Raw genomic sequence first — 69192 nt, 5'->3', positions numbered from 1 at the left:
CCATGTGGACTGTGCCTGATGATTGCATTGTAAATTCATAATTTGCATACCTTTTCATTAAAATAATAAAAGTTTGGTATTCATGTAATTGCCACACAGTAATATGGGACGATATTTTAACTGAGATTTTGATAGCTTGAAAATATGAAAATCTAAATGCTGTAAATGAAAAAGAAACACAGATTGATTTAGTTAAAGTTTTTCTGTTATGCTTTTGGTATGTTTTGTCTGTTACTGAGCTGAAGAAAATGTTTAACTGCTAAGCGTGGAGGCTAAAGAGCTCTTTTTTGGTTAGAGGTGAAGTCAGGTTTCCTTCAGTACTTCAGGAGAATGGCTGACAGATTTCCATGCAAAGAATTATGAATTGATTTGCATGAATTTGAACGATAAATTTGAACATGCAAAAACATCTAGATGACAAATGGTTATTTAAAGTAACCAGAAAGCTCAAGTCTCTTCTATCCATTGAGACTCATTATCAGTACGGAAATCTGTGTTATTTTCAGAAATAGATGTCTGGGTGGTTAGATAATCAGAGCATTGAACAGTGATACTTCCTTACAAAATATTGGCCTATAACTTTCAAATATTTAAGCATCAGAGAACAAAGCTGTCATAAAACACGTCTAATGTCATCTTTACACAGAGCATCCGGATGGCTCTTCTCAATTAAAAGCACATGTTGTTTCATGACTTGAGCTTTTTCTCCTTCCTCATTTAGAAACTTAGTGCAAGGCCTGAGTTTCACCTTTTACATCTGTAAGGAGTGAAGAATATTTTATATTGACTGTATTGTTTTTTCTTGTTGGTACTGATCTATTAGTAACAGATCTTAGCTTTGCAATATAACCTCATTTGTAATATAGCCTAATTTTTAAGTCTGCAACCTCAAAATAGTGGATTTTCATTAGTCTAAGGGAGAAAATTAGTAATGAATAATTGGAAGCATATGTCTGTCTGTCCTGTCTGTAACTCTTTCTTTCATGGAGGTTTTTGTCAGATAACAGGGAGAAAGGAAATGAGGTTGTGCTACTTAGCATTATTGGGGTAATAATAAACTGGTGCTATTGGGTGATATTCTCTTTTTATGGAGTCAGACCCCTAAGGAAATTCAGGCTTGATCATTACCTTGGTTGTATAATTCTTCTTCAGTGCTTTCTGTTATATTGTAAGTCAGGATTGTTTAAGCGTTAATTAAATGTTTGTCCTCCTATACGTACAGAGATTTCAGGCATGTTGTACTTTTGTTAAATCCGCTTTTTAGTGCAGAGAAGAGGAAATTGTACAGCTTTTTGCAAACCACTGTAATATTTGGATACTTGGCTTGAAATAGAGAAAATCTGGTGTGCTATTGTCTTTATCAACTGCTAGGTAAGTGACCTTTTATGCCTTAAAATGATAGTTTTGCATAACTTCTTAAATGGAGCTTACTGAGGATAGCCTTGTGAAATAACATACAGTCATATTCAGAGCTTTCTTTTTACCTTGAAAAATGCTTTTTAAAAGCTTGGATTTAAAGCTATGTGATTCTGAGAGAAAGGGACACTTTGCGAATTACAAATTTTTGGAAAAGTTTCATGGGTTGTTGTGAATGAGAGAATAATGCAACTTTTTGTTGCTACTCTTATTTTAATGGTTCATGCTTGGGATAACTTTTCTAGAAAAACTGATTGTATCTCCACTTTCATGCAGCCTACTGTAACGAGTTTCATTGATATATTTGCATGGCTTATGACTGTTATGAGACACTGCTCCAAGATACTTTTGAATGCTTTTTGTGAGTATGTGCGCCTTACATTAAAAATTGCTAAACAGGTATATTTTCTTTTCTTTATTAGTACCTCTACCAAAAGACTTGAATTCTTTCATGATTCTGATCAGTCATTCGTGAAGAGCTTTTTTTATAGTATGAAACAATTATATAGGTCTGTCAGAGCATAATCAACCTGTATGTTGGTTTTGTTTAACTTGCTGATTGCATCATCCTATTTCTCAATTCTTTCTACTGTTTTCGCTCTTTTTGAACTAGCAGCCTGTTATAATCATCGTTCTTCTTCAGAGAATTTCCATTTTTTTCATCCTTAAAGTGTATACACAAGATTTTGTTTTATGATACTTGACACTTAACATGGAAACAGACAGTTTGAATATATCGGTCAAATATTTTTCATATGATATTGAGTTCATTAAAATCTAACTCACTTGTAGACTTTGCATAGATATGCACTGTCACAGTGCTGAAGAAAGGAATTTAGATTGTAGTTAAGATTGTAAGGAGAAATTCAGCATCATGTGTTCATTGACAGAAATCATGCTGCAGGATACCATTTCTTCAGCAGTCATTGAAGTTTACATTTCCATTTTTAGTTTGTTCTGTAAAACTTTATATGGAAGTAACAGCTCACATGATACTTTGAGAACATTCATTTACATCTGCATTAAAAAAAGAACACCCAAAAAAAGCCAGCAAAAAAGCCCCCAAACCCTATTGTGTAGCAATATTGCTAGCATTCTTTAAAGAGTCATTCTTAATTAATCATAGTAAAACATCATATCCCCCACCCCACCCCGGTATTTTGCAGGTATCTCTGAAAGCACTGCTTTTATTAGGAGTATATACTCGTTGATAATTCTCTTTTGCTTAAATGAATAGCACCAGCAAATCATTTCAAGACACTGTATAATGCTACTGAATAAGATTTATAAACATGTTCTCTTTCAGCCACCTTCCTCCTTTAAAAAATCTATTACTCTTTCAATTTTATGTAGAATGAAGGGCTCACCCTTGTCTTTAACATAACACATAAAATAAGCTTTTACTGCCTCCTTTTCTGTGCTGGTTAGTTTTAGAAAACTTTTTACCACTCCGTAATACATATGTCAAGAGAAAATATTAATATGAACCTATCAACATCTGTTGAAACAATTTTAGTATATGTGGAAAAGGAAATTAATCAGAGGAACAAACGCTCTTGAAAGGAAGGAAATTTTGTTTAAGGGTTCTGGGGCAGCTTTAATTCAGTTCCATTGTTCCACAGCAGTGTAGGACATGCAGTCCTATTTTTGATGTTTATCATCAATTGCTGCATGGAAGACTTGGACTTGCTGAACTCTTAACTTGGCAGGTAAACGAAGAGGAAACTCTGAGATACATTGGGGGAAAAATGCAATATTAACCTTAAAAATACTGTTGCTTATATATTCTGTTACTGATTATGTAAGCTGATTATGAAAACTCATTTCAGCAAATGTGTGCAACTAATATCAACGTAGATTATTACCGAAAGAAAACTGACAATATAACTTATATTACGTGATTAATTTTTCATTTTTCATTATTGGGCTTATTTCTTACTTATATATTAATTGGCAGTATTTGTTTTTCCTTGCTTTTTTTATGCTTTTCACTTCAAGTCCACAGTAATATGGATACTATTTGCAGGCCTCCCTACCCCCTTACATTCTTGTTTCAATAATGGGGGGAAAAATCTAATTAGACTTCATAATTCTCAGTTTGGTCACTGAAAATAGATTTTTTTTTTTTTTTTTTTCCTCTTCTAAAGTGGAACATAAGAAACAAGTGACTGCAGGCCAGTTCTTATACTGGATATGCAGCTTTTTCCCACAGCCCATCATCCAGATACCTCCAGTCCTTTTGTTCCTCTCCCTGCACACCCCGCTGCCAGTCTTCATCTGCCAGTAGATAAATGGGGTCAGTGACTGCAAAGGGTCATCTTGAGAGATGGAAGTGTCCAGGAGGGAGCTGGCAGACAGATGCATAGAAGTGACTTGAATAGTGTGAAAAAAGTTGGTGCAGGGATGAATGAGGTGTCTTGCTGTATGTGGTAGGAGACAGGCTCCCTGAGAGAGTAATAAAAGAAGCAGTTTATCTTACAGCCTGATCCTCCAGATTCTTGTTGGCTGCAGACCTAGGAGAGAAAACTTGAGAGTAAACCTTCCTCTTGTGTCGCACCGCTGCGTAATCCCTAGGATTGTTCAGCAGTGATTTTTTATTTTTGAAAATATCACAGATTAAAAGTTCTGTTTTCTAAGTCATAAAAAGTATTTTCATGCTCCGAAGCAAGACGTAAGACTTGTTCCACCAATATGGATTTGGTTGTTTTTCTTTCCTCTGAGAGCTCATTTCTGTCATTTGTTACATGAGAAGATTGCTAACATCTAAAAGATAAAAAATAACAGTCCTGGAAGAAATCACTAATCATAGAGTAATTTAGGTTGGAAGGCACCTTGAGAGATCGTTCAGTCCAATCTTTTGCTTAAAGCAGTGCTAATGTCAAACATGGATTGGGTTGCTGATGGCCTTATCCAATCTAGTTTTGGAAATCTCCCAATGACAGAGGTTATATGTTTTCCCTGGGCAACACGTTCCAGTGCTTATCTGCTCTCAGCAAGAAGAATTTGTGTCCAACTCAAATTTCCCTCATTAGATCATGGGACGATTGCTACTTGTCCCGGCAGTGTGCAGACTGCTAGCATGTTTCTCCCTGGTTGTCTCTGTTTCACACTGAAAAGTCCTATTTCTACTTACCTATTCCTGGAAGAGAAGCCATGTTGTACCTTTTGATCATCTTTCACTCCTCTCTGAAGATGTTTTTCAGTCCTACTGTATTTTTATTAGTGTAAATGTGTAGTCCATCCTTGATCTAACATAATGCTATAGACCAGTCTGTCCCTAAAGAAACTTTGGGGTTTTGTTCTTTTTAAGTAGTAGTTGCACTCTTGTTTTAGTCTCCTTGGTTAATGTTTCAGATCCTGTGTAAGGATTTAAAAACTCTGTATAAATGTGATGTTCTTATTGGACTGAATTCACAAGCTGTTGTAAATAAGTTTAAGCTTTTACTCTATCACAGTAGTGAATTTCATGAATTATCTATTTAAAGGGTTTTTTCCTTTGTTTTTAGCTATTTTCTCTTGATTTGTGTGTGCTTACTGTCAGTTTTCACTAGCAGTTACCTGTTGGAGGATTTAACTTAAGGCTTAAGTCATAATTTTGTGTATGTACCACTGGCATAGGCTGCAGAAAGTATCGTTTCCCATGGATGTCTTTTTATACCTTTAAATACTTCCAATCTCAGTCCTTCCATTAAAAGGCTAGTTGCTATGCAAATCAGTATCTACAGAAAAATAAAGCTGACGGTTTATAAATTCATATAACATCTTTCACAGTGCAGCAGTCCTGATTACCTCCTATAGCGGGTGCATATTCTGTCTGGTTTTGAAAATTTTCTGTTTGAAAATGCATTCAGTTAATTATTCACAAATCAACATTTTAAATGTTATTTTCTGTATATATTGCTGTGCAATTGAAGTTAATATGAGACACTGCTAATGCTGTTTTAGCACAGCCACCAAATTATGCAGAGACTATTTTAAAGGATTAATTACCCGCATGACATGAGACTGCACATTCCCCAGCTAATAAGCGCCATAAAAACCAGATATCTTGATATTGCTACTAGTTCTTATGACTTGAAATTCAGTGCTGAAAGATGATGTAAGAGAGAAAATTTTCTGATTCTGGTATTTCTATTTCTCCCATCTGATGTACTTTAGTGAAGTGCAAAGGGACAGAAGTATTATTTAGGGGCTGGAAGAATCATGTAAAAAAACCCAAGTCTAGCTCGTCTTCCTGCCACTTCGTGCCTAAGTTTTAGGGAACTACTTATTGATTCCCTTCTACCAAGCTTCTGCTTTATCTTTTATTCTGGTATCTTCATTTGAAATCATGCATCCTCATCCCATCATTTTATTATATATTTTTAGTCCTTGTATAGAACATGGAAACATTTGTTTTAATATTTTGCATTTAGTTCCCTTTTGAGTTGGAAGCATCCTGAGGTGACTTTGCTGTTTATGGTTTGAGAGTCGCCAGTCTGTTTTACCCTGTGCTTTAGGGTATGCAGTTACGGCTTCAGCCCTACAGGGTCTGTCATCCCAAACCATCTGCTGTTTGAGACCTATTGGTTTTTCCACAGTCTTTAGCTTTCAGATTTTCCTGGTGCCACTTTAATTCTTAATGCCAGCAGATTGTTTTGTTTTTCATTCAGATGGAGCTCATCCCTTTTATATAGTTTCATCTTTTCCTCAGTTAATGAATCCGAACACCCAGTCCCGTTACTATTTTGGCAGATGCACACCGAGCCTTTGCTTTGCTTGCTCTGTTAATTGCTACGCATGTTAGAGAACATTTGAAAGAATACATTCATATTGCATACATACAGTATGTGCCGAGAGGACAGCTAGTCATGGGTCGTAGAAAAAACTAGAAAATACACATTATTTCACTGGTTCTCTACCTGTGCCTCATTAAAGGCATGAGTGGTTGCCTTTGCCTCTGAGATCAGCTAATCTACTTGGCTTCTCTTTTTGCTGTTGGTCTCTGGATTTAAGGATGGAGGCTCTAATGGTCTGTTTTTTTATTTACAGCTGAGCTGCTACATCAGTGTTTTTTCCTTTACTTTGATGGCTCACTTTCTTTATATAAACTAAGTGGCTTTTACACTGCTGATAATTTATATATGGATTGTGCCTCCATCTCCATTTAAATTCTTAACCTGCTTGGGTTTGTCATCTCGTTTGGCTGCTTAGCACTTTAATTTCCATTTAGGGTCAGGGTTTCGGTTTTGATTGTTTCCTTTACATGAAGGTTGAATTCCTAAGCTGCATACTGTCCTGTAACTTCAGTATATAGAGCCAGGAGCTACAAATATAGCCCCTTCATCCCTGGCTTTGTAATATTACCTTTGGAACTAGCTATTTTATTTTATCTTATTTTATTTTAAAATCTAAGTTAAAAATCAAGGGATTCAGATATTAGACTAATTTATAAGGCAATTTATAAAAATTAACTAGGTTCTATCAGCTTATTTTTGTCTCTTCAACCAATCACTACCTGAGTTTGTAAGCCTAGTTAGACTTTAGGTCTGAACGAACTCTGTAAGCTTTTTCTGAAGTTATGCCCCAAAGGCCTGTTTTTTTAATAAATATTTTCAAGTTCTATTTATACTATCAAATTGCAAAATAGACTAAAAGTATCTCAAGCCTCAGAATACGTAGGCACACTTATTTCTGTTGCAGTCAAATTCTCTTTTACCTTTTAATTTCCCACAACATTTCAATTTTGTAGACGGTATACAGGAAAAAGTTGGGCATTCACTAAGGTATGTTATTTGTAGTTACTCCCTGGAGAGTTTTTCTAACATAGTTCTTATGTTCTTCTTTGGTTTCTCATGTCCTGAAATGTGTGTTACCTTTTATGACTTTTTCATATGTCACAATTTTAACTTCAAGGTTTCCCAATGATCTACTAACCCATTTGGTTACCATTAGCCCTGTTCCTCCTCTGTATCTCAGAATTGGCTTTCTCTTTTTTGCTTATTGTTCAAAACTTCTTATTATTATTCTTCCTCTTTTTTGCTTATTCCTCAAAATTGCATTTGAACCAAATCACAGATAAATGTTTTATCTATTTTTAGAGGGATTCCTCTTTCTAATGGTGTTTCTCTGCACCGTGGGGTTTTTTTTTTCTGATTTTTTGAGACATAATTCTTTAAAGAGCTGCCCTGGTGATTCCAAAATTTGTGCTATAATAGTTTGGTTTTCTTCCTTCTGCTTTCTGTTATATGTGCAAGCACAAAAACACCACAGCAAAATTTTAGAAATCATTGGATCTTTCTGGTGGGTTTTTTTGGTGGGGTTTTTTTTTTGGCTGGTTGGTTGGTTTAGTTTGCTTTTCACAAATTAGATGGGTCTTAAGCCTGAGATTTTGGAACAATATTTTCTATGAAGACTGTTAGAAGTCAGTACTTACCTGTGGCCTTCCTGTGTATTAAACGTATAAAAATACCTTCTCTGAAACTTTTCATGTTGGGCTGAAGAACCAAAAATTTGTCAAGCAAAACTACCTCTGATCTTTATTGTGTAATATTTTTTGTTATGACAATAAACTATTATACTGTAGTTTGGAAATACAATTATGTTTTAAAATAATGGTATGGAGAAACATATGATCATGAAGGTCTTCCTGAACAGAGATATGAGAAGTGTCTTAATTTCAGAAAAGCCTTGGTGGTGTTTTTGCTTTTTGCTTGTCTGCTATTACTTATGAAAATTTCTGTATGTGTAAATATGCCGTCAATTTTTTCATTTGAAAAATACTTATTTTGGTACTGCAGTAAATGCACAAAACATGTTTTCATATCTTTTACTAACATTATTTTAATACACAGAAATAGAAAATTTTATTTTAGAATGTTTTTCTTCCCTTTCCTCTCTGTGTATCAGCCAATTTACAAGATGTTATTTTTGTGATACTTCTGAAACTGCTCCAAATTGATATTTCTGTTTTGAATTGAGAAGGGGAAGGGTTTTTTTATGTAGTGACTATAATGAAATCTGTGTGCAACATATCTGACTATTTCTTTTAGAGATTGTAAACAAATACCTAAAGAAAATATTTTAAAAACATAAATAAGTAACATAACGGTCTCTTCTATGTGTGGATGTACTCCAAAGAACGCATTCAGTTTTATTTCTTTGTCTATTTGGTTTTTTTTGTTAGGCCCGGCGCAAAGAGGTTTTTATCCAGGAGCGATATGGAAGATTTAATCTGAGTGACCCATTTCTGGCTCTTCAGAGGGACTTTGAGGCAGGTGCTGGTGATAAAGAAAAGAAGCCGATATGCATGAACCCTCTCTCCATTTTAGAAGCTGTTATGGCTCACTGCAGGAAAATGCAAGAAAGAATGTCAGCTCAGTTGGCTGCTGCTGAAAACAGACAAAAGAAGGTATCCTGCTACCAACTTTTTTCCCTTTTCCCTCTCTTGATTTGTTCTTTCATGCCACTTTTTTAATTTGCATCTTTGTCTAACATGATCATCATTACGAGTGTTAAAATGTTATCACATATATAGAAAGGGTGCTGATTTTCTGGTGATATTTTGTGCGCACACCTCATTTGTTCCGTGAATTTAGCTCTACTTATGGAATAAATTAAATATAACTGGTACAAGTCGATGCAGTGTATAAGTGGATAGCTCAGCATGAGCTGAGAAAACATCATCACAATATATTTTTAAACCAACACCATTGAAGCCTAGAGGAGCTACTGTTATTTTTGTTCTAACCTACATAGCATAAAATAAATAACTTATTTGCATTTTATATTAGGTGGCTCTGTTTCATAAATCAATAAAAATAAATTATAACTCTAAAAAGTACTTTTTTGCATATTTAGAACATTTGCTGTAAAGAGAAAATTATTTTGGAACAAGTATGTTGCAAAAAAATCTCATATTGAAGATAAAAAAATGTCATTTTGAAAGTGAATGGTTGGTTGGTTGCACATATTTTCACTAATATGTAAAAATGCATATGTTGGGGAGGGGTTTCTGAGAGGAAGGAGGGGAACAGTAATATAATAGACTAATCTAGACCAGGTATTTTTGAATAGTTAGAAAAGAAATGCTTGCTACCCATCCTCACTTGGTATTAGATGGATAGAATGTCTTCAGCAGCTGTGAAATAGCTTTTTGGTGACAGTTTTATATTGATGTTTAAAAAAAAAAAACACTAGACAATACTAAGACAATTGACATAAATTTGATTTTAGTAGTAATTGCTCTTTGGGAAATAATATGCACACAAAAGTACTGGAAGCCTGCTGGAAATACATGCCTGTATTAAATCAGCAAATGCATGTAAGATGGGCTTACATACTGAGAATATGTCTCAAAGGCAGCATATTGATACGTAAATTCCATTTTTGTCCTTTTTGTGGCCCAGATTTATTACCAAAGTCTATATCTATAAGTCTGCACATACAGGAAAGGATGCTCTTGTCTTTTGTTTCCTAGAAGAATACATGAGGTTTTTTTCCTTAAGTCTTAATTTTAAGTAGTTCGATCTTAATTTATTTTGCAGTTTGATTCTTACCTTGAGAAGTACTTAAACCTCTGTTACACTCAATTCTGAAGTCTGTAACTTACAAGCTAAACTTTAAAGTACTACACTTGAAAAAACGTGTTGCTTTGAAAGTGTGTCATTATGATTCTAATGTTTTTACTCCTGGTGACAAATAGGAAATTTAAATAACACAGGATTTGAAAACAAACTGCATGGTGTTGAGCAGCTGTGTGCATGGTTCTCTACATCTTCCTCTTTTCAAGCCAATTAATAGCCAATTAATAGCCAATGCTATTTGGACAGAGCACCCTCTTAAACTTCTTGGGTTTGTGGCAACAGATGACATATCTCTCAACCATCTCCATTCATTCACAAACCATTCATTCAGTGTTTTACCTTCCCTTAGTTCCACATTTTCTTCCCTCTGAGGAAGAGTAATGAATATATTTTGGGGGATTTCTAGAAATGTTTAACAAAGTCGGGTTACCCAATGTAAGAAAAAAAAAAGTTAAGCCTAGACAAATGTGACCTAAGTACAGAGCCAGTGGCACATCCTTCCTCCAAGAGTGTTCCTCCTTCTCTAAATGTGTGATGCCTCTATCTTCGTGTTTGGAATTGCCTCACTGTCTCACTCTTATACTAAGTAATGAAGTCTGTGTACAGCTGTGTTTATTTTCTCTGAATATTACTGGACTTTAAACAGGCTCAGACTGAACTTTTATTCCTGGGGACTTATTATCTGTGAATATAGTGAACTTAAAAGTATTTTTTGAGTAAATTTTTTATTCGTTCATAAAAAGCAAGTCATAACAATATGCCAGAATGTAGAAAAATGAAAGATGTGCACAAATGACTCAGTCATAGGCTTGCCATGTACCAAACACTTATTCCCAAGATGTCATCCGCTTTGTGTTAAGTCTCCATCCTCTTCCATCTCTTTTCCTGGAGCTACTATCATAATTAATTTTGAGGTTTCCTGGGAACTCAAAATCAGATAATCAAAATGACAGTTCTTGATTTGTCAAGTGTTTGCAGAGAAGTTACTATTGGGATGCATGCTCAAAGAAAGACAGACACGTTGCTTGGAAGAGGCCCATTGATGTGATTTAGTCTAACCTTGTGCTTAAAGCAGATTATCACCAGCAGTACATCTGGTCATCTGTGAACTTGTCTAGCTGAGTCCTGAAAACCCCCAGGAATGGCAATACTGCAGCCTTTCTGCACTACTATCCTTGTGAAGAACTTTTTTCCAAGACTGAGCCTCTTAAACGGCAATTTTTCACGTTAACCTGTTGTTAACACCTGCCACTACCAAGAAGAATTTGACTTTGTCATCATTGTAAGGGCCCTTCAAAAGGAGCGGTACGTTGCTATTAGATCATCCCTCAGTCTTTTTTTTCACTAGACTAAGCAAGCCAAGCTCCCTCGACCTTTTCTCACAAGACATGCACTCTGTGTCTCACCTTTGAAGGGCCTTTGCTGGTTAGTTCTTGGTGGGACACTATCATTTTTCTCAGTATCCGTTTTTACCCCTTTTCAAATCCTTCTTGGACACATTTCCAGATGTTTACAGTACTGATATGATTTAGTGCATGCATATAGTACACTTTGCAAAACATCAGGTCATAGTTAGTTCATAAACTCATAAATAATTACAGCTAGTTCCAAAGCTATCATCTAAAGGAAAAAATGCAGTGTAAATATTCAGAGGTTTTTCCTATTCAAGATCACGCAGCCAAAACAAGGGCGGTGGGGGAGAGATAGACGTAGGAGACAACATAAAATGAGAAACTAATGCTGTTCTTGTCAATTTGAAATCAAATAGAGGACTTATATATATATAAGGGATTCTTTATTTATATGCAATGCTTACAAATAAGATACTATAATAGTATAGTAAGCTGGTTTCATCCCAGTTATGTTATATGTTAAAATATGCTTGTAATTATTTGAAAGTAATACAATTTCACAACAGTTAATTTATAGAACCAGTCCCTTGTTTGAAAGCAAAAGGGAGGAATAATAAAGTATAGAAAATCTTGATAAAAACATTTTCACTATAATCTTATTGCATTTCCAAGCTTTAAAAATTGTATACATTTCTCATGATTTTTGTATCTCTTTTAACAAAAAAGAAACTGTTGGATGCTCCACTGTTACTGTTGGATGCTCCACTTGCTTTGAAATGCTTGTGAAACATCCAAATGCTGTTGGATGCTTTGAAAAAAACAATGAAATGCTTGAGAAAAAATAATTATTTTTCTGCATGTGAAGAACTGTGAATGGGACCATTCCTAAATACGGTGTCATCATAATAGCATGTTAATTTAATTTGCAGCTGTACTGTCGTTAACATAACTGAAGAGGTGTTGTTGCTGATACTGTTTGTTTAGCAATGACTGATAATGCCATACCTTATTTTTTATATATTTAACAATGTTTTTAAGAAAGGGTGGACTTGGTTTTGTGAAATGCATTGTACGGAGTGTATTGGTTAACCTGGGATGAAGCTCTAAAACCCCAGTGGAGCCCCTCTGCTGCTAAACAGGTTTTGAGGTATTCAAAGCCAAGATGACATTTATAATGTAGGTATAATTTCCCATAGTGATTTCTTCCTCTTAGTTCACTGTTTCTTATGATAATGGTAAGATTTCAGGAAGAAATTTTACTATTACTGTAAGATACATCACATCAATACTGCCATGACCTTTTTATGCTTTTTCCCATTCTTCTGAAGAAAACAGAAGAGAAATTTAGAGTCGGGTAACGTTAGAAATGTTGGGAGACTGAGACACACGTTCACTTATAAGTGTAAATTCATGCAGGATTTATTGTTTGTTCTCTCTATGTCATTTCACTTCCCTTCCTTTTTAAGTGTTTTTCTGTGTTTGAATTCAACTTACCACGTGGGAAAAAATTATCATGGGGACAATGAGCTATAGCAGGTGGGACTTATTTCTATTACAACTACAGACTCTCTCCCTCTTGTACTCATCTCTTGATGGCATGAGTTTCAGCTCTACTCTATGGTGTAACTGGAGAGTAACAAACCTGTTATTTAAAAATGGTATTTATATTAGCTTTTGTTTAAATGCAGTTTAGTTAAAAATGAATTGTAGACACATCTATAGTGATGTGGGAAAATGCTTCCAGGACTAAGAAATTTCATCTCCTATTGGAGAGGACAGGGAATAGTGTCCTGTAGCAACAGGCTTCTGAAAAGCTATTATATTGTAATGCCTGGGGTTTTTTTTGCCTGTGTGTCTGTTTGTTTGTTTTCATCTAGCAACCAAGACAATATTTTAAGCATTGACTGAGAAAGGAGATGTTCCATAGCTATCACCAATCCCATAGGCCATCTTGTTTCCCACATTACAGTTTACAGTAAATATATTCACGACACTGTATTGTCTTAAACTCTGAAATTAGTATCATTTTACCATGACACTATAATCTGAATCTATAATCTATGATTCTTCCTTCATCTACTGAAGGGAAACATTTATTCCAAGTAAGATCTTAAAAGTACTGCTATTTGCCACAGCTTTTTTTAGATTTTTTTTTTAAGCATTTTGAAATGTTCTCTTATTGTAGAAGCATGAAACGGTTTCCTGCTACAGTTCATGTTTGTGAGCACTTGATTTTTTTTTTCATAGATATCTGAAAGTATTTTTCCAGAAAAAATGCCCACTTAGAAAATGCACTTTAGTGGTACAGCTCTGAATCATTATTTCTGTATTGATCTGTACGTAAATATGAAGCAGAACTGACAAAGCTAAACCAATAAAAACAGTACAGGAGAAGGAAGCAGTTTCTTGGGGTTTTGCTTATTTGTTTTTTTATCAGTCATTCAGATAAGCCATATAGGAAGCTGCTGCATCAGTATGTGAAGGGAGGAGCAGGAAGAAAGAAATCAGTTTTTCTTTTGTTGTTGTTTGACTTGTGTAAAAGTTTGCTTGGGAAAATATGAAGCAATTTGGGTTGCATTATTACTAGTAGGTATTTTATAAAATGGTGCATTAACATGTTTTTCCAGTGCTTTTCCAGAACAGCATCTTTGAGTAAAAGCATAATCAGCAGGCAAGATGAATTAGAGGTGATGACTATATGCATGAGGGGAAAAATTATTCTTATCCATTATCTGCATGTAGTAGGTAGTTTTTTGATTCTAGCTTATAACATATTTTATACATCACTGATGTCAGTGACACCTTCCGCTATTAGTAAGTACAGGAAGATGTTTCTGCCTGTGCCAAAATGGTCTCAGAAATGAATGTCTTATTTATAAATGTTAAAACAAGATGTAAGACACCTATTATGAGCATGATGGACTGTGTATTTCAACCCTAATCTCCTTCAGTCTGAGGAAGACCTAAAACCTAAAGCTTTCATTTCTGGGCTCAAAGTTTTTTTTCAAAGCTCATCTCTTGCTTGTGTCTGGTTCTTTTACCGAGAAGAGGACTTTCTGTGATATCTTATGTCTGATTTCTGGAGAACAGGTAGCTCCTCACTCAGAAATCACAAGCATTTAATCACTTTGGGGAGTCTCTTTGTTGTCAACGGAGGAAAGTAGATGGGCTTGCTTAGTTTCTGAATTGCTCTTCGGAGATGCCTGTCTCTTTCGTTTGCTTGTATAAGATTATAGGCACTAGATGTTAGATATCACAAATCACTTTCCTGGGTCAGACAGGTTCATTTTAGGCATACTCTCAAAGGTTAAAATAGCAATGTCAGGTTAATACTAGGTTATGTTGAAAGTCTCCATCTTGTTAATAAGAATTTTTCTCTGTGCTTTCTTACAGTTGGAAATGGAAAAATCTCAGTTACAGAACCTTGAGCTGGAGCACAAAAAGCTATCCGCTCGTCTTGAAGAAGAACGTGGGAAGAATAAGCATGTAGTATTGATGCTAGTGGAAGAGTGTAAGCAGTTGTCTGGCCGAATTGTAGAGGAAGCCCAGAAACTGGAAGAAGTGATGTCAAAATTTGAAGAGGAAAAGAAAAAGGCTACTGAATTGGAGGAGTCTCTTGCAGCTGAGAAACAAAGGAGTACACAAATGGAAGCTCAAATGGAAAAGCAGCTGTCTGAGTTTGACACAGAGAGAGAGCAGTTGCGTGCCAAACTTCATAGAGAGGAAGCGCACACCAGTGACCTCAGAGAAGAGAGAGATAAAATGATCAAAATGATTGAGCAATTGAAAAAGGAGAATGAAAGTAAAGCCAATCTTTCTCTTAAAAATAAAGACAAAAATAAAGATAGGAATCTTGTTTCTGTTTCTGTTGAAACAGAAGAGCCAAGTTCAAGAACTGTTGCCTGCCAAACAGATACTGTAGTGATGGATAGTAGCACAGAAAATGTTAAGAAGTTGCCTTTGACTGTATCTGTAAAGCCTTCTACAGCGAACCCACTAGTGTCTGGCAATACAAAAATGAATGTGTGCACCAATGCAGCATTTGGGAAGCCTGTCATTGACAGGCAATCTTCATCTAGTGAACTTGTCCCTCCCGCAACTCCTGTTCTTACACAGAATCAAAACAGAATTGAGGAAAACGGACCAAGTACAGGCTCATCACCTGATTTACCAAGTAGCACTTCCCCTTTTTCAAATAGTACTTCCCTTTGCACCCCTGCAGCACCGACTGCTGCAGCTCAGAATTCCTCACTCACTTCGTCTATGCACAGTTTGCATTCACCATCTGCCAACACTACTGGGCATCCAGGCCTAAATCCACGAATCCAAGCAGCTAGATTTAGATTTCAAGCGAATGCAAACGATCAAGACCAAAACGGAAACACAACCCAAAGCCCTCCCTCAAGGGACGTATCCCCTACTAGTCGTGACAACCTAGTTGCCAAACAGGTAGCTCGGAATACCGTTACCCAAGTCCTTTCGAGATTTACAAGCCCTCAGAGCAGCGCTCCATCGCGGCCGGGGACGTCACATTCAATGGAAGTTGGCACTTACCCCCCAGTCGGTAGAATGAGTTTAAAGACTCCCAGTGTATCAAGAATTGACAGAGGAAATCCTCCACCTATTCCTCCTAAAAAACCAGGGCTTTCGCAAACTCCTTCTCCACCACACCCACAGCTTAAAGTTTTAATGGATAGTAGTCGATCCCCAAATACAAGTGCAAAAACTGACAGCAAAACCGTGACCTCACCTCTTTCAAGTTCACCACAAGGAATCAGGGTAATAAATGAGGAAATTATTTCTAAGTCCTCACCTCAGCTGCCACCAAAACCTGCTATAGATTTATCTGTGGCACCTGCAGGCTGTGCCATACCAGCCATAGCCTCATCTCAGGTGGGTGCCTGGCCTTCCCACTTCCCTGGACTGAACCAACCTGCATGTTCAGAAAATTCCTTTGTCATTCCCACCACCATTGCCTGTAGCTCCTCCATAAACCCTGTTAGTGCTTCATCCTGTAGACCATGTGATTCAGACAGCCTCCTGGTAACAGCATCAGGTAAAGGGATTGATATGCTACAAACTGTCTCTCTCTAAAATAATGTTTTGGTTTTCCTATACGTCTGCCATTTGCTTTATTTATCTTTTTATACCTCTCTCTTTTCAACTTTCTAAAAGCTGAAGTTTTCATTTATATTTTCTCCACATTCCAGGGGTATGGAAATTCTTTTGCTCATTTAGTAATGTTATAAATTAGTTTGCTTCCTTGAGGTCTCCATGTTGAAGGCTTTTTTTTGAAGGTAAAGAGGACTAATGTTTTAAGTAAATGGGCTGCAGATTATGATTTATTAAAGAAACTCCTTTTTTTTTATTTGTTTGGTTTTGGTTTGGGTTTTTTTGGGGGGTGGTGGTGGTGAATGCTATTATATTGGACTTCAAAATGCTTTCTCAGTCTGATATAATGTTTTGAAAATCACTTCTGCTGGTGATCTTCCATGGAATATGTATTTCAGTGCTTTGTGAATCTTTTAGAAAATAGGGCATAGCTGGAGCTACTGCATTCTCCTATGGCATTAGATGGTTGCACATTAAGGTATATAATTGCCTGGATAACAGTGCAGTTTCAAATATATCACTTCATACCTATAGAATATATTTCATTTTTATTTCCATTTTTCTATAGTTCTTCCGGTTTTAGTTGTAGGCTTTGTTAATACTTGTGTGTAGCATCTCACAGGTTTCCTTCAACAGATAGTAGCAAAGATTTGCTGTGGGAGAGTTAAAATCTAAATGTTATGCTGATAGCCTAAGTCTGGAGTCAGTGTGTGTATCTGCTATTCATTTTGCATTGTGGTGGGGACTTATTTGTGTGCCTAATGTGCTGCCAACTTCAGGGTATCATCTTCCTGATGGCAGTTAAATGAACAAAGTCGGCCCTGATCTACCTTTCAGTTAATTGTTGATCTCCTATAAATCTTTTTGTCAACATATTTCCCTGCTGGGATCAATAGCACTAGAATATTAGAAGCCCCTCTTTAGCCTGACTTGCACTGCAGTGAGGGAGATGGACACACAGTTATGGAACACTTTAGACCTTCATCAGCATTGAAGAATGTTTGAATGGTCTCAAACTTTCAACAGTTATTCTCAGTTCAGTTATGGTACTTCAGTCCCTCACAACTTTAGTCCCTGTATCATCATCTATAGGGTATAAAACCCCTGCAGCTGGTGTGCTTCCATCACACAACCAACCACTTTCTGTCGGTAGCTGCACCACTGTCTGCTAAGGCAGTTGAACTCACTCACCAGTCTTGGGGAACCTGTTCCAAAAGCAGCGTGTGGCGAACTTGTATCTGTATATATAGGAGATTCCAGGGTTCATATTATTAAGGAATTTTTATTCCCATTCTACTTCATTGAAGACTTTCTGCATGTTTCTGGAGTAACCTAGTCATGTTTTTAACATTTGGCTGTGGCATCATACTGTCAGAATCCTCTCTCCTTTCTGAACTGTGCCATAAAAATATGAGCTCAGAAATCTTATCTTCCATTTGTCTACTACTTCTCAGAGTTAACAACTGTGGGATTTGATGGCTGCCTCTTAGTTTGCTGTTTTTCATATGGGTGTCCTGAATTTTCATCTTAAATTCTTATTCCTAGCTGATTGCCATGTCAGATAGATCTTTAGTCTCCCAGTATTCCAGATATTCTTCAAACCTAATTTGCCTTCAGGTGCTATTAGGCTCCATAATGGAATTAAAATTTCATTTAAAAAAAAAAAAAAACAAACCCTAAGATTTTATTAACAGACAACAAATTATTGGCAAAATCAGCTTCAAAGTGAATAGGCAAGAGGCTATCTTCCACAAATCCTATCAGCATGAATTAGGCTGTATATTTCAGTTAGTCTTACATTACCTAGATGATGTTTGTTAATCATCTAAGACAGTTTTTGATTATTCTTAAAAAAAAAAAATCTTCTGTGTTAAAAATGAAATTACCCCTACTTGACTTCATAACTTCATGTATTGTTATTGCTTTAGTTTGTGCTTCGAAGTATAAACTTTTTTCGTAGGAGAACAATCAGCCTTTTAAATAGGACTCCTCCACCAAATAGTCAATTAGGGTCTCTTATGAAATTTGTGACAGTTCTCAGAGGCAATTCTCAAAGATAGGATTTTTGTCAAAAAACATTTTTTTTTTTTAATAGTGCTGGTTTGTGCTGGTTTATGTGTTCAGGTTGCCTTTCTTCATTTACACTCCATTCACTTGTTTTTGGAAGCGATGGAAACCTTTGTGTTCATTTAATCCCCTTATAATCCTTGCTCTGAACATTTGACGCTGTTAGTATTTTGTAAGTGGCACTGCTTTTTGTGAATGTTTGCAATTGCAAATGGGAAATGTAGCCCATAATTGGAGTTCTGCAAAGAAAGATTGCCTAAAGTCTGGTTAGTGGTCTGCTGTTATTTTATTTATACAGAGATGTTACTTTAATATCCCTCCTTTACTGACTACAAACAGGCTCAAAGAACTTTAATAACTTTATCTGAAATATTCAGGTAAATATTCAGGAACTCCTTTGTCTTTTACCCAAACTAATGCTTATATTTTAGTGCACTTGTTCTCCAATCCCATTTAATTTATGTTTTTTAAGGGAACTTAATCTGTTCTGGCCAAGTGTTCTGGCGAACTGCAGAACTAAAAAAACTTTGAGCAACAGATGTTATGCAAGTATGGAAAGACATTTCCTTCAAAATTTTATGCTGAGAAAATTTTAAAAAATGGATTTTATAAATATATATGGAAATTGACTTTGTCTTAGAAAAGAAAAGATAAACCAAAATTAATAACACTGTTTTCATTAAGATAATGTGGTCAGTAATGTCTGAATTCATGTCACTTATTCACTTTCTTTTTTCAGTTTCTTTTTTAAGTATGACTTTTCTTGAGGTGAACAACATCTCACAAACTACGAATACTACTGAAACCTCCTTCCCATATCTGCATTTTCATGCCTTCTAGGCACAGATTCAGTTAGTTTTATTAATGTTCTAGTTGATTTTAATTTGTTTTATGTACTTTTTTCAGAAAGTGTTTAGAATTTCAATTTTACTTTCAGTTAAAGCAGAGCATAGTGAAATCTTATTCATATTTTATTGTATAGTAAGTAGTGAGCTTCAATCAGAATTTGTTAATATTTTTAAACAACAGTGCAAAACAAATCTCACATATTAAAAAAGACATTGAAAGAATCCTCCATTTTTATATTTTTTTGTTTGTCAATAAATTTGTGTTTCTTTCTTCTTACCGTGGAGTCAGAAGAATTGATAATAGCCTAATCACTAAAGTATTCTATTTATTAATTTTAATACAGTTTCCTTGTTAGCTCACATTGCTTTAAGAACATATCAACAGCCTGATTTTCAGTAAGGGAGGGTCTTGGTTCTAGACAGAGCAACTGTTAAGAGCAAACTTAAAATCAGAGCACAGATTGTTTTAATTACACGTTCTGCAAAATTAATGTGACGATGATACCTTCTTTTAGAGACAGGGCACTGTTCTGCATGTTGCTCTTTTCATCCCTGGTAGGAAAAGACACCAGCTTTTGTCATTAATGTTGAACAGACTGCACATACAGAAATTACAATGAACATTTATGGCCTGATTCAAAATCTGCGACAGTGTTTTCATTAACTTAGCAGCCTTTGAACTGGTGCCAAAATGCTTCTGCTCTGTTTGGATTTCTACATTTCAATGGCTGTAAGATTTCAAAATGGAAACGAATGTAGGCAGTTGGATTTTCATACCCCTGGGATTTCTGCTTTCACTTTCTTCTTGGTTTTGCGCTTTTTAGGTCACTCTTCAATGAAGTATCGTTTTTATTTTGCTCATTTCTATAATGATTGATTTATTCTTTCTGTACAATTGGCTTCGAAGAGAAAAGTGGGGGGGTGAGGGACTGATCTGGGCTCTGAAATTAACCATCTCACATTCTGAAGCTGATGCCAGAAGCTGTTTTTGTCTATCCCTCTGCCCTTCATCACTGCATGCCCTACAAGCTTTCACAGATGCTTCACATTTCCTATCTTTTTGCATCTGTAATGGTGTACCTTATTTATTGGTATTTTCTAACATCGGTGTATTTTTTTGGATGAATTCAGCTTTATTACATTGCTTTACATTGATAATAGAAGCTAAAGTTATTTTTATGTTATTACCTGTTTTTTGTATCTTTTTCAGTAGAATGTTTTCATCTAATGATAACCTAGTATAATGAATTTCATCACTGAATTGCAACAACATATTTTTCATTTCAAGGAGTTGAAATGAAAGTTAAGATACCACATATGGCACAAAAAAAATATCCCTTTTATTTTGGCATTTCTGTTAATGATGCTTTAAAAAAAAAAACAAAACTTGCACTATTTTCAATAAGGAAGGGAACCCTGAAATACTGTTCATATTCAAAACTGCTTGGCAAAGTGAACTTCATGCTTAAAGCTTAGTGTCAGGCTCCCCAGATTCCCCCAAATAATTCCAATATAACTTGGACAAAGAATGTTAGCATCTTAAAGTGCCACCCAAACAATGTCCACTATCAGTTAACTACCATGGCAAGACAGTAAAAACTACACAAGTACTATTTTAAAAGCATTGATGTATATATCAACAGCTGCAGCACCGTTAGTTTCAAAGAATAACAAAAGGTTGGAAAAATAAAAGCACTTTTATAACGGAAAGGAAGAACAAAAGTTATTCTTCAGACCTTTGGGGATTTTGTAAGGGTTAACTGTTCTCAAATATTGGAAGTGGAAATAAGTATTTTTTACCACTTAAAGGATGCAGTTTACTTGGTATATTGCCTATTTTTTTTTACAAACTTCAGAAAGCCCTCAAAATACTCTGATTAAAAATATTGGAGAAACAAATATTAGTAAGAGTATTAATAGTCAGAAGGTAGCTTCAGAATTGAAGTTATACAAAGATGGATGGAATTTATAGTTTATTGTTGGTTTAAAGTTGGATTTATAAGGTAACTTCATAGCTGTAGTGATGACATCTTATAGTCAATATCAAATAAATAAGTTGAATAATAAGCTAACATTGTGAAAATACCGCAAATACATTTCCTTTACATATTAAACTAGTAAACTTAATTTGAAATGACAAATTTAGCTTACTTTAGAAATAAATATGAAAATATTCCAAGCATTTATTTTTTTGTTGTTTTGAACTGGGATCAAACTATGTGTTCTTTGTTGGGGCTGCTCAGATGATGGATTCTTGTGTAAGTCAGGACTTTAATTAAAACTTACCCCGATCTTGCAAGGTTCCCAAATCTATTGCTTCTATAGAATTCTATTGGGAACTTCCATATTTAATTTTGTTTTTCCAAAATGCGGAGCAGACCATCCCAGCACGGTAGAGCTACTGCCACATGCTTTTTCTAGTTCTAGGTGTTGGAGGTTGGATAGCACTTGGTCAGCTTGATGGAGCTGGAGGTAATGCCCTGCAGCTCCTTTTCAGTCTTGGCTGTTGCAGAACCACAGTAAAAGCTATGTAAACTTGCTTTGTATTGTCAGATTTCAGCCTCATATAATAGCTAGTGTGTGGCCACAGAACACAAAGTTATTTATTCAAGAGAGAAATATAATGTGGATTTTCTAAAGGTAGTAGATAAAATAAGAAAAAAAATCTTTCTCCTATTTTCTCTTGCAGTCCTTGATCAAGGAAGAATGCACAAAATTTTCTATGCCTTATGCAGCAAACTTCATATTCTTAACAAACTCCCTACTAAAGCTGATAAGTAATGAACAGAACATTTAACCAAGATAACTCCTAAGCTTTCAAAGCTTTGAATTGAATATTATTTTTTAACAGGGTGACTTGAAAGCTTTCACTCGTAAATTTTTTATATTCATTCACACTGGAGCATCTTATAATATACTGTTTAAGTTTTGCTGAGTAAAAGGAACATTACCTTAAGGTACAGTTCAATAATAAATATATTTATTTCTGTACTATTTGTGTAAATGATTTCTACATTTTTTTGCAAACTTATTGAAAGACGCTTAAAGTTATTAAGGGCTCTCTGTGTGATTTATCTGTATAACTGCAGGTGAGATACAAATACTAAAGTTTGCACTAAGACTGTGAAGGAGGATGAAATTTCATATGAAAATAAGTATTTTGTTTTGGAAACCTTTCTTTAGATACTTTAAAAAACCTTCCTGGCATATCGGCAATTAAATTAAAACTTGTATAAAACTTTTGGTAGTTTCTGAATTTTAATAGTATAAATTTTTTGAGACATCTAGCTGCTCCTACAGTTCATAACAAGTTTCACGTTAACTTTTGTAATGAAATTCTGTTCATTTGCATTAACAACTGTCACTCCTGTATGCAGTTTTTAATCTTCAGAATACCTTCTGATGTATAGACAAAGCATCATCACAAAACTTGTGCTAAACTAACGAATCCTGTCATTTTGAAGATCCTTTTTAATTTTTAAAAGAACACAGAAAATGCAGAGCTTTATTTATGTGTCTTCCATCTAATTTCTGTTGCTTTAACTCACAGGCTGGTCTTCCTCCCTAACCCCTTTGTTAACAAGTGGTGGTCCTGTCCCCCTGGGTGGCAGGCCCACCCTTCTTCACCAAGCTGCTGCCCAGGGAAATGTCACTTTATTATCAATGCTGCTTAATGAAGAAGGACTGGACATTAATTACTCTTGTGAAGATGGCTATTCTGCCTTGTATTCTGCTGCTACGAACGGACATACAGGTAAGTGATTCTCAGTTTTGTTACGACATTCAAGTGAAATAGTGAAAGCTTATTTCATAAGTTTTAAATATTAAATTAGGTCAAATGCATGTTTTTTAAAAATGTGAAATTGAAACTGAGATATATAGATGATATGACGAAAGTCATAGTATAGCATATATATAAGCAATACTTCCAGAGGCAGAATTTTGGAACACAGAAAGCATTCTTGCTTGTGGTAACATTCTGCAGGAACATACATTCTAATTCTCCTCTCCCTTCCTATGAAAACCACCAGATACCATCACCCTATGTTCTGTGACAAACTAAAGATATTTTGTAGCAAAGGCAACTTGAAAGAAAGAACTTTCTTCTACAGGGAGTAAGCAGGAAAGAATAGATCATCACAAGTGTTTAGATCTTCTGCAGCGGCGGTGAAAATGATGGAAGATGGTTTCAGAGTAGTGTGTTACTTGGGAAATAAAATGAACTGTCTTTATTTTTGAACTAGATGAAGTAGCCCTAGTTTGTTCTCTAAGCTCTACTGAGATACCTAACATTTTTCTTTTTCTTTTCCCCACTACCCCAACCCTCGGTCTGGAGGAGGTAGCATCTCTGAACCTTTCAACAGTCATTCTTCATATCTTATGAATATATTTATGAAGTGAGGCAAATATGTTAGTAACAGATACAAATTTTATGGATACAAACTCCAAGCGATAATTTTCAGACTGTTAACATAAGGGTCTCGAACAGCATCTTTCTTTAAAATTCCAGTACGTTACTGTAGTTTTTTCTACTTATGTAAAAATCTTCTAGGTTCTTAAATTGCAAATAATATCATTATGCTGTTTTGGACACTAAAGATGAAATCCACCAATACCAATGACAAAAATTCCATTTATTTTTAGTAAAGTCAAGATTTTATTTCACAGTAAAGGGTGGAACATAGTGCCTTTAAAGCCACTGCTTTCAAGAGTGCTTTGTGGTTTTATTTAACAATGTATTTGTTAGTGACAATTAGAAAACTCTGATCCAGTGTCCAAAATAGTATTTAGGGAGATATTCCATTATTTTTCTCAAGTATTTTAAAAACCAAAGGAAAGTTAGGATCCAATATCTGTAGCTAAGCAGATAGTGTACATTTTTTTGACATGTTCAGGGTTAGTTTTGCTACCAGGCATAGGGATAGGAGAAATTTTCCCTTTGTTCGGAATGGTATATTTTGTCTTTGCTTGCTAGGTGCTATGGTTTACTTTATAAGAACATCTGGGCTATTTTGTCTGACAGATTCTTTGCTGTTGCCAAGACCCTTAAAATATTGGAGAAGTCCTTTATTTTATTTTCTTCCTTTGGCACTTATCTTTTTTTTTTTTTTTTTTTGCAACTTTTTATCTTCAGTCTTACGAGTCCAACTTTATTATACGGCATGGATTTATTTTTCCCCTTTCACTGAATGGATGTTCTGTGGATTCTTCTAGGCTTACATCTATTTGTCATTGCTGGAGTTTGTGGGAGACTGTAATTGAACCAATTCTTCTTTACTCATCTTGTATTCCTAAAATGTTTCGAAGCAAATGCCCTGATTTCCAGTTACAATTATTGAGCAGCTCTTACTGACAGCAAAGGCAATTTGGTTTCTTGTTTTATTGTCAAAATCTCAAATGAGAGAGGCGCTTGACAGAAGTATGAAAACACAATAATGAAAACAAACACATGCATATGCATCCTGTAATTATTTAGTATCTTTTACTTTTTAAGATAAAAAAATATATTACGAAGGTCTTAGCGTTGCACTTCTATTTATAGTTGACAAGATGTGAAAAACACCACTTGTACAAATCATTGGATTTTAGCAACTAAACGGATTGTATGAATTCCGAATGAGAGAATCACACAGCATCAATATTGATGTCTCCTTAATATGTTAGATGAAAATTGAGAGTAGTAGATTTATAATATTTTTGGAGAAAGGTTTTTGTGCTTAACTTTAATATATAATCCTTTCTTTGTTACTTGCAGTTTGTTCCCAAGTGCAGGGATAGATGCAGCTCTTCAAAGTGGAGACTTTTAAAAACAAATTTATGTAAAAATATATAGGCTTAAGAAAGGAAGTATAGGAATAAATCTCTTAATTTAAAAAGTCCTTTTTAATAGCTTTTTTTAACTAACCAGGTGGAAGGAAATAACACTGATGTAATTTTAAGAAAGATAAAATAATTTATTGTACGAATTTTTTCATTACGTTGAGTAGGATTGTCAATGGTAAGTTACTGTCTTTTGGTTGTTTTTTCTTCCTTAGAATCATAGAATCATTTAGGTTAGAAAAGACCCTTAAGATCATCGAGTCCAACCGTAAGAGTTAACACATGAGCTTACCCTCGTGGGTGATTACACCATGATTTAATTTATTGAGAATACTTTCAACATGGAGTTAGGGACTAAATAGATCTGGAGATTTCCAGGACCCCTTGTTTCTTCTAAGTCAACTAACCAGATTTTCCAATTTCTCCTGGGAAATAGTTGGCCAGAAGAAAAGACTAGCTCTGGACTTGTTAAGAGTCAGTATAGTGAGTGCCTCCCTTCAGAAACAAACACCATGTTGCAGAGAGTCTGGGAAGAGTGGAAAGTAAATGATCTCCACATATTTTCAGTGAAGAAATACAGTATTTGAGATGTGTAGATAACTAGAGAAAGGTAGAGCACATTGTAACCAGCATGGTGGCAGCAGCTGTTGTGTGCTCTCAGCCCAGTCTGTAGAGAAAATTGAGTTACACAAGAAAAGAGAGCACTCAAATATTCTTTCCTAATCCGTCCTATTTGCAAAATGTGTAGCCTTCCTGCTCGTAAACAGTTGCCTTTTAAGAACTGCAGCTGAAGGTTTTTCCAGCATATGAAGCTCATAGCAGCTGCTTTGTTTCCTGCACACACTGTCCCCAGTTCTGTAGGTCTGCGAGAGAGAACTTCACCCTAAAAATATACACTAAATACTTTCTTTGTGTTTGAAGAACATGAGGAAACTGTTGATTTTATGATTTAACTAGATTGGGATAGCTGAACAGATTGTTTTGTCAGGCCGTCTTGGTTTGATCCATTAACAAAGCAGGAGCCTCTTCAGTCTATTATGCACTTGATAACACATACAGTAGTTCACTTAGCTAATATATCTCCATATCTGTATTGTCTTGCCAATCCTGACCGTTCTCTGCCACACACGAGGTAGTTGAGAAAGAGAAAATGAAGTAAGAGTTCCTGAAACTGAGAGATGTGAAGAGAATAATAATAATATTCTTTGGACTCAGCTGTGTGCTAATCATATGCATTTATGGTGTAATTGATTCTCTTCTATCCTGAGTATTTGGAAGCGGTGGCACCCTGATTGATAGAAAAAACTGGAATGATGTGGGAAGTAGAAAGGAGTGAGGTGCAGAGACGTACAACTACATGGAGTCAGCTCTGCCGAGCCACTGGATGTATCTGCATAGTGTTTGCCAACACTCTGGAAGAACTAACTACCCAGCTGTGGTGGAAAGCAGTAAAGTCTCCAGTTTGTGCTAATAAGCTTTCATGTTTTGCTTTTGCTTTGACCAAAACCTTTAACTGCGTGACAACGTCGGTGTCTGTCTTGTGCCTGCCCTTCTGCCCAGTTCCCTCCACTGCTGGTTACTCTGTGTTCACAGCAGTGAACTGGAGTTAAGGAACCTGGATTGACCCAAATTACCCTGCTCCAAATCCCAAACAAAAGTCCATCCAGAGGACCCAGGCTTCTTGGAGGCTCTTTTGCTTGATATGCCACCAGAACAGGTCATGTAGACCTTACTAGCTCACATGGTATGCCTCATGAAAGTAGTTGTATTTCCTCATGCTTGCACTTATCCCTGAGAATAAACAGCTCTTTTCAGTGATCTTCATCAGAAACTATCTATTTTCACATAGATAAGCTACCACCTGAATGATCTGCCAATCAGTAATTGTGAGTTAACCATACCTTTCTAGAAAGGTGGTCTTGTTCTGTGTGTTCTTCATGGCTTTTGCATGGCTAACATATGCTTTATGAAGACACCAAAGAGTATTCTAGCCAAATACTTGAAACTGCTAGAAGAAAATTTTTTCAACATTCTTCATAAACTTTAGAAGTATTTTAGGATGTCAAGCAGGAATCTGTATTTTCGAGTTAATTGTTTAATGTAAGACTGGGATTGACAACAGAAAGAGGAAAAAAAATATGTCATTGTTAGTATTTTTTCTGTTACAAAGTGATTGAAAATATAATTTGATTTTAATTGGTATTATCTTACAAGTGGAAATATTAGGTAAGTTATTTAACTGTGAGATCTTCTTAAAAAAATTATTACAGATGAAGTCCTGGTAGCTTATCCTGACAACCAACTTCAACAAAAAAAAGTCATTTCAGATCAGATTACTTTTTCAAGGGTTTAAGAATCTTAATTTACAATATAATAGTTTACAGTGTTTTAAAATCTTGTTTCTTAATGTTAATTATTTATTCAATCAGCTCCACAACATCTGTATTAATATTTGAAAAAATTGTAACAGGAGTAAATAGGTTCAGGAATATTTTAGATTAGTCAGATTTCTAAGTAATTCTAAATATATGTTTCTGATATCTAGAGATAAACTTCACTAGCAAAGCTTGGCTCCAAGATCTTACCCAGTGCTGGAACAGAGTGCATTAAGCCTGCTCAGAAATCAGGTCAGGAGTTTATAATTGCTGTTCTAGCTGAGCTTATTTTCAAAGTAGTAGTTTCAACTACAAAAGACTTGTTTTATTTTGGTCTAGAACCAATTTCAAGAATATAGAGCAGATTAGGTATTTTCTTCAAACTTAATTGCATCGAATGATATTCCAATTTGTGGATGAAAAGCAGTCTAATTCCTATGTAATTAATTATCTTAATTTAGCTGTGGGATGGTGGAATCAGGCTGGTACTATTTTTAGCATGTCACTTTGGAAATGTATGAATGGGAATGGTTTGGGGAGGTTTGAGGTTGTCAGCTTACCTTATTTGCCATTGCAATCCCATGTCAGTGTCCTAAAACAAGACCGGCCAGCCTGTGGTTTGAGTAACATGCAGCTTGTGAGCATCTCCCTGAGGCTGTCACATCTGGGATGTGTCACATGACTGCCAGTGGGACTGTGCTGCCTTTGGGGGCTGCTGGATAATTCAAATTCCCCACTTTGGAGGTACATAAATTAGCTATCACTGTGGGAGTTGCCAGCAATGGGCACGAATTTGGATCCCAGTAGAACCCAACCCAGGCCCTTTTTGCAGTAGAGCGGTGGTATGCCCAGGCAGCCATTCTCTCCTGCAAACTGCTTCCTGAGCTTCTACTTTGGTTCGCGAAGGTGTGTGGTGTATAGGCAAAAAGACTGGCTGCTGTTGCCCCTTGAGCAGGTTTTAACTTCTGGTAGTTTTAACCACTTGTTTTTGTGGCATCAGTCTATGTTTTTGCTCAATTTGTAGATTGTGTGAGATTGCTGCTGACTGCCGAAGCACAAGTTGATGCTGCTGATAAAAATGGCTTTACACCCTTGTGTTCAGCAGTTGCTCAGGGACATGTCAAGTAAGTGAACTTACTTTGAACTTACATTGCCCGTCAACTATTACTCAATTTTATATTCTCTTTACATTATATTATATCCAGAGGTAGCAGATTCCCACTGTTTTGAGTACAGAAATACATATCTAGTTAAATGTTTCAGTGTTTTACATAAAGTCTGTAAAAATTACATGTGACTTGACAAGACAAACCAAAAATACACTTTTCTCTCACTAAAATAAATATCTTAGACTTTGTTTAAAAGGAAGCTATTTATTTCTCTGACTTACCCTCACAACACTTTGCTATATATCGTCTGCTGTGTTATGATATTGCAGACTTTATATTCTTTTTCCCTTAGAGTTACTTATGTGGTATGATATCCCTAAATACTTTTCTTGCTTTCACTTTTTTTAGATACTAAACGTGAACCGAATTGTAGAAGTGAGATGGAATAGTAATGGGGCCAGCCAAAAATATAAGAGAGGCTGTTTGATTTGTTCATCACTTCAAAGTTCTGGTTCAGAAAAATTCTGTAATAGGCAGAATTTGGGGCAGTAGTATAGTCTGTCCCCTTTCAAGTGTTGTGTTTCATTGTATGACAGCACTAAGAATTTGGGGTTAATGACAGCATGAAATTACTATCAATTACACAGTACCTGTCTGTGACAGATTTGCTAGCCAGTCCCCTGTGACATGTCAGTTAACCTTATTCCTGAACTGGCACAATACTGTTGTTCCAGCCCCAGTTACAGAGTCAGAAAGAAATTATAGTTGTTTAGGGCTGTTCAGTAATATCACCAATTCAAAACACGCTTTTAGGAGAAACTTTCAAAATAATTTCCCATGTGGTCCAGGCCTTACCTGATCTTGAAGTGGAAAGTCAATGTAGCCTTTCCAGAATAACTGAATGCAATGCAAAATAACAAAACAGATATTTTTAACATAGCAGACTTAAAACTCAATCTGCAGTTGCTATATGGAGGTGTCTTGTTACGAGCCCATTTTAAGATTACTTTTGTGACTGTATGGTTAGGATAAGGTAGAGCATTACTTTTATCTGTATTTTTTCTGTTCATTTGAGCATTTTCAGAAAGTGCAGCTAAGTAATTTATATTAATGTTATCTGTTTTACTCTTTTCTAAAATTGGTCATTTTATCTTGAACTTGATTGATTTTCTGACTAAATAAGAACTTACTAAAAGGAGATAATTTTTTTTAATACTTGTGGTTTTTTCATCTGTAATATCTTATATGCTTATATTCTTATTTATATCTTACATTTCTTTAAATATTTTGTCATCCTGTTGCTATAGTATGGTCTCCTAACCAGTAGTTATATGGCATTGCATTAGTTGCTTTGAGGCTTTATTGTTGATATCTTTCTATTTTTGTGGACTAATAAATATTGAGCCAGAGGGAGAGGCAGTTATCTTTGTTTAAAGCCCTTGTTTGAACTTCAGAGGGAATAGACTGGAATTAAGATTTTTCTCAAGTCTTGAGAGCTGCTGAAAAGCTGGGTTTGGGAAGGGGAAGGGAGCCAACCCTGGCACAAGAATCAGGAAGAAAACTGGACCTACTGCTACAAGGTTGTGAGGAAGGACAGGATCTTGGATCCAAGTGCTGGTCCCTAGTGAGTCACTCTTCAGCCCTCCACCTAATCTTCTATGCTCCCTAATCCAGTAGCTGCTACAAACGCACCCCAAGCCATCCTTCTGGAGTAGCCTTCATTCAGGGATCTAAATGGTAGGTAGTGCCATAGCTGTTTTGCTGTCCCTATGAGTTTACTTCCCTAGGCCAGTGTCCCTTTTGCTGGTATCTAAAGCTAGTCCTAGACCTTTGGGTTTTTTTTTTTTTCTCCTTTTTAAAACTATTTTAAATATCAGTAGTTAGGAAAAAATGTTACTTTTTTGCTCAGCTGAAGGTTTTTCTTGAGCAGCTGTCATCAAGTTTTTATTAGCCTTGTGAAATTAAATGTTTTATATTCACAGTTTTTAAATGCATCTACAGTAGCTTAAGATTTATGGGCTTAAAGTAACCTGATTTTCTGTCTATGTGAATGTATAAAATTATACCTTATACTGGTATATATGTGATGGATAAAATCACAGGTAGATCTGTATCTATAAAATCAGTACTTTACAAAAAAAACATTTAAATGTTGTAAGTTATAAAGAGTTTTTGGATGTTGAATACAAGATAATTTTACTACCTTATTGTTTGCTGTAGGTGTGCAGAATTATTAATTATGTATCAGGCTGATATTAACCATGCTGCTGAAAGAGGACAGACACCTTTGTACCTGGCCTGTAAAAATGGAAATAATGATTGTATTAAGCTGTTGTTGGAAGGTGGAGCAGATCGAACAATAAAAACCAGTGTAAGTTAAAACAGTTTGTACAGTTAAAGTACCTTGTATAGTACTGAATAATGCAAACAGCTAGGAAATATTTAAATTAAAATATTTTTTTAAAGTTTTCTTTAAAGCTGGAATAAACCATGTAATTTGAAATTAGTGTTTTATTCTTTTCATCATACTTTCCGCAGTTTTTTAAGCTGTGTATTGTCTGTAAAATCTCCTGATTACGCGACTTCCATATTATTTTACATAGATTACACTTGCAGTTTGCTGCAGACTTTTTTCAGCACTGGATTTGCAAAACAGAACTCTTCCGGTTTGACTTATTTTTAAGGCGGAGAAGTGGAGATAGGGATTTTGCTTCCACCTTTTATGTTAGGGTGCTTTATTGCAGTCCTTGAGGGGACCCCCACCCCCAAATTTGCCAGCCAGTATTGTAAAGTCTCATATATCACAAATGGGAGAATATGGCAAAAAAAAATGTATATGCAGGAGAAAGAGAAGAGGACTCTTTCAAAATTGACATGTAGGTATTGCCCTTTTCAGGTGGTTTCCTGAAGTTTTTCTTAAGACTTTGACATAAACATGACAATAAATGTGGGATGTAGGCTGTCCAGAAACACAGCACAAAGAGTATTAGCTTCACAGTACATTCTGCTCCTCTATTACACTGAATTTTTTTGATTCATTTATTTTGGATTTGGAAAGTAAATATATTTGACTTCAAATGAGAGAAAGTTGTTATGTCAAAATCATGAAAATATTGATTAATGCAACATGAAACAAATTATTGTTCGTTAAAATCATGTTAGTTTGATACATGATAAGGAAACAGTCTATTAACAGCATGTAAGTCCTATCTCACTTAGACTCTTCCAAAAGTTTTGAAGTTTCTGTCTGTTGGACTGTCCTTGGAGAAAGCTGTACAATTTTCTTCCTGCTACATTTTCTCCTCTCCTTTCTCCAACCCCAAACACATACGAGCAACTCTGTTTTCCCAAAAGATTGCTTATTTTGCTTATCTTTTTAATTTCCAAACAGAGCCTTCCATTCAGATTCATTGCTGATAGTTCTGCAAACATTTTTCTCTGTGTTTGGTGGGAGTGTGCTTTTTGCTTTTGTTTTTTTAGGATGGCTGGTCACCAATTCATGCAGCAGTGGATTCTGGTAATGTTGACAGTCTCAAGCTCCTTATGTACTATGGAGAGCCAAGCAATGGGAACTCTTTGACTGATGCAGGGCCTAATTTAGACTACTTTGATTTGGAGAAGAGAGAAGACAACTATAGCAATAGAGTAAAGCCTGTTATTTCTGCAGATCTCATCAACCATGCTGACAAAGAGGGTTGGACTGCTGCCCACATAGCAGCATCAAAAGGCTTTAAGGTCAGTCTATGTGAACAAGTTACAGTAATCTGATAGATGTTAAATCTAAGTTTGTTATCTAGTTTATTGTCACACTTGATTTAACAGAGACAGAGAGAGAATTCCAGTGGATAATTTGACACACGGAAGTTAGGTGTCAAATGGGGTGAACTGTCATATTTAAATGCCTATTTCTTTTGGGACAACAATAAAAAGAGAAAATATGATTATTCGAGATTCAAATTTTCAAAGTTAAGGTGAGGTGAATCCCACCCTAAATGCCAATTCATTGGGTGTCATGTACTTAATATAGATATTAGATAGACATAGTTTCCAGTTACAGTTAGGGATGATTTAACTGTGAACAATTTTTCCTGTGGGACGCGGGGGAGGACAAGAAATTTGAGAAACAGATTTGTGCAGTAATACATTGTTTAATTTGTTATTTTGGGCAGCCTTTTTTGCAGGCAATAAATAAGTTTTTTTGGGGTTGGGATAACTGATGACATGGAGAATGACCTTACAGGTCTTACTGATGATAAACAGGACAATTTCTGGAAATTGAATATTGCTTGAAGGATTTGACATCAGAAGCTTTACAATTCTAACACTGACTGTTTAAAGGATTTTTTTTTTTTTTAAGACAGCTGTCAGTCAGATCTTACTGCGAAACTTTTACCCAGGGAGAAAATAGAGGATACTAAACACAGAAGAGAATGAATTTTAGGAAAATATAGTCTAAGACTTTGAAAATCACCTTGTGATTACATGCCTAATTCAATATCTATGATTACGTTTGCTTTTTTCCCTGATAAATTTGCTATGATAAATTCAAAATAGACAGAGATTTAAGATTCAGTTTATTAAATTATGGGTTTTTAGGGATCAGCCACTGCTTATTCAGCATTTTGTATTACAAACAGAGTCAATGTTCCATTACCAGTGTTTGTTAGGCAGGTACAGACTCTTATTTCAGTTTCCACTCATCTTAATTTAGATGGAGTTTAAGGTATTTGTTATAGTCTGCAAATACCTAAATAGTGTGCAATATGTTGCTTCTTTCTGCAATAGTATAATCCACAGGAACTTTGAAGCTAGGTTTTATTTACTGTTTAAAAGAGGCTTTGAGTAGGTGTTCTTTCTGAAGGCTCTGACACTGGAAGTCTTCACATATACCTTTCATGAATAACTCATGGTTTTGAGTTTCTGAGCACATTCCAAGTCAACTGTTTAATAAGATCTCCACTGAGGGTTGAGGGTGTTCTCCTAGGTGTTGAAGACAGTCAGATTCCTGGTTTGATGTTGCCGAGACTTTATATAATTGTATTTGATTAAATGCATTTATTGACTCAAGAGATGTTTGGGATATTAAGAAGCTAAAGAAAGCTTAATAGCCATCTTCAAGTACTGTTAACACTTTGACTTCCTTCTCTAATCCTTTATCTGCACTGCATGTCATTCATGACACTACATGATAGTTCCATACAGACAGTGCTGGCACTTGCACCATTTTCTTTCGAGATTGGTAGGTGCCATTCTTTACAGATGATCTTAGCTGCTATATCATAGGCAACAGAGACAACAAAAATTCTCATTTTACTGAGGAAATAAGCCTCATTTCTTGTTCTCTCCCACTTCTTTCTTCCCTCTTTACTTCCCACTTTCGGCCTCACGGTTCAGACCTCTGCCTTCTGCTGTCTTTGCCACTCATTGCAACCATTTGAGAGACACAGTTAACTTACTAACCTGACAAAAAATATGCTTTCTTTTTTCTGGTTAATTTTCTTCTGGCTAAATTAGTGAGCTAATTGATTTTTTGAAAGTTCTTACAAGTGCTGGAACCACAATCTGGTAAAATTTCATCTCACAGGGAAAAAATATAGCTTGAATGACTGTTATGTTTATGAAAGGTGTCAGAATATCAGATATACTGACAAAAGTCTTTCTGTTAGAACAGCTACAAAATAGGTAACAGTAGCCAAACCTGCAACAAGCCACTGTTCTGAATCGAAATATTTAATAGCTGCTTCTCTGTGTTTTCAAGGTTTGGTTTCTCTGCTTTGATTAACTCCAGAGGTTATCAATACAGTATTAACTAGTATTATTTCTGATGGTGTCTTTTTTTAGTATGGATATCTGTCCTTGAAAAGCATATCTGAGGATGACAATGCTTTCATGAAGGCCACCTGTATTGTTGCTGAATGGATGATCATTAGAAATCAGGACTTAATTAGTCTTCTGGTCGCCAATCAATCAACATTTGAATGTAGTTTTGTGAGGGCTTCTTTTTTTCCCCTCACTAGTTTGGGAGGATCTGTATAATTGGCTTTTTTTTTATGTTACAGTATGATTGTACCAATCCAAATTTATCTGCTAGTAGCTTGTTTCTAAAGAACTGTAATGAATTTTTGCTTTTGATGAGATTATGTCTTTGAATTTTCAGAGGGCATCATGTTGTTGACATCCACAAAATGTTTGTGCTCTGACTTCAATAGAAATGCATTTTTATTTCACTGCATTGTTACTATGCTTGCAGAAATTCAGGTTTACCTGCCAAAGAAGAGGCTTGCAAGGTGACTTTAAAATGATTGTTTTTCTTCTGCTATGTACCACTGAGATGTCAGGTGTGATGGAAACTCCTACCTGGTGAATTGCAAAGTGAAAACTGGTTTTATGCCATATGGATAGATTCATTAATTAGTCTGCATTAAGCTTTAGAATTGTGTTTTCAGTGTTGCTTGAACATTGAGGCCAAGATGTTCAAGACAGGATGCATAGTTGGGCTTCTATTTCCTTATGTGAATACCTAAATTAGTGGCCAGATGTTAAGAATTTCTCAATTCAACTAATCAGCATTTGATGCTCGGAGACTGTAGAAGCCTGAAGATTTGAGACTTTCAATTCTGCTATAAAATATCTTTACTCCTGGTTTTCGACTCTGTGAGGAACATCATTGGATGCTCATATATAGAAACTCCATAGCTGACTATCTTTGGAAATGCATGTGTAAGAATTTCAATTAGGAGTCTAACTGCATATTGGTAGAACTCTTCAATGCAGCAAATGGACAAGTAAATAATACAGTTCTTACCTTTGCAGAACTGTCTAGAAATCCTTTGTAGCCATGGTGGACTAGAGGCTGAGAGAAAAGATAAGTGTAATCGAACATTGCATGATGTTGCTACTGATGATTGCAAACATCTCCTAGAAAACTTAAGTAAGTAAATGCTATGAGCACTATATAAAAATATTTTCAGTAAAGAGCTTGTGGGACAAAAATGAGAAATATTAAAAGGGTAGTTGTCACTTTTTTGGCACCACAGAACTAAGTTTTCTTAACCTAGCAAGATTCTATTCTCCAAATTTTGCAAAAGCATATGATAAAATTTTGTTGGAGGTTATTAAATTACATACGTCTTTGTTTTTAAACCATTTGAAAAGATGGCATATATTGTACATGTGCAAACACCTATAGTCTCTTAAAATTTCTGAATTTAATATTAGTAACTACTTTTTCCAAAGCTATTATCCTCTTCTTATCTTTTCTTCAAATTCTTGCAGAAAAATCACTTAGTGGTGGATAACTGTCAAATTTCCTTAGGCTAAGACAATCATCTAGTCATATCTGAATCTCTTTTTAGAGCATAGTTTTATTTGTCACTTGTTTATTGTTGAGGAGATCATTTGTTTTATTCTTAAAAAAAGTCTTAGAGACAACATCAAACAACTTATTTTTCCAAAATCAATGACTTCTGTCAGAAGATTGTTCTTCCGTTAAAACTTGTCATCATCTTCCTTCTGTGTAAGTTTTCTCAAAATTCAGTAGAGCAGGCTGACCTGTGTATTTCTTGAGTTAGAACTTAGTCCATCCACTCACAAGTTCTGTGTTTTCTATTTCTCTGTATAGTCAGAAGTATTGTCTCTGCAGATTTGTATGCTTTGTATTCACTTTTTTTGTGTTTGTGTTGTGGGATGTAGGGCCATGGGTAGTCAAGTTCACTGATTATCAACAAATTAGGGAAGCTTTCTATATGCTGCTTCTGATTTTCCTCTTCAGCTATTATAATATCTGGGTTCTTACCATTTTACCGTAGGTGCAGAGAGAAACACAATTCACTTTCTATTAGAAACTCCATTGTGGTCTACTTCTTTATCAGACTGAAGCCAACTTCTGACAGCTGAATCTGTAGCCTGTTAAATTGATGCTTCTATTATTTTCATCGGTCCTAGTACCCTGTTTCTCTTATCATGAATCCAATTGCTTTCATCAGGTCAGAACCTTTGGACTCCATTTCTTTTCTCTTTCATTTGTTAAGCCTGTAGTTAACATCAGCGCGATCATAATTAGCTCCCCCCCCATATCTGATCTGTGGAAGCTGAGAAACACCACTCTCATCTGGGTATATGCCTCAACAAGACAAGACTGCATTTTGGGTAAGCTGCGTATATACCATCATCTACCTTCTTCACAATCCAGTAAGGTTTCCACTGTATGGAATTACATGCATGTAGGACAGGAAGATGTGCTCCGACAGATCTGAAAGACTGGGGGCCGGGATCACCAGCTATGCTGTAGAGGACACATGCACTGAAATTTAGGCATACACTGTACCTCTGTCCTATGGGCCTGTTTCCTTGTAGAGAACTGTCTGTATTCCTTACAGTCATTGCTCATTTCCCTGAGGTCCAGCCATCAGAAGGGCAAGCCTTTGTGATTTCTCACAATCCCACATCTGAAGAACGCCTTTGAGTAATCTTTTCCCTATGGTAGGCTAGTGGGTTTAAATCGGAGCTTTTCTGACATCAGAAAAGCTTCGTTGGTTTGTATCAGCTGAAGATTTGGCTTCTGAACTCAAAAGCAAAACCAAGATCAAGTTGCAAGATTTCGTAATAAGCTGATAATATCTTTTTCTGTGGTGCACTTATTTTTAATTTCAGTATCATTTTGGCATTAAAGTTAGAAGATAGTTTAATTTTCACTTTTAGTCGTCTAAATGATCCATATAGACTGCTACTAATTCTGTTGAGTTGTATTCCATTTTTCAAAGAGCAAGATCTAAAATAACTTCATTAAATTAATTTTGTTTCTAGAATGTGCATGTAAATTTCCTTTCTTTTTTTTAATATTTTGTCAATTTATTATATAGCAAATCAAATATACGCTTCCAAGTGAATTTTCTGTCTTAGCTCTTAGCTTTTTATTTAAAGAGATTTGGCTCAGCTGTGTTTTCCACTTATGCACTAGTGCCAGAAAATTCCTTTCTGCATTGATAATAAAAATGTGCACAACCACAATAAACTGAAACGTTAAGACACTACCTACCATCTGTCTTAATTTATAAGAAATTAGTCTGTAAAGAGGAAATAAAAGATTAAGTAAGTTTTGTCTTGCTTCCTGTTATTTAAGCATAATAATACTGATTTTTTTGTTATGTAAAAAAATATAGATACCTTGATACTTGTTTTTCACCACTGCTCTGATTTTGTGGTAGTGATCTGTGCTGCTCTTTAACATTTGCTTTTCCGTAGCAGGAGCTATTTTGTAGCTTTCCTTTGCAATATTAGGTGTTATTGGTCTTTAATTACAGGATTTTTTTAATTGAGTTTTACAGTTTTTCTCATTCTTGGTTTTCTGTTTTTCAACAGATGCTCTTAATGTACCTGTAAGGATTTCAGTCAGTGGCATTGAACCAGCCCATTGTGGTACAGAGGAATTTGATACAGAAAACACAATATGTGCTTTAAATATCCGCAAGCAGACATCATGGGATGATTTTTCAAAAGCAGTGAGTCAGGCAGTGACAAACCATTTCCAAGTAATCGCTTCTGATGGATGGAGGAGCCTAGAAGACCTGTCATTTAATAGTGCTGCAGAATCCAACATTGGCCTCAGTGCAAGCAGTATATTATCTGTCAAACTAGGTATCAATATTGGTGTAATAAGAAAAGCAAAAATTGGGGGTTTTCTTGAATTTGTGAAACCTTGTAAGTAAGATAAAAATATCTTTAGATTTTTGTATCTTTTAAAGCTTAGACTAAGAAAGACCAGTACTAGCTATGAAACTTTGAACAGTGCTGGTATGAAAGCATCCTTTACTTTTAGCTGTGTGTATGGTACAATTCATTAAGCACTTTAATGTCATCTTGGGGACCATGAGGTCCTATATTAATTAGTCCTTTACTCAGTACTCCAGAGGAGGGATCTGTATTACAGGTGAAACAAAACAAGTCAAAGCAAAACCCATCCTATGTCTTTACAGTACATCCAGAATGTACAGTAAATCTAGACTGTAAATCATGAGCATAGGTAGAACAGAACTCCTGTTTTATGTAACTTTACTTATCAAGATAAAACAGAAAAATCTTTAAAATTATGAGAAATTGGCCAAAATGTGATAGTAGTAGTAACAGTTACATAGGATACTGAAAATTCATATGCTTCACCTTAAATCCCCTCCCCGCCTCCACCTGCCTGCCACCCCCAAAAAACCCTAATCACATTAGACTGGGCAAATGATCTTATTTTACTTTATTTTACATGTAAAGATGTAAAGACAGGCTAGCTATTAAATTGTGTCTTAATTGGCAGAAAACATTAGTATCATCAGTTATATATCAAATAATAGTATGATTTAGTACATGGGACTGGTTTGTCAAATTTGTCAGTGTACGCACACAATCTTTGTAAGCAACTGAATATGCTTGAGCACAGTACACTTTATATAGATACTGGGAATATATCTCTCTCTTATTTTTTCTTTTTAACAGGAAACATTTCATGGTCAACAGGTCAGATTTTTTCCCAACCACCATGGGACTTTTTGAAGAAGAACAGAGCTGAGCATATCACAGTGTTTTTGTTTGGTAATTTTCAATTCATAATTTTCAGTTTTGAATGTTAAGACGCTCCATATGAACTACATAATTTGAGAATCATTTGCTACTGGTTTTGTTCTTCAGTGTTGCTTGATCCTCAGAAATATCATATCCAATTAATTGTTTAACTAGATTTGAAAGGGTCTACAATATTTGGAAAATATGCTAGCACGTAAAAGCCCTACTACCTTTTTCAGTTATAGACTAGTATCCATTTTACTTATTTCTTGGATACCCGTGCGTCTATGCTGCTAGATAAATGACTTTCATTTCTTTGCCATTTTAATTTGCATAGCCTGTAATTTTAGGAGTTCGCTGTAGAATACTGCATGAAAAGCATATGTATCCACCATACATGGTTATAAACATGAGAGATTTAGAAAAGTTATTTGTGTATCTCTTTTTAAAGGACCTCAAGAAGGCTGCCTAAATAGTGTGACTTACGCATCTATGATCCATCTTCAGACACTTCAGAATTACCTTCGCCTGGTAAGTACTAAGCTAGCTTCTCTCTGCACGCTATTTATACATGAAAATATTTCTGTTATAGTGTTGACTAAAAAAAATTGATCTTCTACTCTGTGAAAGAATGTCAGGACTTCTAAAAAATGAAATGGGATAAAAGCTGTTATTTTAAAATAAAGTTCCCCCTAAATCTTACCCCAATAAGTTTAGTCACGTGAAGGCATTAACTTTCTTCTTTAAATAGCTGCCATCTGATTAACTGAACGGCTTAAGAAAATGTATTAAAAGCTCTGTGATATCTTATTTCTTTCTAAAGTTATTTCATTCCACTTTTTGAGGGGAAAGTAAATTAGAATAACATTCATGTAAGCAATTATTTGAGACTTCAATTTTATTATTAGCTTGTATATATATCTCCTGTAAGTCTTAGAATTTATTTAATACCTGAAAATGTAAGGATAATTGGATAATATGAGTTAACTTTCATAGATCATTTGTTTTAACATTGGTAATCAAATCAGAATTAGTTTAAAATCTGCATAATTTCTGCTGTGTCCTTGGATAGTATTTTATGTTGCTAAAAGAACAGTTATATGCCATAGGTTTCTGCTGTATTCAACAATATGGCACATGATGTGAACATATTCCCTTACTGACTTTTTAGAGATAAAGTAATTTTACAGTTAAGACAGATAAAATAATTTTTATTCAACCGTATTGATAACATGATCTCATTTCAACTGGAAATAAAGTCCTTAGACTAAATCCTTATGTTAGTAGTGACTTAAACTACTCTCTGATGATTTTAACATCATTCTGGTTTATCTATTTTAATTCAAAATCAGGAAAATATTTGTGACTCCTAAACTCATCCTTTCTACATGAATTTTTTCAAGTTTTGATGATTGTTATAATGACAAAATAGTTTTTCATGTAGTTTTACAAATTAGGATATAAATTTATCAATATATTTCCAAGATGTTGTATGCAAATATTGCTTATTTTGAAACTAACATAGTAAGGATCATCAACTCCAGTAGTGCAAAACAAAGAATTTTGTCTGTCAGGTGCTGATTGTCTCATCTAGGTAAAAAAAAAAATCCAAGTCTATGAACTTTCAAGAATAATTTATTGTCTGTCTGTAGGTTGAACAATACCGTAATGTCATTTTCCATGGTCCGGAAGGAAGTTTGCAAGACTACATAGCTTATCAGATAGCGGCCTGCATGAAGGTATTAACACAAACATATGAAATAATTTAGTTCATAAGTTAGAGTTTTCACTATTTCACCAAATCTATAAATTTCCAACACAGCAAAAGCAAATGGCTGCAGGATCCACATGTGAAATTGTTAAAGTTGAAGTGGATGCTGGTTTCTCCAAGGAGCAGCTTGCAGAACTGTTCATCAGTAGTCAGCAGGACTGATTTTGGTAATTTGTAGGAAAATTTTTAACGGTACAAAGTAAAGAAATGCATAAAACATTTTGCATAGTGGGTGGCATGTTTTAACAGAACCCATAGTTTTCCAGGTGCTTGGGGAATAATGATAAGAGTCTAAACTGAGGTAGAACTAAGTGTGACAGTCCAATAGGGAGCGCTGTCAAAAGTTTGTGCCATTTAAGTAAAATTAATAGTTCTTAATATTTTTTCTGTCTCATTCGTTTTTCCATTTGTTTGTGAGCCTTTCAAAGTTGATTGCTATGGTTCAGATCTACTGAATCAGAAATGAAGGTCTATCATTGCCTTATTGTAGCTGTTCTAATGTTTTTTTTAAAAAAAAATATGAGAAGAGAAGCTGTAATTATTACCTTTCTGGGAATAAAAGGAGCAGTGAAAGAATTCTTAAGAAGTCAGACCACTTGGTTTTGATTTATGTTTGTTTGCTAGATACTTATGTGTGGATCTGAGCCAAATTTTGTTACTCGGGCAGGCAAATGTTAGTGTGTATATTCTGACCCATTACTACAGGACAAAGTTGAATTTCTATTAAAATGAACAGTTTTCTCTAATGGATGTGAATAGCTACATGTAGATTAAATTCCTGTTACTTGGGTGCTCCACAATGAAGAGTGGTCGGTAGGCTATACCTGTGTAAATTCACGATGAATAATGGGTAAGAGTGAAAAAAGGTCAAAGTAGCTAAAGATGAATGACAGTGAAAATGGGCAAGTTAAGTATGGAAGCAGAAGAATTGGGGCACACGGGTCAGTCAGAAGTAGGAAGGAGAACGTAAAAAAAAGGAATAGAATAGTGCTAAAAGTGAAGAAAACAGCAATATTTTCTGTGGACGGCTTTTTCATGGGCAGGTTGTGCTGCGTTTTGCCCATACTCATGCATCCGAACTCTGATTTCTTTTATTTTGCCATAGTATTAACCATACAGTAATAATATAGTATATAATTTTAATATATAATATATGAAATAATAGAATATATAATAAAAGAGCCTGAAGGATGATATGATGCTTCCTTTTCTTTTGTACTGTTCAAATTAATTTTGGCTCAAACACAGTTTTGCTGTTTGCAAGCACTTCTCAGATATGTAGCTGCTTTCACTCCTTTGCAGCTTTCTTCTATTTTTTTTTCCATTTTCCATTTTTGGGGTTTTTTGTTGGCAAAAACAAGCAATATAATTTGAATCTAACCTTGGTAGCAAGACCTCATTTTCATCCAAAAATGTTGGGCTTTCCGCTTTTATTATTAAGGCCTCTTCTACAGCTCTAGGATCTTAACTTTACCTCTCATTCAATATGGTCATTCACATTAAAAATAAATGTGATAAATTCATTACTGCTTGGAATAACCTTGTGTTTCAGGAGCTGTGATTTTCACATTTCTCTTTCTGTATTGAAAGAGGCTGGGCTTTAGGCATTTGAAACTGTACCAATTTCAATTGTACCAATGCAGCTCCTCTGGATGCATTCTCACGTGCTACCGTGATGAAACTTTGAGACAGCCAGACCTTTGAGAGGATCAGGCCCTACCTTTTTCCTTCTCAGTATGGGCAGACCAGAAACACAAAGAGGAATCTGAATCTCATAAGCAAATGTTTTATTCAAACAAATTAGAATTACTAACTTTTTAATAGAGAAACTACAATTCAGTGAGTGAGATTGAATGCTGCCTTCTACCTACTGTGCGTTTGCAGTGTGGGCCTATCCTTCAAGCATGCTTTCATCCTGTAGCTTTCATTGGCTTTCTTGGTTGCAACAAACTCTGCACAGTCCCCTCTGCTCACGAACAAAAGCAGAGCCACCCCATGGGCTCATACAATGGGGTGCAGTGCTCCATTCTGTTTGTTACCATCCTTCCTCGTGTAACTTCAGTCTGTGTCAGTTTTTTCTCCCAGGAAATCCTGGTCACAGTTTGGAGGATAGCTTGTGCCAGTGATTATTCCCACATGTCATTTTGAGTGCCATTACATTGCTGGGAAAGAAGTCAGCTAGGCTTTTGTGTTTGGCCTGCAGGCAAGAAAATAATTCATAGTCTGGTTTGTTTACTACCCACTGTCTCTTAGGAAAGCTTCTTCTTTTGGATGCTTTACTCTGTGTCAGCAACACACTTTTCTTAATAGTCTGTGCTTGCATTTCAGCATTGTGCTGCTGGCTGAGTCTCTCATTTTTCCGCCTGCTTCTTGCCCCATTGTTCTGCTGCATCCCCTCTCCTAGGAGACCACTCTCCTCCTCTCTCTAAATGGTTCCATCAGACGCAGAGGAGGTACCTGTCCTCCCTGCTATCCAGCTATATCCTTTTAGTAAAACAGGGCAGTAATATTCAGGAAACTGCAAATAAATAGCAATCATCAGCTACAGTTTAAGTTTTGCCCTATTACTTATCATTTTCCTTAATGCCTATCTTTAGTACCACCTTCAAAAAGTTCTGAAACAATGCAAGGCACAATATACTCAAGACAAGTGTTTTGTTTAATATTTGTATTTCAGAAGCATTCCTCTGGGATTTAGTGTTACAAGAACACTTGCAAAGGCTGTATCTTTTTAAGCAGTAAGATGTTAAAATCAGGAAAAATAAAGGAAAAGATCTGAAATGTTAAAAAAGGAGATATATATATAAAATTTTAATGCCTATTAGGTTCAGATGCTACTGTTTGTGCTTCAAACTAGCTCTGATTATTTGGGTGATTCTTAAAGATATCAAAGGAAGTTTTGAAGAGAGGATATTAGCAAACAAATAGGCAATCTCACAGAATGATTAAGTTTCTTATAAACATGGAATATTCTGAATCCTTTTATCACTACATGGTATAAAGACTACATGTTAAAAGTTTAAGATGTATTACAGCAAATGAATGAAATGTTTCCAGAGATCTTTGCTATCTTTTCTGTTGTATTTATTTCCAGTGTGCTGAAATCCTTCCTATTTATGAAGATCCCATTATAGCCATTTCAGGAATTTATTTTAATAATTGCTTTCAATTTTTTTTCTTATTGTACAGTATGATATTCTTTCCATTGTTTGATTTTATGCTTCCAGTTTTGAACATATTATACAGTCTGTCTGCTTCTGTGAACAAGTTAAAAGGCAAAAAATTAAAAAAAAAATCCTTTGTTGCATTAGTAGCAGTAAAAGCTGTACACATAAATAAAAGTTAACTTTCATAAGTAGACATTAATGGGATTTTTACATTTCAGCTTGTCTGGTCCCAGTTAAACAGCCTCCTGTAAGCAAGACAACCATTGTGATTTTAGAAAATCTGGAGAGAGCTTCTTTATCTGAATTACTAGGAGATTTTCTGGCACCTCTTGAGAATCGGAGTTCAGAAAATCCTTGCACTATTCAAAGAGGTATTTAAAGAATTTGGAATGGAGAAATGTTTTTGCTATAGTACAGTTGTATTATAATACATGACAAACGGGGAACTTAGAGGAGAAAATTGTAATTTGTTCAGGTTTTATATTTTATTGCAAACAGTTGTTCTTAACCAAATATAATATGTTTTAAGGCTAGCTTAGGTGTTTTTTTCTTTCTAATTATGTCACTGCTTCTTGCTTTTATATGAAATCATGTCAAAGCTTTGAGTATTTCAGTAAAATTTTTTATGGTTCATTTTTAGCAAATGGAGTTTCTGGTGCCTTTTACTTTCATGAGAATTGCTTTTTACTGGGGACAATCGCAAAGTGTCATCTTCATGGCTCTGACCTGCTGGGTCAGCAGCATTTCCGTTGGGTTCAACTTAGGTGGGATGGGGAACCAATGCGTGGCTTGCTTCAAAGGTTTTTAAGAAGAAAAGTTATAAACAAGGTAAGAACTTGAATCGGCTTCAGCAGTTTTGTTCATCACTAGGTCTGTGAAATATGTATGATGGTAATGTCAAAAGCTGAGCAGATAACTAAGTTATTTCAGGAAAAAAACATTCATTTCTGGGAAGATACATTCTGTGTATCTGTAAATGTTGTGCTTGGCCTCATATGGGAAGGTGTGTGGCCATGGCTGATTAACATAAACACACAGGTTGTCTGCAAATAATGATACTGTGGATACTTGCTTATCCACTATATAAAAACATCCTTCAGTAATTTTTTTCATCTTCTGTGTAAGCATGATAGTAAGAATCTGTTCAGCAAATGTAAAATCTCTTTCTTGAGGAATTTATTCTATATATTGTGGTGGGTTGACCCTGGCCAGTTGATGAACCAGCTCATGGATGGGAGCCAGGGAGTCTCGGTTTGTGCAATATTGCCGCTGGTGCACCGTCCTGGTAGCAATTGGCACCTGCTGTTCTTCAACTCGCAGCAATCCCACAAAGAAAGGATCTTCCGAGAGGCCAGGCAGGGTAAATAGCTCTTTGGTCTTCTCTGTGTTGACAGTGGCTACATCAAAAGCCCATCGGTACCCCCTTGAAGTACCCTCTCCTGAGGTAGTCTATGCCAAGGATACAAGGGACCTCTGGACCAGTCCCACTTGTCCCCTGTTAAGCTCACCTCAGCCTCCAATACCGACAATTCCTGGCATCCCCCTGTCACTCCAGAAATCCAGATGCGCTCTTTGGTCTTCTCTGTGTTGACAGTGGCTACATCAAAAGCCCATCGGTACCCCCTTGAAGTACCCTCTCCTGAGGTAGTCTATGCCAAGGATACAAGGGACCTCTGGACCAGTCCCACTTGTCCCCTGTTAAGCTCACCTCAGCCTCCAATACCGACAATTCCTGGCATCCCCCTGTCACTCCAGAAATCCAGATGCGTTCTGGCCCCCTATACCCTGATGGCACCAGCGTACACTGTGCACCAGTGTCTGCCAAAGCCTTATAGTTCTGTGGGTCTGATGTGCCAGGCCATCGAATCCACACACTCCAGTATACCCGGTCATCCCTTTCCTCCTCCTGGCCAAAGGCAGGGACCCTCTATTCCTGTTCCTGGTCAGAGTATTCATTGTCTGACCCTTGTAGTGCCAGACCAGAAGTCCCCTCACCAGGATCAATTTCAGTTATTCTGTGTCTGGGAGATCGCTGATTGCCTTCTTGTGTCTCTACAGCAACTAAGTTGACAGCCTTCTTGGCTTCCCTCTCAGTTTGCGCACAGGGGCTTCCAGCTTAAAGGTGGGTTCACCATCCCCCTTCCTCATGTCCTCCCCCTGGTCATGCAGGAAGAACCAGAGTGTTCCATGCGGCATGCGCCTGGGGGTCCCTTTCCCTCTGACCAGGGCAGGAGAGGACTGATTTCGTGGGGTGCCCCTGACAGCCAAGGCACTGGCCCGTAGGGATGAGGAGGTACAGAGATTTTCTTCAAAGTTTTGGAGCCAAGAAGACATTCTCTCCACACTTGGTGTATCCATATCCAGGCAATACATTGCTGCCAAGCTGTTAGAATATGATGCTGGGGCACTTTGAATCACTTTCCTCCACATGACCCATGTGCACAGGACATCTTCTGGACCTTTGGAGACCTCATCATTGTCTAGATCACTGTAGATGACTTCCAGCACTGCTAATTCGCTCAGGTACTGGATGCCTTCATCTGCGGTAGTCCACTTTCCTGGGGAGTTCACAAGATCTTCCTTGAATGGATATCTTGCCCTCATACTTGAGAGGAGCGTCTCCAGAGACTACTGCAAATTACTGCCTCTTTTCCAATTCCTCTCTCAATTCCCCAGTTTCTAGCAAGGGATCCCAGCTGTTGGTCTTCCATACCTTCTGATTGGCCCCATTATCCCAGCGTTGGAGCAGCTAGGCAGCAATCCGCTCAGCTGGCTGGTGGCTGTAATCTTTCCGCATGTCTTGAAGTTCTGTTCAGGTCAGGGACTGGGTAGTTTCCGTTTCCTGTCTTAATTCTCTCACTCCTTCCTCCAATTTCTTTGTTGAAGGACTGGCTTCTTGATCAAACCTTTCCTCTTCTTCCTCCTCCCTTACTAATCGATGATATGGACCCGTTGTTTTCCTTGTCTGATGTTTCTTTTTCACTCCTGGGGCAATTACTGTAGTTGTTGTTTGGGTCCCTGCCTCAGCCACAGTCCTCTGAGAGTCCTGGACTGTGGCTTGATAGGCACAGGCCAGGCCCCAGTACAGTGCTAGAAGCCGCTGGTTTTCATTGGGGTAGGCAAGGCACCCTTCTATCAGGTGGTGTGTCAGTCTACCAGGGTTGCTTGCCTGTTCAGGCGTAAAGTCCCTGGTTATGGGAGGTGATAACAGCCCTAGGAACCTGCCCAAATCCCTCCACACAGCCTGCCATCCAAGGACCGGCCGCCTCAGGGCACATTTCAGTATTGCCTCACGCAAACGTTGTCCTCTCTTACACCAGGACAACGCCAGATTCCACAAACAAATATTCCATAATATGCTAACAGTGTTAATTAGAGTATTAAACAGCTCACGTAAGGGTGAACAAGGACCTTGGGAACCTGCATAATAAAACCATCCACATCAATCCCGGGTAGGAAGAGGGAGATACGTACCCTCATCCTCTCCACAAGATAGCTCTCCCAGCACAGCAAGGCCATCAATGCCAGGGCAAAGCACATAACCATTGTTTGTATTAAAGCGTTCCCAAGCTCAGCAAAATAAAGAGATAAGCAGCGCAGCCAAAAAACTCCGTGACCCGCATAGTAGTTATTAAGTGGCAAGCTCCTGTAGCTATAGCACGCTTAATACAAAACTGCCATTGTCTCATGCCTCATGTTGGGCGCCAAAAAGGACTGTGGTGTGTTGACCTTGGCTGGACGCCAGGTGCCCACCAAGCTGCTCTATCACTCCCCTCCTCAGCAGGACAGGCGGGGAAAAAATAAAATGGAAAGAAAACTCATGGGTCAAGATAAAGGCAGTTTAATAAAGCAAAAGCAAAGGCCGCGCACGGAAGCAAAGGAAAACAAAAGATTTATTCTCTACTTCCCATCAGCAGGTGATGTCCAGCCACTTCCCAAGGAGTAGGGCTTCAGTACATGTAGCGGTTGCTCTGGAAGACAAACATCCTCATAATGAATGCCTGCCCTCCTACTACTTTCTCTTAGCTTTTATTGCTGAGCAGACGTCATGGAATATCCCTTTGGTCAGTTTGGGTCAGCTGTCCTGGCTATGTCCCTTCCCAAGACCTTGCCCACCCCCAGCCTACTGGTGAGGGGGGAATGTTGGAGAGACAGCCCTGATGCTGTGCGAGCCCTGCTCAGCCGTAGCCAAAACACTGGTGTGTCATCAACATCTTTCTAGCTACCTATACAAAGCACAGCACTATGAGGGCTGCTCTGGGGAAAATTAACTTCATCTCAGCAGACCCAATACATATATCTAAAATAAGATAGTTATATGTCCTGTGTGTATTGTCTAAGTTTTAAGCAGCAAAAAGAGTTTTCATGATTTTCAAACCAAAGAGGAAAGAGGAGTGAAAATACCTCAGTAGGGAAATTGTTTTGACCCAATAGGCCTGCTGAAGCTGGAACAAAAGTCCAAAAGAGAATAAAGATGGGAAGTGTGTTTTAACATGAATAAAGAAATGGAGGATGGGAAATGAAAAGAAAGATGTGGGCAAAAGCAGAATGTGGGATTTTGAAAGTCATTTGGAAGAAAATCATTCCAGTGTGATAGCAGCTATTGCAGACAGCCAGGCAGTGTTAGACATTGGGAGGGGGAGTTTAATCAAAACAGCTGCAAAGGAAAATATTCTTGGCAGCAGAGTTTTGAACAGGCTTAAAAAGGGAGATTGTTCTAGGAACAGAAAAAACTGTCAGTAGTAAAAAGTCCTGGTCTGGGACAACAGACCCACTGTCAGTTCCGAGTGTTCAGCTGTACATATCTTGGTTATCCTTGGGGGTGTCATCTCCTGTATCCTGTGCCACAGTTCTCATCTATAAAAGCTTACTGATTCACAGAGATCCTAAAGTGGAAGTGTGTGGTAACTGAACATTGCAGTTATGATAATGAGGAAATTTAGAAACATTCCCAGATATTCTTCAACAGCAAGAACAGGAATACAGAATATAAAAAAAGAATCATGTGAAATGTACCAGTGAAACTCGTAATAGATTACTTTTCTTAGATCACTTTTTTCAGGTGCACAATTATTTATAAATACTTTTTCCTGCGGGAAACATTGTTTACTTTTTTCCCCCCATGTGCTTTAAATCTTTGAGTCCCTACAGACATAGTAAGCTGGAACCATCATGAGTGGTTGTCTGGTTGAGGGTATGAATGGTTTCCAGAATCCTTGCAAAAGGTGTAGGTGGGTTGGTTGAAGCTGGTATCTTGCAGATACGCTATAGTGCTGGAATGAGGTACAGGCCAGAGGACAGTGCAATAAAAGTATGTAGCAGAATTCTCCTCCATCCTTGTGAGGAAAAAGACTGTATTCTCAAGCCTACACTGGAGAATATCTAGTGATCTAAGCCCCTTTATAAAAGGACAGAAACACTTTGATCATAGATCATTCGAGATCAAAGAGAAGGACTGTCTTCAGTTGAGCACAAGGCCAAGAAATACAGCAATGCAGACAATTGCAGAAGCAGTGGTGTTCTGACTTGTTCACAAAGGCTGGATCAAACTTACTCTGCCAAACTGCTTTGGCTAACAGAACTTGTAGCATCATGTAATAGATGTCATTTTCAGGCTATTTTGTTTAGGTTTAAAAGCAATCCTTAGTCTCATAGGTTAGTTTAACAATGTAATAGGTTCCTACCTCTGACTGAAGTTGAACAGAATTTGGGTAGTAATCTCACTGAGTTTATTTTCTCTAAAGCATATATGCAGATGGTGGCTATTTGGAGAAAAAAGCCATGTGTCTTCCTGTATCTTCCCTAATTAAATAATGAATAAAAATGCCCAGTGTGCTAGTATGTTTTTTTTAAATACATACATGTGCTATATGCAAACTGCAAACTCAAATGTTAGTTGGTGTGGTTCTTAAAATAGTGGATTCCAATGTTAAAAATAGAAGAAAGTTTAATCTGTTATAAAAATCTAAGGGAAAGTAAAAGCACATTTATTGTTTGAACAATAGACTATTTCTGAGATCCTTGCTTGTGCCTTAATAGTCTTGTTTTCAGATGAAAAGCTCTTTTTCCCTTATTTTGGGCTATTAGGATATATGGGAACACTTTAACTGTTTTTCTATATTAACATTAAATTGTTCACCTGTAGACTGTCAAGAAGCTCTGGCTTCAGTGCTAGCAAACACTATGGCATCTTTTAATGCTTCCTTTAATTCAAACTGTTCCAGAAGATAATCCTAGGATTAGGATGATGAAGACTGTAACTTAGAGTCAGATGAAATAGAAGATTTTTCTGGCACCAAATAATTTGCCTTTAACAGGCGTGCTAAAAAATGTAAGTCTTAGAGGAAGGCATCTTTCCTTCATTGCTACTAAGTATAAAATCAATATAGAAATCCACTGAGGATATGCCTGGGTCAGATGTTCCTGTTCAGTGTGATTGTATGTTCTTTTATATGCCCTATTTATATCATATGTGTTGCATAGGATATGGTAGGTGTATTTTGCAATCCTAATCTTAAACACCATAGACAAAGCACTACTGCCAAATTTGTGTCTCAGTTTCCCACAAGAAAGTAGAGACATATTAGTTTATTGGTAAGGAGGTATCTTTTAAAGTGTAGTTGGGGAAATAAGTTTTAATACAAGACTTCAGTAAACTCTGTAAAAAAGTTTGACCAGTTTTTGACTGTTCCTGATTTTCATAATAGCAATATCGCAGGGAAAAAAAATGCAAGCCTTCTTGGGGTTTCAAGGAAAGTGTTTGCAGCAGAGGGCTTATGTTGTGTCAAACATCTTTTTTCTCTGCAGTTCAGAGGCAAAGTGCCTCCTCCATGTGATCCTGTGTGCAAGATCATAGACTGGATTCTTGCTGTTTGGCACCAGCTGAACTCTTGCTTATCACGTCTAGGAGCGCCTGAAGCACTTATGGGGCCAAAACATTTCTTCTCTTGTCCTGTGGTGCCAGGGCATGGCCAAGCGACAGTGAAGTAAGATTTCTATTTCCTGTTTGACATTGGTCAGTGCCAACTAGATACTTATTACAAATGTAGCAGCTATGCTTCTCCCAAAACCCATCTGACTCAGCAACCTTGAAAATATTTTAGCAGAAGTTATTGAAAGTTTTAAGACTTTTGTTTGATATTTAATTACTAGAAGGGCAATTCTGAAGGACACAAGTGGGAACTAGGTGTCTAACACCGGTTGAAAGTCGGTCTTTTTTTGTGATCTTTCAGATATTTTCTGACACAGAGGTTGCAAAATATTACTTGTACTGGAATGGCTAATATTGCTCAACCCTTTAAAGGTTTTGTTCTTCATTTCAAGACAGCACTGTAAAGAAAACTGTTCATTAGCGAACAGACTAAATTAAGGTTCAAGAATTCTGAGCTTGAAAAGTTGGTAAAGTTTCCTTTTGAGGAAAGTTGTAGATGAGGGAAATCTAGAGAAGTGGAATTATTTCTCACTCTTTTTAATATCTGGTATCATTTTTAAACACACATAAAATTTCACAGATGTATTAGCATAGTAAATAAGGCAGATATATATTTTTTAGCTATACACATGGTTAGATGTTCAGTAAAATAAAAAAAGAATGATGAAAATTTTGTCTGTTCCTGCATAGTGCATATTGCGTGAACATCTGCTCACATCCCAACTTTCCTGAAAATGCTAGCAAGTGATACAAGAAATAATTACAGAATTTTAAAATATATTAATTTCATACTAAGATGTTGCTTAGGTACATTAGAAAGGTAATGAGCCCCTAATTAAAATTCAAACTTATTCAGAACTCAAATAATAATGTTGGTTTCTGGCAATGCAACATTACTTTTCTCATTCTGCATCATAGCGTTCTCCTTAATTGCCACTTCTGTTCCCTCTCTGACTTTTCTCTCTTGCACTAGTTTCCGCTAACCCTTCTTCCAGTGTCCTTTGCTTAGCATATGCACTGGCTTTCTCATCTTTTGTTCTGTCTGCAGTTCTTGATACATTTTGCTTGTTCATTTTCCCTTTTTTTTTTTTTTTTTCCCTAAAAGGACAGATTATCTAATATCCAGAGTAATTATCAGAGTCTAAATGTAGATGTAGCATTGACTTGAAATTTTATGGGTGCTATGAAATAAAAAAAGAATAGAGTATACCATGCATCCATCTCCTGTCTTCCTCTTGAATCATGTCCTCTGAAATGTCTTAATCATTTATGTATTGCAAGGCCATTAGTAGAGGACAGAAAAACTATTCTTTAGATACTTTAATTATGCGTTTCTGAGTTTGGATTTCTCCTAAGTGTAACTTTGACTGGATTAACAATGCTTTATTTTGAGCACAACCCCAAAATGTCTTTTACAGTAGTGATATGCCATCTGACTCCTCATTTTAATGTAGTTTTTGTCCACTAATAAACAATTTAAAAGCACAGCTCCAGTGAGCACTTACTGGATGCTTTTAGTTTAGTAGCGTGATGGCTAACAGTGTGGTCATATAACCAGCAATAAATAGGTTTAATTAGCACCTCACTGGTTGCTGTTATTTCAATCTAATTAACCACTCCTGTCTTCTTGCCCCTCCTCTCCATTGTGCTATTCTGCTGCTTTTTGCATTTGTTAAAGCTTCACTGAGTCAGTTCAACTCATTAAGACAGTAGACAGCTATCTACAAACTGGTATTTGTTCTGGGCTAAGTGTTAGCACAGGCGAGTGGTAGAAGCAGACAGCTGGGAAGGGAGAGAGAAGGCGTGACAGGAAATTGTTTCCTGCTGTGTGCTGTTTCATGTAGCTTCACATGTTTTGGGGACTAGAGGGAATAAATGAGGAAAGTTTTAGCTACATTTTTTTCTCTTTTTTTGATCTAGGGAATTAAAGATGATGTTCTGACAGGAAAGAGTTTCACTTTACAGCTCTTTTTCAGGGGCAGGGGGGTGCTACACCTTTCCTAAGTATCAGCTATATCAAAGAACTGGGGACTTGATCAAGATGAGTGCAAACTTAAGGCTGAATTTAAACACCAGGTTGGAATTTTATTTAGAGAGGATGGCATTGTACTGCCCATCAGTTGTTAACTGTTAGGTTAGAATGAGCTCAATTAGTTTTATCTTTGCAGAGTTCATTTCTGACCATTTATACTAGCAGTATTGCAAAATGTCAAGAGCTTGCATAGGCAGAAATGGAGAGATAGAATTCTTTATTACTAAAGTGAAAGCAATTGTTTATTTTGGTAGCTTAATTCAGCTAGCAGAAGCAGACTGTGTCTATACGGAATGGTATCTACAACATTATGCTAAGGAAGCTTCAAGGAACATCTCCAGGATGCATTTTACATCTTATTTTAATAACTGTACTAATTATTTTTCTAAGTAATGTAACTTTTATCAAGCTTATACCAGCACTTTGCAGTATGGTTATATATCATAAAACCTCAATTCTATGCTTCATAACTAACCAAAAATACATCTATCAAATGATTCATGCATTCTAATTTTAAAAAACAACAACAACAACAAAACAAAAAACCCCACACACACAAAAAAAAAAGGGCCAAAAAAGTTGTCATAATCTTTTGGGCAGTAAGATGCCATATCAACGTATCCAACAAAATGGTTCATTTATGTCAAACAGACATTTTAGCCTTCACTTTTTCTGAATGGATTTCTGTAAAGCTAAAACACAGCATTATAGCCTATCATTTCTTATAGACCTTTAATATAAACCCTCTGACTCTCAATCTTACCATCTTCTTCCCATAAGAGGGTATAAGGAAAAAAAAAGAGTTGGATCTGAGCTAAAAAAGATTGTCTCAGTCTCTGTTATAGATGTGAGCTGAGCCCTAAGCCTGAAACTCCTAGCCTTGAGAACTATAAGCTGTAAGAAATAGCATTTATTTATTTGCTAATACAAATTTTTCACTTCTGTGCTAAAACAGCATAATATTTCTCTCTTAGAAAAGCAAAAGTCCCAGAAGAACCATGTCCCTTTGAAACAAATTTTTGTAATCGGACCCAGTCTCTAAACCAGACAATCTGGAAAATCCACAGCATCCTGGAAACACAGTTCACCATAGATCAAATAAACAAAAGGAGAGTGAGAGCAAGGCAGATTTCTGTACGAATAGAAAGGTCTTGTGAGCTGGACAAGTTAGGAAATGGAAGAATACTGGAAAGGGTGCAATCATAACTGAATACCTCCTTTTTCCCACTCTGGCAGCAAATAGGCAATGAAAGAACACCTGCAAGCATGGAAACTTCTCCATGCACCGGCAAAGGTGAAAGAGGATTTTTTTGTATATACATGAACACACATCTTTCTGGGATATTCTTTCTTTTAGCCTTAAAATGAAAATGACGTTTTATAGTCCTGATCTGAAGGAGGGAAGGCATCAGATGGTAAATAGTTTGCCAAAGCAACCTGAAGAAATTCAGGTCAAATAATTTAATATAAAACAAACAAGTAAGCCTTAAATAAAATCAATTCCTCTCTGACATGGGGTACAATAGGAAGGCCAAAATATATGTGCTTCCTGAAAATGCAAAATCTGATATGTTACCCAAAGTATAAAATCTTGGGTTTTGATAATTGTCTCTGAAGTTAAGGGATTGTTTGTGTGCCTACAGGTGGATGTCCAAGTTATGGAATGCTGTGATAGCTCCCAGAGTTCAAGAAGCAATACTCTCCAGAGCCTCTGTGAAAAGACCATCTGTACCAGGACAAGCAATAGCCAACAAAAATCCTAGCCAAGGCCAACAGGCTGTTGTTAAAGCTGCTCTCAGTATCTTGCTAAATAAAGCTGTTTTGCATGGCTGTCCGCTACCCAGAACAGGTAACAGTGAACAGTCGGAAAAGCAAGTCGTCGTACATTGCCAAAGTGGGGCTTTTAACTGGTTGATTCCTTTTTTAAAACTTCCACAAAACATAACTGTAATTATGATGGGAGGTGTGTGGTTAAAAGCATTTACAGTCACTAAACTAAGTAGTTGTGTAAGGCAGTTAAAGAAGAACCATTTGCAACAGTCAATTCTTCTTAATGTTGTTCTACTTTTGTTTCAGAGCTAGATAATTATATAGCAGATTTTAAGGGAGGAAATTTTCCTTTATCCGTGGTTTCGAGCTACAAAAATTGTAGTAAGAAAAGAGGTGAGAATGCTTCTTGGAGAAAAGTGAGCACAAGTCCTCGCAAAAAGTCAGGCCATTTATCCTCCCAGCCATGGAATAAGCAGGAGACAAATACTGAAGGTAAAGCTTTCTATTTTCAATTATGAAAGAAGGTGTGGGGGTTTAAGCTGCATCGATATGAATCTAACTTTTCTTCTACATCATGAATTAAAAATTAAAAATTCTCAATTAACACTTAGGTTTATGTTTACCAATAAAAAATTGTTCACTTTTTTTTTCCCCAAAATTATTTCTTTGTGACTGTGAGGTATCCTAATTAATTTTTGTTTGTTTGTTTGTTTGTTCTAATGCCCTTCCTGTTGTCTGATAATGAGGTAGGCTTTGGCTCAGATGGTGGAAGATTGGGCACTGGTTCCACCTCATATTGCAGAGAATCATAGAATCATAGAATCATTAAGGTTGGAAAAGACCTCTAAGATCATCAAGTCCAACCGTTAACCCAACACCACCATGCCCACTAAACCATGTCCCTAAGCGCCTCATCTACACGTCTTTTAAATACTTCCAGGGATGGTGACTCTACCACTTCCCTGGGCAGCCTGTTCCAAGGCCTGACCACTCTTTCAGTAAAGAAGTTTTTCCTAATGTCCAGTCTAAACGTCCCTTGGCGCAACTTGAGGCCATTTCCTCTCGTCCTATCGCTTGTTACTTGGCAGAAGAGACCAACCCCCACCTCGCTACAACCTCCTTTCAGGTAGTTGCAGAGCGCGATGAGGTCTCCCCTCAGCCTCCTCTTCTCCAGGCTAAACAGCCCCAGTTCCCTCAGCCGCTCCTCATAAGACTTCTTCTCTAGACCCTTCACCAGCTTCGTTGCCCTTAAGAATGATGTTCTATTGCTCTCTTCCTCAATACCAGATAAGAGAAAGCTTCATTACTTGATTGGTACTCTTTAGTTCTGCACCTAATTGACAGTATATCTAATTTGGGGGGTTTTTTACACATACTTTATAGCTTCACTACAATAATTTCTATTGCCTGAATCCAAGTAAAAATAAATGAATACATGCATCCTCAGATCATGCATCCCTTGTTCAATCTTATTAGATAAATTGAGTAGAATAATCTAGAAGCCCTGTAGTGGAAGGAAAAGATCTTTGGTTTTAAATTGAAGATTTTTGTTTGATTTTCACTTTAATTGCAACACATAAATGTAAAAAATTCTGTAGTCACAGATATGTAAAATTTTCAAGAAGTTTCCACATCATTTTCAGTATGCTGCTTGATAAAGAAGGCTTTATATGACTGGGTCTATGCATGTGTATAAATGTGAAAGTTATATTAGTAGCTGGCACTTTGGAAATCTCTTTCCACCTCAAGATCATAAGGCATCTAACAAGCAGTTTACTACACAGGGATAACATCTGGATATATGCAGAAGCAACATATTATTCTTTTAAAAGTACACATCTGTCTAGAATGAAAACTTGAGAATACCATAACCAAATACAATGTTGAACAGGAAAGCTTCTACAGGACAAAATCAAACAACTTATTTTTGCGTTCAGAAAATGAAGGTAACTCCTTCAGAGAGAAGTGTTAGGAAGGGATTTAGAGAGAAAGAGGTTTCTCCACACACACACTTTAGAAACTGTCAGATTCTAGCCTCAATTATGTCATATATAAAAGACTGAAATACCTGATGCTTGGGACTTTGTAATGTTAAATTGAGCTATTCATTTCTTCAGCTCTTGTTCAAAAAGAAGTCTGCTTTTGCTGAACTGCAACTCTAATGTCCTGATTTTGCTTGCTAGTTCTCTGTTTGAATTGCGAATTTATCTAATCCGGCTAAGAGGATTTAAGAAATCAAATGAACATAAGTAGGATGGTTGATACTGTATGTTGTACCTGAGAATGTTCCTGGAGTCCAGTTAATATCTGTGAATATGAGTAAAAAATGGGATGGTGAATTTAATTTTAGTAGCCTTCCATTTCTGACTATCAGAATCAAATGTTGTGCCTGATTCCAAGTAAGGATAAGTTGTTTGATTTTACTTAAATGAAGCAAACTTAAATATTTTCCTGTTGACATGTGATTTCTCATTGAGGGAACCAGTAAGGGTGGTTCAAGTACCTCGCACAGAAACCTCACGTTCTGTCTTCCAAAAGCTTGGGCAACTCATGCCCCATTTGCCATTTTAGCAGTTCCATGTGGCCCTAATGCTACTCTGAACAGTTTCAAGGGATGTATTCTGATCTTTGACAGATTCTGTTGATATAATTAGCCAGCAAATGGGAACACATTTTCCCAGTTTATCACAGATTTTAGAATGAAGAAATCAACACACATGATAACACACTAATAAGTCAATCTCTCTTTTGTGCAGGTATAAAATCTAAGACTATGTTGCAACCAAACTGTAAGAAAAGAGCTTCTCTCACCACAAAGTAAGTTTTAATTTCTGATATTTGTAACACTTAGCAAACAATAAAGATGATAAAATTGTGTTGTAAACCAGCACATTATAATGAACAGATGAAGAATTTGTATTTAGTAATGTTTTGGTTCTACATCTGAAGGAAGGAATCCTTTTTAATTTTCTTTTCTGAGAGAAAACAAAATTTATGTGCTTCGATATAATTTTAGAACCCATTTCTGTAATTCAAACCTTGCAGCACTACATGTCTTTATGTTACAGAATAGTCTATGACTTAAGAATATTATGTAACACTTCCTCTGCCATGAAAAGCCAACCGTATGCTTTTTTTCACCTGGCATTGTATTTTAAAAACTCCTCTGGCTCTTTTAGCTTACTGAATGGCAATTCAAAATGGCATAGTACACACATTTTAGTCTAAACGATACAGAGTTTCTCTAAGAAAGTGTATGAATTAGCCAGAGGGAACTGCATTTGAGACTTGACTTTAATCTGAAACCTTGGTTCTACCACATTCACAGGCACAGAGAGCATAGAATACTTATGCTTCCAGTATGCCAGGGTTTTTTTAAGTGTTTGGAATTAAGTCCAAAAAGGAGAGTGGAATAAAATTGATTGCTTCATCTTAAAAAGAGGAGAATCTTTGAAGATAGTGGGCAGAAGATTCCTTTGTTAGAATTTCAGAATGGAGAGAATAATTTGAATAGAAAGATCTATTATAATATAACAATTATTGACAACTATTGCTGCCACTTACTTAGATGTTATTTTCTTTCTGTTTGTAGTAGTAGTAAAGGTCATTTGGAAAGAAATTACTATTTTCCAGGTGTGTGTAATATTTATTTTTAAATTCTGTATCATAGCTTAATTTTAATTGTTCTCTCGGTTTGTTTGTTTGTTTGTTTGTTTGTTTTTAAGCAGATCTTCAGAGAGGGATCAATTGAGAACGTTAAATCTGGAGCAAAGGCTGTCCCTTGGTTCTGATGATGAAGTAGACCTTGTGCAGGAACTTCAAAGTATGTGTTCCAGCAAATCTGAGCCTGATATAAGCAAGGTAAACACAAGGTTTTTAAATAATTTATGTCATTACCGTATGCAGTTGTTTTCTACGTGTTTAAAATAAATTTTTCATTTACAAGCACTGCTTGAACTGAAGAAAATTATTAAATTATTTGGGAATAAGCCAAAGTCAACTAATAAATTATAGATTTGAGGGTAAGTGTTCTGGTTTAATATACCTTATTTTAAATTACACCTTCACTATTTTTTCTTGAAGAGATTTTTGCAGTAGAGGCTGAAACTTATAAGTTCATAAATGCTAGAGACAATAGCCTTCTCTGCATTATTGTTCCCCATGTTATCTTTCATGCTATCATTGCTTCCACTGGGAAACTGTTTTGTAGTCTTAAAGACATAGAAAGTTTTTCCTCATATGCATTGCACATTTGGTTTGTTTAATGTAGTCCCACTAGCCATCACAGAACTGGCTCAAAGCTCCTCTGCTGTGTAGGCAAAATTCAGTTTTGTTGCCCCAAGCGAGAAAGAATGGTTTGGCCTAATTCTTTTTCTTTAACAGTGGCAAAAGAGAGTGGAGGAGGCTTGCAAGGCTCATAGATTTGGGGCTAAGTTCTACCCTGGAATGGGTTGTGGGTGGTTATGGGAGGCCTGCTGGAGCAGAGGGTGGAGCCGTGGATCTCTCTCATTTTCCCTTCTACACCAAAAGCATCCAGCTCTCCCTGTAGCCATAGCTGTTTATTCTTTTCCTTCTTTCCTCCTAGCACAGCTGAAGTAGATGGCTGTGACAGCAGGCTGTGTTCACTCCTGGGCAGCTGATCCGTATCTTTTGCAACACAGATAGAGTCAGTCTTAGGCTATTGTCCACTTTGGCTGTGCATTTACATCCTCTAGGATCTCCCTGAACAGCAATTCCATCAGTTTTGCTTTATTAAGTATTCTGTTTATTCTTAGAAGTCAACCAAGTTTTTATTAAAAAAAGAAATACTGTGTTTGGGAAAACTTTTCAACCTATTTAATGAAATCCTTTATTATGGTATTTTTTTAAAAAGTATTTACAGTACTTGCATGAGTCACATGCACCAAGCTGGCAAGATAATCACTAGTCAGTTAGCAGGGATTTACCATACCTATCCTTGAAAGAATGGGATGTGCTTAAAGAAATGGTAACCAACTTAAAATTGTGTTTAATAACATGTGAAATGTAATTGCTCATTGTTACAATTCAAGGAAATATGGGTTAGATAAGGAAGGAGATAGATGTCACTGTCTTTTGTTCAGTTTCCTCACCATGGGTGGAACCATCCATGACTGGAATTTCTGTTGTTAATTCCCTAGCTGCCTAGTAGAGCCTTGCAGAAGTAAGGGTGCTGTTGCATGTTTTCTTTGTGTGGTGTAATTTCAGGCTGCCATCAGAATAAGTACTTCTACTCTTAATTTGCCCTTTCACTCGAATATGTTCCTGCTGCCTCTGTTATGTTGGGATCAAGTACTTTTGCAGTTGCAGAGTTGAATCGGATCAGCTTGCCCCAGGATAAAGTACCTAGTTTTCAAACTTTGTCTGCTATTGCATGGTCACAAGGTTTGACGGAACATAGCAAGGAAGAAACATGGCAGGAGGAAGAGAAAAGGATCATTCCTTTCTGTGATGTTCCTGGGGCTGGATAAAATTTAATGGGAAACTGCCCTTGAGCTCTGCTGAATAGTATTGCTCTGGAAATTTATGTTTAATCTTTCTCTGATAATAGTCGTTGTGAAATCTCTCTCTTTATATCCCATCTCCTACAAACGCACTCAAGAGTAAAGGAAAGATATTTTAATCGTTCTTTGGATATTTATGCAATGCATTGCACAGGAACTACAAGAAAATAAAATTAAGACTCCAGGATTTGGCAAATTGAAACATAATCTCTGCTGTGAATAACTAAAAAATCACCATTTTCTTATCCTTTTTAGATTGCAGATTCTAAAGATGAGCTATTGATGTTTAATAACTCTCAGAACAATCCTGTATTTTCAGCAAGTGGTACTAACCCAAATAAAACAACAGCACAAAAGGTAGGTGAAACGAGTTTTGTAGTAGGATAGGGAAGGTGTCTTGAGTTTCTCCAAAATCTGAATTCCTGATTGGATCCAAAGAATTAGTGTTCCAGTGCCCTGTTTATTATAAGAATAAACTGTCATGATTCTTAGGAAACTTGCTAGACATACCATGCCAAGTTTCTCCCATGTGTCTTAATGGAAACTAAAGATTTATTAAACAATGGATGTATTTGCTTCAGCTTTCATGTTTACATAAAGCCCTCTCCCTAGGCCAAGTATTGTTGACATTACTTTGACATTATAAGTTATTTGCATCAGATTCTGAGAGAAATAAAAGCTCCGGGTTCATTTTTTCTCCACAATTAATGTTATTCAGTAAGTTTGCAAAAGCACAAAACTTTTTTAAATTCTTGATGTAAAATTGCTGGCTCATGGTTTATTTTTATGCCTTTTTTTTTGTAGTGATGACCCAAATGTATATGATTTCAAACCACTGTTTTCCTAAGTGTTGTTATCTAAGTAGAATTTAGCTGCTCTGGTGTCAAAGCTCTCAGTGGTAGAAATTTTGAGAAGACATGATATTTCATACAGAAGAAAAAAATTGATTTCCTATATCTTTGTGGGAAAATGTTGGCCAAAATGAAGGAAACACAACCCAAACTTCTGCTAGAGGGGAAAGAGGTCTAATTGAATGACAAGCTTTGTTTCTACATTTAGTCATTACTACAACAAATTTATCAAAAATCTAGAAGAGCACAGTCTCAGTTTGAAAGCAGAAGTCAAACTTTTAGAGGCAATTGTAACGATGACAAACCTATGCAGCTGCAAGAACTGGTGTCTGAAAAAGAGTTTGAGATTAGAAAAGCATCCTTTTCTGAAAGTAAATAGAATTCTGTAGGCAAGAAAAGCAATACCGCATGAGCAGAGGAGATCTTTGCAACAGTAATGAGACAAATTACTTAAAAGGGCAACATACCCATGATTAAATTTTTCTTTTAATTGGCTGGAAGAAAAAATGCTTTCAGGAATGTGAAGGAGAAAGAGAAAACTGATCTTTGATCCAGGATACAAACAAATTGATGGAATCAAGGATTAATAAGGAACAGACAGTGATGAATAGTCTGTTTTCATGCCACCAACCTTTACATAAAGAGCAGTAGCTGGTGGTGAAAATGAACTTTTTAATATTGCTTCCCAGATGATGATCTGGATTCAACTGATGCTAATAGTTAAGGTCCTAATTCTCCTTTCCTGTCAGTGGAAAGGTAGGCATCTCTCATGAAAGACATATGTTACTGACCATCGTAAAATGGCTTAACTAACCTCCTTTTCCTTGACTATAAAGGAACAAAAAGTGACAACATACCTGACTTAGGGACTTCAGGTATCTAAATTTGAGCAGGGTGAACATGGTCCAGCTTTTAGAATGTAGCTTCTTAGCATAAATAATTTGAGATGCTAAAATCTAATTTATAAGAAAGCAATCTATAAGATTATGGATTAAAATGTAACTAGCATTTCAACTTCCATTCTTGAAGCATTATTCTTGTCATTATTATTTTGTTACTATTTATGGCCTTGATGGTACAAAAAAAAGTGAATATCTTTATTCAAGCTCTAAAGGTGAATTTTTTGCTCATAACTACCTAAATTTCCATTTTTCCCTTTTAGCTGTGGCTGCAGCTGTCATTTTTCCACAGTAATGAAAGAAAGAACATGTATTTTTGTTTGGGTACTTCTGAAATTGAGACCTCTGAGAATCAAATTTAAGTTTTTTTCAGTGGGAATGCAAAAACCCCATTGATTTAGTTTGGTATTCTAAGATGTTGATGATACTTCCTTTCAGTCAAAGAAGCAGAAAAGAGCCATTGTTTGTTCACCAAGTAGCAAGAAGCTGTCATATTAAACTGCAAAAGATTGTAAATGACAAGGGTTCCATGGGGCTGGTAGGGTTGGCTGGTTGTTTTTCAGGTCGAATGGCAATAATTATTTATACAGAAAATGCTTTTTTTTATTCATAGGATGGAATGCGTCCTCTCAGCAGCAGTCAAACTGTGGAAAGCAGCAATAATAAATCAAAGACAGAGTTGGGTGTTTCAAGAGTTAAATCTTTTCTTCCTGTTCCTAGAAGTAAAGTCACCCAGCCTTCTCAGAATACAAAAAAAAGCAGCAGCAGTAATACAAGGCAAATAGAGGCAGATAATAACACAAAAAGAGAGATTTGGAATTTGCACAAAAAAGAACAAATAGAAAAATCTAATAAATAAGCCTGCCTATCATACAATTTTCTGTGTTCATATAATCTCTATTGCAAAGAACCAAGTACTCAAATATGTAAATATTTTTTAAAAATAAACTGTTTCCCTGTAATGTAAAGTTTGTACAGGACCACAGTTTTATTTCTATGTAAATCAGCTGGAAATTATATTGATTTAAACTTCAGAAATGGGCAGTTTTGCCACCTTCATAGATGTTTTTTTTTTCTTCTTTTATTATGAAAATTACTCATTTAAATGATAATATTCAGGGGTGTTACCACAGGATTCTGTTTGTGTATATACTGTACATAAATATATTCTATTAAGTTCACATGTTAAACTGCATTCAGATGAGTTGCACAATATGTACAGCAATGGCTTAAAGCTATTGAACATGCATTTTAAAGACATGTTTTTATCTTCACTTCATGGCAAATTAATGGAATGTGGCAATAACCAAAATGATTGGAAATGCAGATCAATTACTTTCAGCTACAAGCCATATTAAATACTTTGATTTCCCCATCACCTGCCTGCTGAATTGTGATTTTGTTTCTCCCAAGCTTCTCTTCATCTAAAATGTCATGAATTTCCGTTATAGCTTTTATCTTTTAAAAAAGGAAAGAGATTGAGAAATTAAAATGCAATAAAAGTTATTTTTCTCAGACTCTTATTCTTTGATAGAATTGAAGAAAATGTGATCATTTATTAACTTAGTTTTTCTTGTATACTGTAAAGACTTTTATATACTTCATTAGTGTTTTAAAAGTATCTGAGAAATAATCATGTTTTACAGAAACAGATTTTACTGAAAAGGAATTTGAGCACAAGCTTAACTACAGTATTATCAGAGATAATGTAGTAGCGATAACATGAGTTACTATGTAATTATCAATTTCTATTGTGGATTTAAGATGTAATTGCTGTGAAATGATACTTGAGTTGCAGTTAAAATTAAGTCTTTTTCATTTCCCCCCCCACCACAGAGGTAGATCATGTTCCCACAAGGGAGAGTTTCTACAAAGGGAATATTTCCCCAGTCTCTCCTAACGGTAGCTACAGTTACATACTCGTGAATTGTAATAATGTGGAAACGCTCGCTGTCTCGATACCTCATCTGGTAGGCAGAGGAAAGTGCAGACTTAGATGCCTTCTGATGGGCTATCAGGAGGTGGTTTTGAGAGCTACAGACAGTAACATGGTCATGCCTATAGTTTCCAAAGTAGCGTTTTTCTCAAATTAAGCCTCGAAAAGGAAAGGATTACCTAACTGTTTCCTAACGCTTCACCTTTATATGTAAAACAGTCATCCCAAACTCATGTCAATAAAACTTTTGTACTGCATATTGTCTTCCTGTCTCTCAGTTTGTGTGTGTGTGTTATCTCTATACAGAACATTAGAAGCTTATTTCCGTAATCATTTCCCACACAATATATTTAGAAAGTACGTCTTTCAGTAATCACAGTTTTATTAAAAATTCTTTTTTTTGTGTGATAGTAACTTATAACTGAATACCGATGATTTCTCTAGAGATTGATTTTTCTTTTTTTTTTTTTTTTTGCAGTAATTTTGGTGCTGAAAAATGGGATGCTGCTTTTGCAGTTGGTTCTTAGCAGAATGAGTCAGCTGCAAACTGCTGTAGGTCAGAGCAATGGGTCTCAGCAATTAGGGTCCCTCACGTGCTGAAGCGGTGTGAGCAGTGGTGTGGTAGCTTGTGTGAGAAGCTCAGGCATGGATTTTGTGGCGAGGAGGAACACAAAATGGGAAACTTTTTTTGTAGTGATCATGCAAGTTACAACATCGGGATTTTTAATAACATTAAATCAATTTTTTTTTTAAAAGAGCTATAAGAAAAGAAGAAAAATCCTGACATGCTTCTAAACTAGGTTTGTTCTACGTTGCAAATACACCTTGGAAATGTCAGACCTCATTTAGATCAAGGGTTAGCAGTGTGTTTCTGTGTGGGAAGATCTTCAGCACAGTGTCCTAAAGCATGTTTTGTGATATATTTTAAGACTGTATATTGTCTGTGAGACTCAAAAGTCTTCTGTGCTGTACTTTGAGTGAAAATCTGCAGAAGACAGAGTAACTTTGATCATCTCTTCATGGTTTGAAAGTTAGGTCTCCTGCTAAATTTAGCATTGTCTTTCAATGCCCTTATTATCCTTTCTTTTCTGCCTGCTGTCCTAATCTCTCTCCATCTGCATCTTGTACCTGGTTGACTTCTACCCGCTATGATTTTGTTTGTCTGTCTTTCAGTTCAACACAGTCTGTGATCTTCACACATCTTTAATCACACAGTATTTTGCAGATCTCCTAATTGAATCTTATCTTCTGCAGTAACTGTTAAGCTCCCTTGTTAGGCCATATCAGTTCCTGCCCTCAAATGGTGGAAACCTCATAACCATAAAACAGTTTGGATGTGAACATACTGGCTTCTCTGTTGGTTTATCCTTTGGATTGTGATAGATTGTGCAGAAGCAAGGCAAGGCTCTGTTCATGAGTTCAGGGCTTCACTCTATCTTCAGTCTCTTCCTTGATGCTACAAACAGCGCTCCTCATACATGACTTGTAATATCAACTACTCTCATTTTGGGTTAGTAATGAGCAAAATCTTTTTTTGTCATTCCTTCCTGGGTCTTAAGCAGAGAGGTTTTAAGTGTGCTATATCTATGGTGGACCACACTGCTCCATGCTGCGCTCCGCTCCCATCTATTACCCCTTTCCATGTCTTTGAAAGAGGTAAGTGAAGATAGAGGTACCCTGTCTACGTGGAGGAATATACAGGGAAGTACAGGGAAGCCTCAGAGGTTGCATCCATTCCACAGGCCACTAGGTCAGTGGAAAGACTTCTCATTTAGCCCCTGTCTGACTACACTGTTCCTTTTACACGACTCAATCTCTTCAACCAGGGGAACTTGAAAGATCATCTTCATCCCCAATGACCTTGGCAAGTCCTAAACTTTCCAGCTCTCCACTTCAAGTGAGTCCTGAAAATAGAGGCTTTCAGCATGTCTCTTATGGTTGTTATTTCTTGACAAAGAACATGGAATATGTTCCTTAAAAGAATCTCTGAGGCCATCGGGCAATATTTGCCTCAGTTATTTAGTTGCTGAGCATGAGCTCCAAAATGAAAAGTGTGAAGAAACCTGCTCCATCATTCAACAAAGGCAGCAACATTCATCAACAAGACAAAAATCAGAGGGCCTGAATTTCTGAAGCTCGTCTCTTCCCGTAATGCAGCTCAAGTGATTTACAAAACAAATCAAAACCTTCCATCTTTCCAGTAAAACTGGAGAAGCAAAATAGCCTCTTCAGGTGGAAGATGCTTGAGGAAGGAGCCAATTAGGAGAAAGGATGAGGGACTACTTCCTTGGTGCTAACTCTGGCTAAAGGATGTTTATGATGTTCAAACCATAGTTAAGAGGCTTTAGAATTACGAAGTGGGCTGTTCTTCAGAAACTTGAAGTCAAAGCGACTGTCGAGGCAGCACGAGGTGTGTTTGTGCTGGGCTGTAGCAAAGGCAGACTCATAAGGCAGAAGTTTGCTTTGCGTACAGTTAAGGTATCAGAAAGCAAGGACTTTTAATTGCAAGGATTTAGAGGAACAGAAGAAAGTTTGGAAGAGGGGAAATACTTTCTCAGCACAGTGGTAGTCCAGCTGCAGAAGTTGCATGAAACTCACAGGCTCATCACAGAGACAGCAATGGTAACTGTAGGCCCCTGAACGTATCGGAGTGACACTGACATTCATTTTTATATAGTATGTTTAAAAGGTTTGGGGAGAGGAAATGAAGAAAACCCGTTCACACGTTAAAGCTTTGATCACAATGAGAAAGAACCTGTTGAGAAAGAAGAGAAAATAACAGGCAAGAAAGTTAGACATCACTTGAAAACCTCCAGCTGCATTTAGAAAGGTTGTATTTTGAGGTTGAAGTTAAGTCCCGGTGATTAAAATTAGTAATAATATTGTTTATCCTAGGAACAGGAAATTGGTTTTGGAGAACATGAGGGTTTGTAAAGGAAATGTGTTACTGTATTCCATTGCACGTTGCTTAATTTGCAAGATTTTTAGGCAGCAATTAATTGTCCATCAGTGAACAATTGTACACACGGTTCTAAAGTGCTTTTTTTTTTTCCCCAAATGTTAAATCATAGCCAAGTAATGGTAGAGCTAAAATACTAAATCTATATCAGAAGGAGGAGAAAAAAATTACCAGAATACTTCTTAGGTAAAGTAAATAAAATACAACAAATTATATAGTTCTGAACTAACCTCCAACAATTAATACCAATTCAGAATTAATCCTAATGTGAGGAAATGTTTTAAAAGACACCTTTTCCAAGAACTGCCACATCTCAGCGAAATAACTTAAACCTGTTGCTTGAACAGGGCAGAATTCAAGAAGCGTGGAGGCACTCAGGCGTTCAGCAGCTCTGATACTGGTGTAGCAGGCTGAGGGACATGAGGCTTGTCAAAATGGAGGAGGTGGAACTTAAGAAAGGCTTGGGAAATAGATATTTCATGAATAAAATACTGAAGTTGGTAAGACACTAGTTAAGCAACTGTGAAAGCAAAATTGTTTTTTGGAACAGCAGGCTTGTTTGAGCCCAGTGAGATATTGAGCAGTTTCCATTAATGACGATGATCAAGCTGCTTTGCATAGTTATTTTGTATGTAAGATTTACGAAGATGGCTAAATGTGTAGAGTTCAAGTTTGTTTAGGCTAACCTTGCTTCGTCATTGCTGTCCTAAGTGCTTCTTGGTGCTGTATTAGCAGTTTGGCCACCCTCCTCCTCTGCGCTTAAGGAGTGCTACAGATCCTTTGCAGGGTAATTTCACTCTTCTCAACTTTTTTGGTTTCTTCCAGGCAGGCTGTAAAATCAAACCTTCATGTGTAGCACGAGAGTCAGCATGCTCTTCTCTTTGGCCATGTATTACACACCCCCACCCACCCCCTTTTAATAGTACAAGTGTGTGTTTTTAATAACAAAGTGCTTTGGGAGGTATTCTTTTTTAGGTAGCTGTTTTGTTTTATCATCAAATGTATGCAAAAAGTAAAGCGAGTGAAAAGAAAAATTCTCTTAAATAATGCTCAGCCTGTGTTTATGAAGGTCTTTTTTTTTTCTTTTCTTCCACTGTGCTTGGGTTATAGCCTCATTTTCTTTTTTTTTTTTCCCCTTGTGCTCCATTTTCCACCATGAGCATGTGCAACTTGCCAGCTCAGCTTCAGGCAAACAGCCCTGGGAGCTGTTATCCCAACGACAGCGAGTACAAGACTGCTTATTCTAGAAGGTAACATGCTCTTCTCGACCTTTGTTGGGAAGCAGATGCTGTCCTCCTCCTCATTATGGAGCCTGGTACCGACTTACCTCCTGTTCCAGCCTGAGCTCCAAAGTAGCTGAAGCAGTATTTCTGGACTGAAAGAAATAGCACGTTCTTCTCCAGCCTTTTCCCACGTGCCCTGGGAGGACAGAGAGGACCATTTCCGCAGGATCTTGCCTGGGCTCTGTGGGACAGAGTGGTGGTAGCTGGATACTGGTGGCAGAAGCTGGTTCGATGAGCGTTGTGCAGTGTGTGCTACGGGACGGGGGGGCAGTCAGTTGACTGACTTATTTTATTTTTTCCTTCAGAGCGCTCCTTTTGGGTACTTGTATCAGCAGCTTCCACGTACGTCCCCTCTCCTACGTGCTCCTGCTGTATTTACCTTTTCCTTTCTTGAAATGTCTCCTTGTCTGCTCAGTCCAACTTGCCACCTCCTAAGTCTCTTTAACAACGACCCCACAAACTTAACGCTACTAATTGTGCAAGCTTTGAAATGTGCACTGATTCTGATGACGCAGTGATTCTTTTCTGCTGATCTTTCCATATCATCTTGTTTATTTAGATAATAAACTCTCCCGCGTGGTATGTCTGCTTCTCTGAGTAACGTCCTGAAAAAGAGTGATCCTTGGCATTCCTCCTTGGGCTTGGCCGCACTGCAGCAGCCCTCGCCTCCCGGCCAGACTTGGCCGCGTGCGCTGTAAGGACTTGTACGAATGGAGAGCTGGCTGTGTGAGAAAAGTGGTACACAGTGTGAGGTGAACCATTTGAGGGGGCAGGGGGAACGGAGATGGGATTCGAAAGTGATGCTACTTCAATATGCAGTTGGTTTTCAGTTGTTACAAAGGCTAACGCAAGCAGAGCTT

General features: G+C 36.6%; 1 protein-coding gene across 1 annotated transcript; it reads left to right on the top strand.

Moving 5' to 3' along the window:
• Positions 1-8581: 8581 nt before the first annotated feature.
• On the top strand, positions 8582-63507 carry CTTNBP2 (cortactin binding protein 2; the record flags this gene model as incomplete). Its single annotated transcript, XM_009579579.1, has 22 exons — positions 8582-8806; positions 14726-16388; positions 22910-23113; positions 28579-28678; positions 30884-31034; positions 32144-32398; positions 35477-35594; positions 38024-38299; positions 39146-39241; positions 39663-39742; positions 40864-40950; positions 41034-41130; positions 42026-42028; positions 44368-44520; positions 44790-44977; positions 50957-51135; positions 54756-54961; positions 55189-55374; positions 57639-57699; positions 58611-58743; positions 60660-60761; positions 62768-63507. Coding segments are annotated over 22 exons (4809 nt in total), but the record flags the coding sequence as incomplete, so codon positions are not given.
• Positions 63508-69192: the final 5685 nt, after the last annotated feature.

This window comes from Fulmarus glacialis, unplaced genomic scaffold, assembly GCF_000690835.1.
Source record: "Fulmarus glacialis isolate BGI_N327 unplaced genomic scaffold, ASM69083v1 scaffold1386, whole genome shotgun sequence".
NCBI lineage: Eukaryota > Metazoa > Chordata > Aves > Procellariiformes > Procellariidae > Fulmarus > Fulmarus glacialis.
This window is presented reverse-complemented; position numbering and strand designations above follow the sequence as displayed.